The sequence below is a fragment of the Anarhichas minor genome, unplaced genomic scaffold (genome assembly GCF_050575085.1).
Source record: "Anarhichas minor isolate MPS153535 unplaced genomic scaffold, ASM5057508v1 ptg000042l, whole genome shotgun sequence".
Classification (NCBI taxonomy): domain Eukaryota; kingdom Metazoa; phylum Chordata; class Actinopteri; order Perciformes; family Anarhichadidae; genus Anarhichas; species Anarhichas minor.
In genome coordinates, this window is record NW_027466488.1 from 5,234,289 (window position 1) to 5,303,837 (window position 69,549).

General features: G+C 41.8%; 5 protein-coding genes and 1 long non-coding RNA gene across 12 annotated transcripts; 2 read left to right on the forward strand and 4 right to left on the reverse strand.

Annotated features, from left to right (window-relative positions):
* Nucleotides 1–406: 406 nt before the first annotated feature.
* On the reverse strand, nt 407–10,753 carry qser1 (glutamine and serine rich 1). Of its 2 annotated transcripts, XM_076109816.1 has the most exons (14): nt 10,323–10,753; nt 8,383–8,492; nt 7,859–7,996; nt 4,562–7,402; nt 4,082–4,264; nt 3,546–3,850; nt 3,334–3,450; nt 3,088–3,221; nt 2,822–3,009; nt 2,571–2,708; nt 2,377–2,474; nt 2,085–2,231; nt 1,819–1,914; nt 407–1,672 (listed from the first exon to the last, which is right to left on the reverse strand). In XM_076109816.1, the coding sequence occupies exons 1-14, from the start codon at nt 10,430–10,432 to the stop codon at nt 1,532–1,534; spliced, it is 4,746 nt and encodes a 1,581-aa protein (XP_075965931.1). In that variant the 5' UTR covers nt 10,433–10,753; the 3' UTR covers nt 407–1,531. The 2 variants fall into 2 exon arrangements, with proteins under 2 accessions (XP_075965931.1, XP_075965929.1); XM_076109814.1 differs by having other exon boundaries at nt 4,082–7,402; nt 10,323–10,752.
* Nucleotides 9,972–11,197, forward strand: LOC142969798 (uncharacterized). The gene is made up of 2 exons (XR_012959140.1): nt 9,972–10,123; nt 10,260–11,197. It is a non-coding gene; the product is annotated as an uncharacterized LOC142969798 (long non-coding RNA).
* Nucleotides 11,198–11,455: 258 nt separating this feature from the next.
* prrg4 (proline rich Gla (G-carboxyglutamic acid) 4 (transmembrane)) lies at nt 11,456–15,752 on the reverse strand. Of its 4 annotated transcripts, none has more exons than XM_076109821.1 (7): nt 14,964–15,752; nt 14,710–14,817; nt 14,446–14,609; nt 14,313–14,349; nt 13,670–13,808; nt 12,774–12,956; nt 11,456–12,634 (listed from the first exon to the last, which is right to left on the reverse strand). In XM_076109821.1, the coding sequence occupies exons 2-7, from the start codon at nt 14,801–14,803 to the stop codon at nt 12,607–12,609; spliced, it is 645 nt and encodes a 214-aa protein (XP_075965936.1). In that variant the 5' UTR covers nt 14,804–14,817; nt 14,964–15,752; the 3' UTR covers nt 11,456–12,606. The 4 variants fall into 4 exon arrangements, with proteins under 4 accessions (XP_075965936.1, XP_075965935.1, XP_075965933.1 ...); XM_076109820.1 differs by having other exon boundaries at nt 14,950–15,751; XM_076109818.1 differs by having other exon boundaries at nt 14,710–15,751.
* A 2,603-nt stretch (nt 15,753–18,355) lies between these two features.
* eif3m (eukaryotic translation initiation factor 3, subunit M) lies at nt 18,356–24,439 on the reverse strand. Its single transcript, XM_076109817.1, has 11 exons — nt 24,305–24,439; nt 23,499–23,631; nt 23,031–23,169; nt 22,602–22,725; nt 22,322–22,416; nt 22,014–22,097; nt 21,818–21,917; nt 20,260–20,341; nt 19,333–19,476; nt 18,893–18,953; nt 18,356–18,597 (listed from the first exon to the last, which is right to left on the reverse strand). The coding sequence occupies exons 1-11, from the start codon at nt 24,344–24,346 to the stop codon at nt 18,474–18,476; spliced, it is 1,128 nt and encodes a 375-aa protein (XP_075965932.1). The 5' UTR covers nt 24,347–24,439; the 3' UTR covers nt 18,356–18,473.
* Nucleotides 24,440–33,722: 9,283 nt separating this feature from the next.
* On the forward strand, nt 33,723–41,589 carry wt1b (WT1 transcription factor b). 3 transcript variants are annotated; one of them, XM_076110029.1, is made up of 9 exons: nt 33,723–34,365; nt 36,357–36,479; nt 37,269–37,368; nt 38,726–38,806; nt 39,301–39,406; nt 39,510–39,660; nt 39,881–39,970; nt 40,523–40,615; nt 40,783–41,589. In XM_076110029.1, the coding sequence occupies exons 1-9, from the start codon at nt 33,948–33,950 to the stop codon at nt 40,902–40,904; spliced, it is 1,284 nt and encodes a 427-aa protein (XP_075966144.1). In that variant the 5' UTR covers nt 33,723–33,947; the 3' UTR covers nt 40,905–41,589. The 3 variants fall into 3 exon arrangements, with proteins under 3 accessions (XP_075966144.1, XP_075966145.1, XP_075966146.1); XM_076110030.1 differs by having other exon boundaries at nt 40,523–40,606; XM_076110031.1 differs by lacking the exon at nt 38,726–38,806.
* Nucleotides 41,590–48,280: 6,691 nt separating this feature from the next.
* rcn1 (reticulocalbin 1, EF-hand calcium binding domain) lies at nt 48,281–54,214 on the reverse strand. The gene is made up of 6 exons (XM_076110191.1): nt 53,730–54,214; nt 52,622–52,815; nt 52,335–52,513; nt 50,234–50,294; nt 49,575–49,774; nt 48,281–49,325 (listed from the first exon to the last, which is right to left on the reverse strand). The coding sequence occupies exons 1-6, from the start codon at nt 53,948–53,950 to the stop codon at nt 49,218–49,220; spliced, it is 963 nt and encodes a 320-aa protein (XP_075966306.1). The 5' UTR covers nt 53,951–54,214; the 3' UTR covers nt 48,281–49,217.
* Between the last annotated feature and the right edge of the window lie 15,335 nt (nt 54,215–69,549).

Consider the following 69,549-nt stretch of genomic DNA (forward strand, 5'->3'; position numbering starts at 1 on the left):
ATGAGAGCATGGTGGGCGAGCATCACAATCATGTCCTCCCCGCTAAAGAATATGAGCCAATACAAATGCTGCACTCACTCCAACAAGCAGGTGATGTTTTACACTAAGGGACCTCTCTGAGCTGAGGACACGTTCTCTTTGAGGTGGGGGACTGCAGACTGAGACCAGTAGTGAAAGGATGAAAGATGATAATCTCACTCTCACCTACTCTTACCTCCACCAGACATCAGATCCTGTGTCATGGAGATAATTTAATGTACCAAGAGCTTCAAATGTTATGAGATCATGGAAAAAAAAACAAAAAAAAAACAGAGGGAAGACTTTTCAAAATCTGGTGCGTCACACGCGAGCCCCAGATCATTTGGAAGATGTTAACCCTCTCAGACAAAACACATGGAAGCAAACATCTAATACATGCCGCACTTTATTTACAAACTGCATCTGTAAACAACAAGATTGTTTTTCACAGCGTAAAATTGATAAATGACATATAAAGAGTCCACTTTTGGAAAACTGTGAAAAAACAATGAAAAAGTGTCTTAGAACAATATTTACCTATGTGAAAAATATATATCTATTTGCCATAAAATGTGGGCTGAAAAAGACAACTTGTATTTATTTCATTTTACCTTTTGGTAAGTCAGTCATATTATTTCATTAACAAAATTCATAAAAAGCAGCACTGGAACTGCACTGACTTGCATCTGATAAGCAAACGGGTGTTTGAAGCACAAAAGTTAAACCACAATATAGACACAGTATATAGTTACTGAATTCATCGCTGCAGTTCCCACCTCCCTGTTCTTTTATACAAAATGTACATTATATATAAGTTGGCACTCCATTAAAAAATGGATGTTTTACAAATGATATATAACTACGGTTATACATAATATATAGATTGTTTTCGTTTTTTTACAATAAATCAATTTGTCAGTATGTGAGCCTACACATCACAGGGTTGACAAAGGCTTGTTAGAACTGTCGACAATCAACTTTCTGCAGGTTTATTAGCTGTGCTCTACGTCCTATGCAGATAGATTTCTATCTAGTGCTTACACACTGTTATAATCTGTCATTTAACTAAAAAGAAAGAAGAAAAAAAAGATTGAAAAACAATTTTTTTTTTATGAAAAGGCCCATAAAAAGGGGGCTTGTAACTACAAAAACTTACGAAGACTAAGAGAAGCATTATGTGCAAGACTCCCATAAAATGCTCTCAAAACCAAAGTCCTTGTCCTCTGTTGATCGACTTGCTGCTTTCTGCTGAGACGCAGACTCTTAACTTTACCGTCTCGCTGTTCAACTGCTGCCACCTTTAGGCCACAGGCGCCAAAACGTCTCTCAGGCAAGTCAGCTGACAGGTCCCTGATTCAGATCTCTCTGTGGCTGAAAGGAGAGACTCACTCCATCCTTCTCTGTTGCCATGTTGAGCTGGAGGCCTCCTCCTGTTTTTAAGTGTTGGACTTTGTTGTTTAACGGTGCGTTTGATTTATATATTTTATGTTAAACCGAGCCTGTCGGGACTGGATCACCGGCAGGCCTGCTGCACTTGACTGATTAGCTCTCCGAAGCGATCGAAGAGCCCCTCTACCCAAGCTCCGTTCTGCAGACACTTCTGTACCGCCTCCTCCTGCCCCACGTCCACTGTCTGCACCCGCATAGATGCAATCTGGAGGGCAGACGCACAAACGGAAAAAAACATTTCTAAAAGAGCACAGCAAAGTTTCCCCTGAATAATTAGCCCACAAAATACGACTCGTCAGGGGGTAAAATGTTAATTCAACAGCAGGCATACTCGCGTAAACAACGTCTCACCTCGTCCTTACACATAAGGTAAGTGTGGTACTTGTAATGCTGCAAAGAGTGGTACAGAGAGAACCACTGAGTTTTCTGCTGGTCCACTGTATACTCCTAGAAAGGGACAAAGCAGACGTGTTTCAAAGACATTTTATACAAGTCGTATCAGGGATCTAATGACGGGGAAGGGAACAGTGGCTGCAGTGAGAAAGACTAAATGGTGCTCTCTACTGGACAGATATTGCGAGGACAGTCAATTTGACCAAAATATGTTCTTGTCTTACCTGAGGCACTTTGTTAGGCATCTTGTAGGGCTTCATGGTTTTCTTGTTGTAGGCCTTCCCACTGAGACGCACCTTAAAGGCCGGGGTTTCCCCATCCTTCTTCAGTTCAGTCACAACGGAGATCTCTGGGAAGCTGTCTAGAGCCGTCTGAAGACACACAACGGGGGAGGTACTTGGGTTACCTTTGCTCTTTCTCTTTGTCATCAAAACAGATTCAGGTTTTGTTTGTAAGGTTGTCTTTTAAGCCTCTTAAGCCAAAAATAATGCCCCAACAAACATAAATCACACCCACCTTTAGGACCTGCCCTATGTGTAGTTTGTGAAGCAGGCGTTTCCTGTTGTCGGTGATCATCCCGTCCACTCTTTTCATCTGTGGCAGCAGAAACTCATCTGAAACAGTACAAGTTACACCTCAAGTCTACTACTTTTTTGTTTATTCAGTTCTTGACCCAGCTTGAAAAAAAGGTCAAAGGTCGATTCACTCACCGTTTGCCCTCTCAAGTGCTGTCATTACATCTTCGTCTAAGGCAATGCTGATGAGCAGTTCCACAAAGCTCCTGAATGTCTCCTTCATGGTCCGCGTGTTGAGTAACCGTGAAGCAAACGGTACTGGAGGGTTTAAGTCTAAGAGTGTGTGTGTGGGACAGATCAAAGACCATGAAGAGGCAGTGAGAGAGCGGGAAGATATTTAGACTACAATCACATCAACATCAAAAAAAGTCAAAAGGCCTCCTCACCATCATCTTCACCCCCCTCTTCTGCAGATGATCCCGAGGAAGTAGGGGAAAACTCCTCCTTCCATTTCCTCCTCTTCTTAGGTGGGGGCTCGGCCCTGGGCTTCAGTTGTTTGGGTCGAGGCTTCTGGCTTTGGGAGACTGAGGAGGGGTCGACTGTCAAGCCCAGCAAAGTCTTCACCTGAACACCCCTGGGTGGCAGAACAAAGAAAGTTACACCACTGAAGAGCCAAGTTTAAAAAGATAAACGGAATTACATCATCAAGTACCTTAGCGAGTTCATAGGCTTGCAGCGGGGCTTCCGACTACAAACGCGTACATACTCCCTTTTGTTTACGGTGTCCAAGAACTTCACGTATACCCTCTGGTACATGGTCTTGGCATCACCAAAGTATCCAAGATACTACACAAAGGAAAACAACATGTTACCTGTTGCAGACTAAAGAGAAATCATTTGAATGATTGAATGCTCATGCAGTCATACATCGAGTATTGGCGTGTCTGCTTTTACTTACACTGTTGGTGGCTGAGAAGACTCTCCTTCCATCTCTCAACTCGGGCACAAATTTCTGCAGCAGAGCCTTCTGGACCTTCCAGATGGCTGGCGGCTCACTGCCGGCTCTCATTGTCACCTGGACACATGTAGTAAAAGTTACCGTACGAGAAAATGAAACAACAAAATGCTCAACTATGACTGTACACAAGATCTGATATGATAGAAGTGTACCTTCAAGTTGTCAATATCTTCATTCCTGACGACAAACTCGTCTCTCTCCCTGTACATCCCCTCCCCTCCGCTGTCTGACAGCTCCTCGTCAGTCAGTCCCTCAATGGCCACACTCGTCAACTGCACAGCCAGCTGGCCTGCTGGGGTCTCTTTAGACTCCTCTTTGGCCACAAACACAGTCCCGGATGAGAGGGCGTTTGTCGTCTGTGTAGGCGTGGTGACCCGGGACAAACAGGTATCGCTGACAGTGTGGGGCATGATGAGAACGTGGTCCGTCTTCATCATCAAACCGGGGATCTGGTTATCTGGAGAAGGAGAACAGAATTTTTTTTTTAGAAAGAAACATGAAAATCACGTCAACATAAACTTTGAAACAGTTTCCTGTGCAAAATACACCTCGTATACATTGCAAGCTACCAGTTTCAGTAATGCTGCAAAATGTTGGTAGTTGAACAATAATACAGAAGATTGTAGGTTGATGCTATGATGATAATAATATTGGAGGCTCTTGACGAGCTTAAGCAGGGTAATATTACCTGTCCTGGGTTTCCGATCTGAAGACTCATCCAGAGCTGAAAGTGCTGAGCTGATGCTGTTCCTCAGGGCCTGGTTCTTCCCAGTGTTCTCCTCTTCATCGGAGCTGAAAGATGGCAGAGTCTCCAAGTTTTTTTGCAAATCTTCATCCAGACGCTTCTGTTGGGTTCTCACTCCGTGGCTCTCTAGGGGAATCAAAGGCCCGGTCAGAGTGTGCAGTTTGGGAGGCAAAGAAGGCAAAGTACACGGCGGCGGCTTGGAGGTGGTGCAGGGCTTTCTCGGGCGACTAATAGTCCGAGTAGGACTCGGGGAGTATTGATGTTTGGGGCCAGATTTGATGAAGTCGAGGAAGGAGCCAATGAAGCCAGTTTTGACCTCAGGCTGTTTCTCTTCAACTTCTCTGATCTTTTGTCTGATTCTCTCCTGCTGTGGACAACCATCGTATACACCGTGTGAGGCCGACGGCGAGCCGGCGTCACTACCTCTGGAGTTTTGCCGCTTTGCCTGCCCGCTGCGCTTGGCCGGTCTGGCCTGTCCACTATCCTCCTCGGGACCCCGGGTCAAGGATTTAGGGCGAGCCTTCTTTTTGGGAAAGTCTTCACCGCCTTGGCATTCCATGAGGCCGTCCTCCGTTTTAATGCACTTTGCATTGCCTTTGACTCTACTCTGGAGACCTGGGGCGTCGTACACCTGAGCGGCTAAGTGATAATCATTCTCAGAGCTTCCTCCATCTCCGTTTGCGTCGAGCTCAGAGCTGCTGTGGTGAATGGGCTGACCAAGGCAGTGTGTGGCCATCTGAACTTCATTTAGTGTCATGGTCACGTTGTGGGAGTTAGTGTTGGCCATGATTGCCTGCTGTGCTGAGGAGAAACTAGGCGACATGTGCCTTATATCCACAGTCTGGAAGTGGCCTTTGGAATCAACCGGGCTAGCCATCGCTGCCATTTCAGCCTCAGCAGAGGACGTGGCTTTGGCGAAGTCTTGCGGTGTGACGCCGCAGGCTGCCACCGTGGCAGCCAGGATGTCATCGACGTTTGACAAGATATTTCGGTCATCTGCAAGCAGCATCGAGTCGGGGAAGCAAATGGAGTTGAGAGCGAAGTGGTTCTTGCCATCGTTTGGTTGGTGGTTTGCCGACTGGCTGTAGTGGTGTTTAGAGGAATCGGGGCATCCTGAGCTCTGTTCAGACACTACTGTGCCCTGCTGCCTCTGGGTTTCAGTCACACCGGGGCCCAGCAGTTCTCGGCCCATGTGAAGATACTGGACATGAACGGGGCCCAGATCTTGGGTCGGTTGGATACCTTGCACGGACACCACCTTTGAAGTGTTTTGACTGTGGTGGACAAGGGGCTGCTGAAGTAGAATCATCTGGCTGGGTTCGAGAAGCGCGCTGGGGACAGTGATGAATTGGGTGTGGGCTGCCGGGGCCTGGCTCTGAGACTGAGTGTGATTTTGGGGGTTTTGTTGATGTGGCTCGGGAGATTTGAGTTGGAGAGGGTGCTGCTTTAGCTGCTCTGAGCTAAGTGGCACATGTGAAGATATAATACTGGAGTTTGTAGTTTTTGTGTTGGCGGTTTCCTGACCATTGGCACTGCTTAGATGAATGTGCTGTTGGCTCAGAGAACCCATCCTTTCATCCTTTATCTGTGCTGTGCTCGTGTGAACTAGTCCCATGAGCTGGTCATCGGAACGCGAATAACTTCGGATAACGCTTTGTGTTTTGTGATGATCGTCCATTTTTGAAACGACATAGATGACATTGTTGTGAGCAGACATATTACTAGCTGCAGCAGAAGCTTCCATTGATGCCTGCTGGAGAGCATCCATGTCCTGGAGAGGAAGCTCTATAAGTTTCTGTTTCCCATATGTTGGCTTCATGTCCTGTATTGAGGATCTGATGTTATTTTGTAAGGCTTGAGCAGTTGAAGAGTAGGTAGGCAACGGTGTAGACAAAACATATTTATGGGTCTGTGTCTGCTGCTGAGACAGTGCGTCATGTGTTTTACCTCCCACCGACGCCTGCATGAGGCTGTAGTCCTGTGAAGAATTTAATGTGGGCAGACTCCGCACACATGTCGGTGGGTAAGAGGAGTTGAGGTTAAGCGATTGTCCTGTGGCATAGCTCTGAGTCACCGAAACTTGCCCCTGTGACTGAGATGTAAAAATCACATTTGGGGCACCCTGAGAGTGGGAGGTGGGGTAGCTCTCAGAGAGGTTCCCCTGACACAAGCCCTGTACCTGGCCTCCATACTGGATCTCCTGCTCATGGCTCATCCTGGGACTGGAGGAGTAAACAAGAGTCTGACTAACAGATGCCACGTTGTCAGACTGGCTAGAGAGGGAAGGCAGAGTCTTGTAAAGGGGAGAGTGTTTGTCCGAGGTGGAATGGGAGGGCTGTGACTGGGCTTGCTGGGTGATATAGGTTTGAGACAGACTACTGGACATTAGGCTGGATAGCTGGACTGACTGCTGATTAGCAATCACCGAGTTCTGCTTCTGTCCTGGGGAGGAGTAGCGGTCAGGAGACCCTCCAGTCAGCTTGTGAGAGTGCTCGTGACTCTCCTCATCTCCAATAGGGTGTTGTTGGGCTAGCTTGGAAGAGCAGTCTTTAGCCTTCGGCACAGAAGTGGACGAATACGCTTGAGTTACCGAGTCTGTTTTGGGTTGTGGCGCCCGATTGACCCCTTGGGTGGAATCGGCTCCTGTGGAAGGGCTGCAGGACACGGGGGTCTGACGGGACGGGTCCTGCTGGTAGGACACGTCCGCTTCACTGCCAGAGCCAAAGTACCCTTGTAAAGGGTGCTCTGAATTAGACAATTGCTCGGAGGCCGCGTGGCTGCTGGAAGGCCTCTGGTGGTGTTTGATCACACTACATTCACGCTGAAGAGCTCTTTCAATAGAGCCGGAGAAAACCGCGGCCCCGTAGGGTTGTTGGGCACCGTGAGGGGCGGGCAGGGCAGAGGGGAGCAGGCTGAACTGGGGTTGTAGGAGGTGGGGGGCTGACTCCTGAGCGGATCGGTAGGTCGAGGACTGGACAGGCAGAGAAGAACCCAAAGCCGGGCTGGAGAGATGATTGAAGGCCAGTGCCGTGGGAAGCACAGTCTGGCCTGATTTGAGATGGATGAGCGGGTCGTGGTGGGAGAACAGGCCATTGGTGGAAGTGCTGAAGGCAGGATCCTGGAGAGCCAAGGTTGGGTTGGTGGCATAACTCCGGGAAGGGTAGGCACCAGCGTGCTGATAGGACGACAGAGCAGCAGGGGAGGGGAAAGTGGCAGTAGAAGGCAGGGCACCAGTCAAATACAGCTCTGTGGTGGAGTTGGTACCTGCATTGCACACATAGCACACATAGACAAAATAAGGACCGGACCGGCAACATGAAGGGATAAATTAAACCTAACATTAGATAAAACTTGTGGAAATAGGTCATTTTCGTTGTTATTTTAATCTCTAAAAAAATGATTTATATTATTAGGGGTAACGTAAAATGATCTGGTCTAGTACACAATAGTATTCTGGGCTTATGATTGTAGATTATTAGACTCCTGGATAAGCTGTATCATTAAATATGTTTCTCACAAATACACAAACATCATATATAAACGTAGCTTTCTCGACAAAATACCTCATGTATTCACTACTCTGTGGCACATTTAAAATCAGTACCGGTTCCAGATGATGTTAAAAAAGATAAGAAGCCTACATGCATAGTAAAAACGTCTATACCACAATAGGCGGTAAGTAGCGTGAAAATGACACATAATTAGTGGACGTGTTCTCACCGGCAGGCCATGAAGGGGGTCTAAAAGGAGGAAGCAGTGAGGCACTAACAGGACCAGCCTGAAGGCTTCTAGATTCCATGGCTGACAGGAAGCTCATGATTGAGGTCTCAGAAGAATTACTGCTCGAGTCAAGTGTTCCTGAAAGTAAAGAAAGGAAAAGAAACGGGCAACAAAGTCATCACAATCCTATGTGCCAAGTAAATAAGAGCCATAAAAGGGTTACTTCACCAAAATTGCAAAAAGAATAAACCCATCTCTCACTTGCCTCTTGCGATATCTACAAAATTTGCCAGATATATCGACCAAGCCAATATACGTGTATAAAACGATTTATAATGAAATGGAAGTAGTTTCTAGTAATAACTATAAACTGTCTGCAGCGATGCTTGTGTATTATCCATGCAGCTCACTGTTGAGTTTTTTAAATGAAGTTTTTCAGTGTTTTGAGTACCACAAATGAAACATCCTTTACAGTCACCATTCTGATTGGTGGCACATGCATCAAACAATAATTCATAACTCACCTGCTGTCGCAGGAAGGTGCGATGTAGTGTAGGTGGGGAGCTGGTGGGTGTTAGCGTAGCTTTGCCGCTGGAGGAGCTCTGCATCCAGGTGTGCTGCACCATAGCTGGGACTGTATCGACACACAAACACGTACATGAAAGCGCTCATCTTCACAAGCAGCAATGAAGCACCCAACTCAGTTTGTTTTCAAGAACTCCTTCTGTAAAGTCTTGGCTGTCTACTGGGTGACAAACACCCTCTAGAAAACGCAACGATAGCTCTACGAAACATGCTTTATAAAATGTGACGAATACACGCTGCTATCCGTCTTTCACAGAAAGTAGTCAGTCATAAAAGGTAAGTTATTCATACAAAACATAGCACATGTTCAGTGGTTTGTGGATTGTAGAATCCACTGGTCACTGTTGTTTACGTCCAAACGTAAACATTGATTGCTCTTCTTGGTGTGAGGAACTGAGACAAATCGGGGGGAAAAAGAAGTGTAATATCTGACACATGACTTTATATTTTCTCTGCAGAAAATTCAAAGGAAACGGATATAAAATCAAGAGGAAATCATTTGCAGCCAGCCTAATCAGAAGTGTTTCCTTTTTGCCGGAAGGTAATCATCTGTGGAAGGACACAGAGCTAAGAAAGGGAGTCATCAGCCTCTTTTTCTCATCACTGGCATCTTCTGTTATGCAACACGTCTTTGCTATTTAACTATAAAGTAAGATATAGCTCAGCTAATGCAATCTAATAAAACAGACCCGCCACATATTCCACATTTCTGAAGATTATAACGTTCAGTTTTGGTTGAGACGGTCAGAGGGGTGTAAATTAAAACAGTGCGTTTCTTACTGAGGTCACAGTTAGTGATTGTGTTGTACTGGACTGCATTATACTGAAATGTGTTTTGAATACCCCCCCCCCCCCTCATGTTTGTAAAGGGCGAAGCATTTGAAACACTTCTCACTATAATGCAGTCCAGGACAAAACCACTGCAAACTGAAACTTCAATAAACATCAACCCACTATCTTTGTAAAGGTGAAATGTATGGGTGAGCTGTCGATTGAATTTAATTTGATTTTGCAAGTGTACCTTATAAAATAAAACACAATTGCTTCCAATCATAACAATGTATTCCTTATTCAACAAATCGATTAGGTTATCATTTCAGTAGTCTAATGTAGCGCCTCATCTAACTCCATCTGCTCTGGCCCTTCTCTATATGCTTTGGGGAGGGTTAGATGTATTATAAGTTATTATTACAATTTTGTCATTAAGTGTGATTCATTGTTATAATTACAACATGGAGAAGATCATAATACAACAGTCTCGAGTTGGACTAAGTTAGAGCTCTAAAACTTTGGTCACACTCACTCTGTCTATTTTACTAAATATAAAGAAAGTTAAAATAATGTAAAATATATCAACGGACCTCTAACTAGTAACTAAAGCAGTGACACATAGAGACGTGGACACGTCGCCTCTTCGCTCTTAGGTAACACCAATAACATTAGCTATGTGCCACTAATTTGAGGTGGCATAACTGACATGACTAGCATCGGTAGCTAGTTACCTATCTTGTTTTGGCTTTGACGGGCACCTGTGGGTCAAGAAAACAGACCGTTAAATGCTCGTTTAAGCCGTCTAGCAGGTCAGGTTATTACAAATATAAAACTACTCCCTTCTCTAGTCAGTGCAAACTCTGTTTATGGCCATGCTGGGGAGACGGTGTGCTAGCGAAAACTAGCAAGGTGCGTGACTGTAACACACGGCAAATGAGCCGCTGACAAGTCAAAGCTTCGACAACTCCGAGCAAATTCCGACATTTCTCCAATTCCTCCACTGTTTCCCGATAACAACATGAACCTTTGCACTTTTCTCCAACAGCAAAGCTAGGCCTTCCATCACCGACATTTCCTTCGGAAGGTGCCCTCTCCTTCATCTCTTTACCTTGGCTTGACACTAGCCGTGTTGCGGTCATAGGCCCAAGAAGCTACGGTCTGTGCTGGTGGAGCCAGCGCGTCCGCAAAGCTGGAGGTCGGGTAGTTCCTGTCCATCATCCGGTGAAAGATTCACGTCCCCGACGGAGCTTCGTGGAGCAGCGGACACGCATCGTAGCAGCTCCGGGATCCAACCCACCGAGCGACCAGGGGCACGCAGTCCCGTCAGAGCGCTGCACGGTCCGCAACGCCGCCGTGAAGTCGTGAGGTATCCTGGATAAGAGTGTACCTTTAGCCTTCTGAGTGATTTCGATATGTTTTGTTGGTCTCCCGTCATGGGGAGCCGTGCAAGCCTTGCATGGTTTCAACGTACCAATGTTAGTTAATTTCCCAGGATGCACCGCAGACTTTGGCTGGAAGTTTTGTAGTTTCCCCTTTTTCTCTTACCTCCATCCCAAAGGTCAGCTCTTAGTCTTTCTTTGAGATCATTTGAGATACCAAAAGCTTTTTCTACAGCGTCATAGAAACCCCAAATCCACATATGAAGCGATTAGTTTGACGTTGTAGTGAAATATCCCCAGATAACTTGAATTAAATGATAATAAATTCAGGCAAATAACATAAAACTGGAGCCTGTTTGGAAGCTATAAAATAATTGTTCAGTTTGTTGCAACTCCCCTCTGTGAGACTTTGTTTGGATAACCTTTGTGCTTTTATCAGCAGCCTTGTTACTTTATTGCTTAGGTATATTTTTTGCTGCTGTAACAAACAAATTTCCCCTTGCAGGATGAATAAAGTATCTACCTATCTTATTGATAACAATTAGTATTACCGTTATTTTGGAACATGGACCATTTTGCATCCTTAAATAAACAATATCTTTGAGTTCTGAGCTGCATGATCCTAATTATTTTATTTGCTGAATTTGACAGTAAAAAGCCCAACTTCTTGGTATTGTCAAAGGACATCAAACAGTACATTGATGATATATGTTCTTCTATAAATCCCAAAACTGTGAACATTTTTCAAATCAAACCTGATCATATGCACACAAAATAAATAAATAAAAATGGATACACCATAGAGCCAGCTTGCATACGTGTAGACAACCTCACACACAGTTGAAAGATGAGACAAAAATAATTAAAATATCAATTTTATTTTAAAAGATATCTATAAAAGATTTTCATTTCAAGTAGTTATGGTACAGATCAGCTTCAACAAGGCTACCCCTACATTAATTCTCATGTCATGATAAGACTTTGCTAATGTTAGTTTAGAGGAACATAATAACTTCTTAACCCCGTTTCTGCATCATCTGATGGGAATGAAACACCAGCCTGACAAACTGTACATCCCATCTGTTGAAATATGTTTTAGCTGTCCTTTTCCTCACATTTATTGTTCCGTATAAATGTAAAACAGTTTATTTATAGTACATTTAATAATCAACCACAATTTATTTATAGAAATGAAACATTATTTCACATAGAACAGCGTTCTCATTAGTTGGTGAATCAGACATACATTTCCTGACACAAAAGGAATTTATATAAAACAGCAACAAAAGCCACACATAAAAAAAAAAAAAAGAATAAAAGATGATGTTAAGCTTAAATTACAAAGTGAATTTTTACAAAGCAAGCTGGTAGCCCAGTGAAACAAAAACACTTGTATTTTCTGTATGGCAATATTATATAGAATACAATCATGCCATTGAAATCAGTTTGGGTGTTACCATTTTTCCTTCTGGAGACCAGAAGCTGTATGATTATACAGATCAGTCAGTTTCTCTTCATTTGCAATTAATACTTTCTCTCAGTCAGTCTATGCATGCTGTGTCTGAAGCAACTGCTCCTAAGCGCCTTAATACTCCAGCAATTTAAATCCTTCATGTCCAATTCATTATTGATTCTTCATTTACATTTAGACAAAAAGCAGCAAACTGGTTGAATTGTATTATAAAGCTTATTCAGCACAGGTGTATGGTAATATTATAAAGCATAATTAGACCTGGGAAAATAGTTAGTCCAGACAACCGTCTACTATGTTTTGGCACAAGCGTGTTAAGAAGTTGGATTACACTGCTTAGTAAAAGGTACCCCAACAAGCCAGAAAGATTAGAAATGTATGAGTGGAACAAGATAATCGGAGCAATAAACATAAAGGCATAATAAGTTTTTTAAAATCTTGTGATGATGAAAAAAAAGGTATATAATGCTAAGCAGTGTAGAACAGTGTAAATGTTAGTTGTCAATTGTTGACAGACATGCAGATGTGTTGTCCTGGAGATACTACCGCCGAATACTCCCAGGTCGTGAGCTAAAACCAAAAATAAGAGAAGATGTTATAAAAGATATATTTGAATGAGCTCTCTGTGACTGCATTATGGATTGCGTACAATAAAAAAAAAAAAGTGAGTTATGACATAACTGCAAATAAAAATGCATTATGCAAATACCTAGGATAGGGAGGAGGTGGGGCATCATACGGTCCACTTTTTGCAATTGCCTGCTCATAAGAAGGCAACCCCACTGGGTCTATTTCCTCCATAGGGGGTGGGAGCACAGGTTGTAAGGACGCCTCCTCTAGCCGTCGCATTATTAGTGAAGCATTACTCCTCCTCGGTCGCACCTGGACGGAGCTTTGAGAGGAGTGTAGACATTCATATCATTCATATGTGACCATACTTAATGCCATTTAGTATCAAGGTAACGGAGGGACTTTATTCTTGTTATACAACTGTGCACAACAACATTTATTTCTAGGTGTGACAAGAAGCATAATGTTTGAACAGGTATAGATCGATGTATTAATTGATTACTTGATTCATAGAAAATTATTGTATTTCTTACTATTTTGATCATTTATTAATCATTTCAGTCAATTTCCAAGCAAAAATACCAAACACTCTCAAATATGAGTATTTTATGCTGTTTGTGTGATACAATTTGTGTGTATAACACTTTCCACTATTTCCATTTTATAGACAAAAACATAAATCATGAAAATAATCAGCAGATTAATAGATAGTGAAAACATATGTCGAAGCCCTGAACAGGTGAGAACAATAGATACTGGACAAGAGTAGCAGCAAATTATATAAATTGTCTGCATATGAAAATATTTCATTCATAAACCTTCTGAAATATTAGGTGTTTTATTATATATGGTGCTATAAAAGTGTACAGGTTGACAGATTGCTCAAGTACCCTGGGGTTATAGTACAACAGAGCTGTACTAGTGTCTATAGCCTTGGAGGTACTGAAAGTGGGTATTAGTGCTATACTGAGGGGAAAGTGTGCAGGAACAATGTAGCTGCCATTAATTAATAGTGATAAAGACCCTTTCACTTACTTTGCACGACTGAAGCTCTTGCATTTGCCGTGACAGAAATACCAGAGCAGAAGGCCACCGACAACAATGGCCACACCAACAGCAACCAGTCCCACCAAAAGAGATGTCACATCAACCCGTGTGTGGCGTTTGTCCTTGTCTGTAGATCACAGACCACAGTGAGTAACTGGACAGTGGGAGTTGTACTACGTGATAAAAGGTATATCACAGGGTGGTTCCTCTTTTTCATTCAATATTGATTTTTTTGGGGTTTGAGAGCAGCAGTCTAGAATAGTTTGGACTTTTACAGCAGCAGACACACAGTGATTAGATCTACTCAGAATTCATTCATCCCTAATGCAAAACAAATTAGAGTTGAAGGGGTAACTTACTGACTGCAGACCAAGCAATAACTTTCAAAGCTATACTAATTTATCCTCCACCCTCCACATATGATATATATATATACATTTTTGTTTTTCTTATGTAGCAAAATGAGACTACAAACTGCATTTCATTGAACAACCATGTAGCCTTGTAAGTGGGGAAACAGGTTTCGAAAGCACTAGTGACATAAGTGTACTTGCTACAGGCAAGGCACAAGTGTTCCTTAACAACATACACAACTAGTCATTGCATAACACATAGTGGTATGTAGGCTTACATCTCTTACCTGCAGAGTATTTCTCCCAAAAAGCTATCTGCAAAACAAAGTATCATTAGTATGGTGAACTCTGATGTGAGGCCTGTGTGTCTTTGTGCAGATGCAATATCCTCACTGAACAGCATCACTCAACTGTAGCTGGGGTGTTTTCAAAGACCTCCCTTGCTTCTTCGTAATTGCAGTCTTCTTCATAACACTCCCTCTCCAGATTTCCAGGAACGAACATCTCAAAGTCAAACCGGTTGAACAACAGATGGCGACCCAGGAACGAATTTGCGTCCCCTTCATCCACGAACACTACAGGACGCGTGTCCAAACAGGTGAAATGATTAACAGAACTGACAGATCGGAGTGTGTCAAGTGGATTCATTTGTCATTCTTCTACAATATCTCTCACCTTCTTGGTCTTCGTGTTTCGACAGCAACCTCCTCACACAGGCCAGATCTCCACAAGACAGGAGTTGAAGGAGTATGAACAGATGAAACAACATGGTCGTGCGTGCACCTGCGCGCGGACAGCGGGTGGGGAATGAGTTGGCGGTACAGAGGGCACAGCACCATAAACAACGCATCCAGCCGTTACAAAACTACCATTATGTACAATTTTCTTTCACCAACCGGCACCAGATGGGCTTACCTATTCTACTTTACCTATGATGAGAAGTGTCACATCATGATGGAAAGAGTTCCAACACCAACAAAATGAAACCGAGCTAAAGGAGCGGTAGGTGCGCGTGTCACAGCCTCGACGCAGATAAGATTAGTCAGGAAACGTTCAGCGACAGTGACAAACAACAGCTGAGCAGCAACTTCCTTTGACAAACTTTAACACGCTTCATGTAGTTTGAAGATCAAATTTAAAAAAAGGTGTGCCCGAAAACTCCAGACAGTCCCGGTAGATTAAAAAAGGGTGTTGTTTACTCCGAACAGATGTGGCCTGAGCACCTCCTAAACTACCTGCGCAGACCCAACCAATCGATCACGTTTACCTGGCTAATAGAGATAAGTTATGTAAATAAAGATGGACGCTAGATGGCAGCTGACACCACGAAAGTGGAAGTAGCTGGCAAACCATGCAATAGATAATACCTATAATATTAGGTCCTTACCCTTATTCAATGTAGGTGACACCCCCCCATTTTAGACATTGACATGATGGTTTCATGACTTATGTTTTGTCATGTAACCACTGGATCTTCCATACTAAGATATATTAGGATTTAAAGGGCAATCTTACTTTAATGACAGAGGGTTATTCAGTCTCAATATCAAAGTTGAATCTTCACTTTTAATGGGTCGGCGCAAATTACTGTTGTAACACGATGCTATCTTTTGGGATCTTTGCATCAGGACTCTTTTTTAAAAGCACTAAAGTCTCCTCTCAGTAGCTCGAGAGCTGGTGACTACACAACTATTCTCAGGCCTTGTAAGGGAAAATGTGGTGTAATAGGCATCTGTGTTAAAATACACTTAGTCTGTCATTTTCCACCACAAAGAATGGTGACTATAGCAACTTTAGAGACACCGCAAATAGCAAAACATGAAGCAACACATGAAGATAAAGTTTCCCATTCTGCCTGGACAAACCATCCTCCATAATAGTGTTCATGTTTCAAAGTCCATGTAAATACAAATATCCGTCTATGGGCTTCTTGGTCAGTGTTTATTAAAAGCAGAGAGAGGATGCAAATGAACATTATCTGGCTGACTACTGGATGGTGGTAATTGAAGAGCAGTGAGAGCCCCCCTCTTGTACTTGGCTACGTCTCTGGACACCATCACAGTCTTAGATTTACCCAGAGGAATGTTGATATGAAGAAAAGGGGCGAGGAAAAGGAGATGTTCCAGACTATCTAGTCTGTGATGATGTCAGAAGTCACTTTACACCACATATGTATATCAATATATCAATATATCAATGTTTTAATTACTAATAGTGTCTTACTGCCGGGGAATCCATGAGGTTCTAAATCAGCTCACACAGCAACGTTTGTGCTAAAACACAGTAAATTGGACCAGTGGACAAGTATTTAAAACCATCACTTAGTACTCGTTAGAAGGAAGGAAAAAGCCCTTTACTGTACGGTTATAGCTGGTTGAGTAGCTTTAACTACTTTATATAAAGTTAGGTAATTTAATCTAGTTTTAGTCCAACCAAGGGGCCAGACTGTGAGAGTCACAAAATAAATTTGAGGGGTCATGACATGATTATTTTTGGAAGAAAGAACAAAAATAAGTTCTGCAGTTCTCTAATCTTTGTTATTTTCTGTGTGTGAAATTTTCAATGTTTAAATCCTTGGTGAACAGTTATTTAAATGAAACCATCTAAAAAAGCAGAGAGGAAATATTTGGTGGAACTGCTATAGACATCTAAAACGTGACAAGGGGCCCCAATTAGATCAATTCATTTGTAATCTTAAAAGTAACTTATCTATAGCGGTTAAATATAAATAAGTACAGTACTGGAGTAAATGTAGTATAGTTACTTCCCTGCTGAGAACGTGAGCTGCATGTGCAAAAAAAAAAGTCCAGTTAAGCAGCTCAGCTTCCAAATGTAATATCAACTCATTTGCTTTTTATCACTGAACTATGCAGAACTACTTCTATCCGACTATGATAAGAAGGGGTCATGGGGCTTGCACCAGATAAACCAACCACAGCACAGTCTTTACATCTGGGACATCTCACATGACGGACCATCCGCAAAACAGTTACTTAAAGCCAGTGAAACAAATTAGAGACAAGAAGAGAGAGCGAGAGAGATCCCTTTTACAGGATGAGAAAAGTAGCTGCGAAGCAATAACTTGCAGAGAAAAAGAACATATGCTGAGCAATGGAAACCTAGATATGGGGCTTCACAAACATTGTGTTAAGCCTTGGTCACATTCGTTTCTATCTGCTCTACCTTGCAGGTGGCTGTGATGAGGTTACGCTTCTGAGAATGTGTTCTGTGATTTACACCCGTTGATAAGCGTCAGAGATGCTTGCTCCCTGTGGACAACCGAACACAAGTGAGCGGTGAGCCTCTGCAGACTTCTGATAGGAAAAAGGACACATTGCAGCAATAAATGTGTACCTCTAATGCCCATTTCATCGCAGTGAAAATATTTTAGTGGCAGGGCTGAAATGATCAGATTACGACTTTAATCAGGACAGAATGAGGAGTGGCACACCACTAAAAAACAAAGTAAACAAGCTGAGCTGTGGTTTTATTACTCAAAGAAAATTCACCGTCTATTTGGGGTGGGGATTTAAAGAGTGCAATGTCAGTAGTCTGCACTGTGTCAGTTTTTGCTGATTTCATCACAGCCCCAGAGGGAGAGAACTCCAGCAGACCCCTTTTACACCTAATGACTGGGCCATATATCAGTAGAGTCCACATCCTAATGCTCTGGACCGGTGCCCGAGAATAGATCACTGTGCGGGATAAATGGTACTTAACTTTACATCAACGGGCAAAGGAAAGGTAAACTAAAAACTGTAGAAGTCCTCGTCTTTCCACTTTCCATAGACCTCAAAAGACAGTGAGTCATGCCGACTCCAGCTACAGTATCTTTTAACCCGGTGGACAGTTTCACATTTGTAGTGGCAGTGAATCAGCCTACGCCACAAGCTTTAAGTGTTGATGCGACAGTAATACAGCTCTGACCCCAGCAGACCTGGTCATCTTAAAAGTTCACATTACTGTTGTCGCCGCTCGTGTTCCCAGACAAGTGACCCTCTTGTTGCAGGTTATTTCTCACCCAAAGTTACAGCTCATCTAATACCAACATGGCGTCCTTTAAGTACAACCAGATGTTGAGAACCGCTAGAGGACAAGCCCCCATTAAAGTCACTGTATGGCTTTCTGAAAAGATCATAAGGCAGCTAGTGGGGTCGTTGTCTGAATATATGAATTATCCATTAAGGGCACAAGTGAAGCTTTTTACTGTTGCACAAAGTTTGAAATTTATCAATTTCCAGTTCCTTGTGCGTTTATGGCATTATTTAACTTGAAAAGAACTTTAGCTATCTTTAAATATTTAACAAGAAAGGAGCACAGGTGATGTCCACTGTTCTTTTATTGGATTCATATAAAAACTGATCAATTCAGTCTGGGGGATTTGGAAAGCAGAAAAGAATAGAGGGCCAGGCAGTCTAGACAGGTGGGTTAGGGTGGAATTAGGCAGAAGGTGACAGGGCTTGCAGACTGGTCTTGACGGCTGCTAGGTTGGCCTTCCAGGAGCTGAGGCTGTCGTGCAGCTGCTGCCACTGCTGCTTGCCAAAGGTGCGGTGTGTGCTGTGGCTGATTGAGTGGAAAACAGAAAAAAGCAAGAATGTTAAATTGACAAAGAAAAACAAAAAAATACAGGCCAAGGTCACGTCTCACAACTATGAGGAAATAAAGCACAGAGCTATATTAACTATGACAAAAGACAATCCATTGCCTGCATTAACCCTAACTAACACTGCAGTTTTCTGACCATCCAGGTAAAGTACATCAGGTCTTGTTTGGTACCAAGCCAACATTTGCTATAACTGCCCCTCTAATGCAGATATTTGTTAAGCCATGTATGATGTTGTCTGATTGAAGTACTTACCTCACAACAACCTTTCGCTGTGTCTGGTCAATTTTGCAGTACACCATCTTAGTCCGAACAGCTAGAATGAAAAAGCAGACAGGAAAGGAATAAAGAGGCAGCAAAAGCTCTGACAGAAAGCAATAAAAAAAACTTTAATAGGGAATGCACTTGAAAGATGAAATTGGAGAGGAAGCTAATCCTAGTCACAAAACACTGAAAGTGCTATTCTTGGTTCTATGCCATTGTTCCATTGTAAAACATTATCACCACTGCATTCTTTCTTTAAAGAGCTGGACATCTTTTTTTTTTTTTGGTAGAAGAGTACAAGCGTGTGTCCGTTTGTCGCCGCTGTTCAGTCACTACCCCCTTACCCTCCCCCATTACTCACCTGTGAGAAACTAACAGCACACTTTACAGTAGCAGACAGCGAGGATTGATTTGAGGTGAAGTGCTCGTACCGTCAATGACAAACGCCTCGACGTCATCAGCTCCAACCTGCAGCTCCTGCTGCATGGTGTCGAAGGAGATCTCCTTGAATTCCACAGCCATGCCCATGAATGTCAGCAGACGCATCTTGGACATGTTTTGCTCGTGAGACAGGCCTGGAGAGCAACACGCAGGGATCATTAAGCACAAAACAGTCACAGTCGATTACTCTGGACTCGGGGAGTTTCCCTGTGATAATCGTTTCTACATTTAGGAGCACGCAGTCAGTGCATCTACTCATTAACACAAACACCACATTGTCTGTTTTGACAGTACATCCTACACATGCTTGTAATTACACCCAAGCCTTTAGTAGTGAGAAAGAGACACACTGCTGACACACGCATTCCTGGACTGTGTCAACAGAGCGCAGCACACTGGCTCAATATCTAGAAGAGTGCATTATAGGAAAAGGTGCTTCAGATGGTCGTTAAATGTAACTTCACATTTGTCATATTCAAATTCTAAGAGCACTGTCCTTCTTAAAGATTGACTTTTTTTTTGCCATCGTAGCAACAGCAGTATAAATCATAATAAGGATGTCCTTACAGCGGGAAACTGTTGAAACACTACTTCCTAAAGAGAGAAATTCTCCAAACTACTTAAAAGATGGTAATCCCTTGATACACTCTTAGAGTGGCAGCATTAGATTACGAAAGAGGTTTCTTTAGTTATAATACGCTTACGGTAGAATATGTCAATACTGATTTACAAATATGGTAAAGAGCAGAGACATTTCATCACTCAAAAACCACTAGTTTGTAGGGTAGTCAGACCATTGCATCACATGTACATTATCCCCAGTTTTTAAAATAATTTTACTGTATTTTTAAACATTATTCAGTGCGTAAGCTTGTGTAGAACTGATGCAACTAATATCTCAATGTATGGTTACTTACCAAGAGAGTCAATGAAGTCTTTGTTACTCTGGTAAAACTTTACGTATGCTGCTAGTTTTCCGCTCACAAAGATGGTTAATAGCTGAAAATGGGGTCAGAAGAGGGAGAAATGCCTTTAAAAGACTCTGGAAACAGTCACATCATCTTTGTATTCATACAGGCTGAATCTGTAATGACCATGTCCAGATTAAGGTTATGATACAAATCACTGGCTCAAATGCAGAAACGTTGTAGTTGATGAACATCGGGCTAAACTATTAATACCCGTGGAAATGCCAGTCTGTTAATTTATGAAAAAAAATAACAGAAATCCGAGTTCACGTCCTATTAGGAATATTTTTCATTGTCTCAACCTGTTGAGCTGGTAATGTACGAACATTCCTGCTGCTCACCATTCTACTTTTATAACTGGGCAGCATTTAAATGTTGGGTTGTGATGCCTTATATGTCACTGAGATGTAAAACACAGTCGAGAGGCTTTCACGTTGTGTGTTTACATAGAAACGAGTATCCCGTTTGAATAAATGGCTGGGGTGGGTTTTGTCTTTTAATATCCCGTTAGCTCTTTGCAGGCTCCTCTTCTCACCAATACCACTTATGCTCAGTAGATACCAATGATGATCTTTGTGGTTTTAACCCCCCGCTGTAGAGCCCTTCTGTCCGGGAATTTTGCCTTCTTAAGTTTACTTAAGAAATAGTCGTTTATGAGCTTTCTTAACCAGGATGGAGATGTGTGAGGACCATGTCAGGTTGTCCATGCTGATTCCCAGGAACTGCTAACTTGCTCCACCTCAGCTCCACTGTTATAGACAGGGGCGTGTGTCTTCGCCACCTTTTTTCTAAAATCAACAATCAGCTCCTTGGTTTTGACGTCGAGCAGTAGGTTGTTTCTCTGAGCACCACTCTGCAACGTTGTTGATTTCCTCTCTATATGAAGTCTCATTGTTGTTTGTAATCCGTCCGATGACGGTAGTGTCGTCTGCAGACTTCACAACACAGTTCTCTTCATGTTTGGGGGTAGCAGTCGTGGGTGTACAACGTGAACAGGAGGGGGCTGAGCACACAGCTCTAGGGTTGTCCGATGTTCAACACTAAGTGGAGGATGTGTGGCTGTCGATTTGAACCACCTGTGGTCTGTTTGTGAGGAAGTCTAACAACCAGCCCAGAGTGATACGTTTATCAATCAGTTTCATGGGGGAGATTAGGTTGAAGGCTGATCTGAAATCAACAAACATTCTGATGTAGTTGTTGTTATTTTCCAGATGAGTGAGAGCTGAGTGGAGAGCAGTGAAGACGGGATCCTCTGTGGATCTGTTGGCTCTGTATGCAAACTGGTGAGGGTCCAGGTTGGCTGGGATGTTAAACATCATATGACGTATTATCAAACCCAAGATGAGCCTCATAACGGAGATACTTATGTCCATGTACACAAACCCAGTTTGCGTTATAATTCTAATCACACGACCTAAATGGGCATTATGCACATACGAGATTGACAGGGTTGTCGCAATGAGGGAACTTATTCTTTTTTGAACATTGCAGATCCTTCAGTACTCACGTCATGGATGAGTTCTCCCTCCAGGAAGCGAACCGGTTTCAGGGTGAGCAGGTGGTCAATCAGGAAGGTGTTGGGGTCTTTGAGAGCACGGACGATGCATCTAAAGATAAGGGACCCCAATAGATGTATGCATGTTTGAGATGTACGTTATATCAAGGGTTAATGACAAATGTTAAAACGAGGTCTTCAGGTTTACCTGTGGGCATCAACACGTGCTTGTGAAGCATTGTCTTCTGTGTAACTTCCCAGCAGCTCAATCATCACTTTTGCTGCAGCATCGCTGTGACACGAGTAGATAAGAACATTGTTAAAGACTCTCTTGTACCAAGGATAGCACACTATCTCACACAGAGTCTTAGGCCTAGAGATATGTATATGCTTTAGACGAATGTGTATTATTTTCTCCATGCAGGAGTTCATAAATCTTAAATTCTATGCGTTCACATTATTGCGCCTGTGCATACAAAAACATGAATTAACCCATCTGACCCTATGTGTAGTTACCCTTTTTTGCAGTCAACCAATGCTTCATACACCAGCCTCAAGAGTATGTGCTTCTTCTCTATGGTCAGGTTCCAGTCGATAATCCACTTGCGCACCTGATCAGCAGCACAAACAGGTATCATAAATCAACTGCAGAGGAAAAATGCAGCCTGTGCAGATTTGAAAAATGTGAGTGACAACTTTTTTTTCGCCATCTCTGCAGCTCAATACACAATATGAAGCAATGCTGAGGCAGTGTCTATGGTCAGTTATCCCAGTTGATCATGCTGAAAAGATATACCTGATCAAGGTCAGTGGGGATGAAGGCAATGGCATTACAAGTTGCCGCCACCTTGATGAGGCCACAGAACACAGTGTACCTCACTGTAGTGTTCTCATCCATGCCATGGAACAGGTTACTCAGCCTGTAACATCAAAATAAGAAAAAGATAGTCAAGTATTTTATACAGAGTACTGATTTTTAACTGTTCCATGTTTTCTCGACACATGCCATTTGTTTTTAAAAGAAGCTTTCCTGCCTGTTGATGTTGGAAATAGCATCCTTATGTCAAGCTTGCAAGACCAGCGGTTTCATATTAACCAACATCAAAACAATGCCCGACTTAGCCTCCATGCATAGGACATGTTTACTCAGTCACAGCTTCGGAAACAACAATGATAAGAGTCAGCACTATAAATAGATTTAAGACAAACAAAACAAAGGACCTACAGCTGCATCCTGAGGGAGGGTCTCTCTCCTTCACGAAACTTCAAAAGTTTCTCACATAGACTTTCAATGAGAGCCTCCTGCTTCTCCGTCTCCAGGATCAACAGCAGAGACACAATGCTGTTCATCACACTCTCTACATCTGCAGTGAGACACAGAGAGAGGGCCATGAGTCATAAGATACTGTCATGCAGGAGTAGTTTCAGAGTCAGGCGAACTAAACATGAATAGATACTGCAATGCATTTAGGGTGGCCAGGCCAAGGGTCCTAGTATTGTACATCAATCACTGGACTGGGACTCTTAAAACACATGAGCCATAATACATGTACATGAATTAAACCTGTGCTTGTCCTGGTAACACAAGTCCAAATATCTACTTATGAAAAGCGCATATTGCTTGTTATTGTCTATCTATCTATTAAGAGTTGACAATGGGTAAGAAGTAGGGGTGTTCTTCATCACGGCCTACCTTTATCATCGTCCTTGAGGCATACATCACATGCCTCGATGATCTGAGCCAGATCTACATGTAGTCCACTTTCAGAGTTCTCCTCTGATATTTCAGCTCCTTTGGCCTTCATGTAGGCTCTCAGCTCGGAAGCCTGTTACGTAGTAAAACAAGTAGTATTAGTGTTTGCATAAAACGTTAAAGCACAGGAAGTACCAAACTGTGTGTCGATAATGTACAAATGTAGATTTAGTAGGTGTTTTTTACCTAACTGCTATAGCTAGCTACGGTTACATATTGTCATGTTATTGTTTTGAGTCACAAAAATATTAGCTGCAGTTAGCTATAGGGAAAGGTAAAAACATCTTAATAATGGCTCTATGTTAAGCTATCAGCTACGGTCGTACAAACAGGACGCTTTAGGTGACTTGTCAGTTTTAATACGTTTTTGTTGATTTTGATGTGACGTTATGGCTAAGCAGCTAGCATTCCTAGCTACACTAACGTAACAACATTGACGAGATTTGATGACAGCGGCAGCAGAAAATACATTGAGCTGAAAACGTAAAAATAAATATACTCAATAAATGTACATAATAACCGTCTAAACGGCAAGTTTAATGATATAATTACAATTAACGTGCATCCACATATGTCACACACTCAGCATGTAACGGTAGCTAGCTAACAATCAGCATGTAACTTTCGGCAAAAGTTAGCATTTTAGCTAGCTAGCATGCTAAACTATCTGGTTGGATAGTTCCCATTTATAGACTCATCCGCGTGCGGGAAGATGCAATGTGTGTTTTTAAAGACGTGGGTCGTACCTGGTCTTCCTCTGTGATATCGATAAATGCTGGGACGCTCATTTTTGGTGATTTTGTGAGCCTTGATGATGAAATCCACGCTCCCACCACTGCTGAGACCTGAGCGGAAAAGAAAAGGCAACAGTGTCGGTGAAAGTCTTGTTCTTCCGGTTCATGCTGTTAAAGCGACAGTAACCTAAATAACTGCCGCTGAGAGCTATGGTTGAAGGTTATCTCATGGCTGATTGTGGTAGCATTTATCCCTCTCTCAACTTTGTTTCTTTTGAAATTGGTTTATAATTCTTAAAATATGTAGGCTACCATTATACACACAAATTATTGGACTTTAATGAGTATCTGTCCTGATGGGTCGAAAACCCCTGTCAGTGCTGCACAGCTTCAGCTTGTGCAACCTCTTTGTTCAGAGGTCAGATAACTTCCTCAATTTTAGGCTGCTCACCCAGACGTCCACCATCATATCCTAATATTTCATTCTTTCTTATCCAGGTATCAATCTCCACTCTGGGAGATTTACCCTGGATCCCTTGGATGAGACTTACAGAGGTGAACCTGATCCCCAGGCGAGGTTATCTGATTGAGCTGCTGTCCATCTGTGCAGACCACCATGGCAGGCCTGGACCAGAGCTTTTCAACCCGGAAACAGTCAGTGTCAAAGGGCAACACTCTTCCACCATACACACGCTGACCTATGGGTGCGCTTTATGGGCCTCTGTACCAAGTGCTACAATGGCAGGTCACTTGGTGATTGAGGTGAAGGGGGTGAAGAGGGTAAGTGGAGCAGGAGTTCACCCTAAAACTATGTAGTCAGGTTACTAATATCTTAGGTGTTGAGCAGGCCGTGTCCCAGGGTGAAGACACCGTGGAGTGTCACACTTCATCAGTCACAAAAATATGTGTAGCCTATTTTAGGGGATACATAGACTCAGAGACACATCATACTATGTCATATTTCCTTGAAAGTCTGCTTGTCACATATTTCTGTTAGTGGTTGAAGTAAGAGGCCTGAACTATTGCGTTCTGCCGGACAAATACCTTAAAATCGTGTGCTGAAGGGAAACGGTTGATGTGTGTTTCACCATAGTGCTGGTATGGTGCGTCATTGTGTTGGGAAGTGCCTGGTACCAAATCCCACCCTAACTCTCTCCCTGCCCTTGTATGCTGTCATAGCAAATAATTTATTGCCGCTTCTCTACAAGTGTGCTTGTGTAACTGTGAGGCTTTCATTATCTGATTAACAGCTGTTGTCAAGTGCCTGGTGTATTTCAAGTCCAGAATAAGAGTTTTGGAGGCTTTGAAGCCCCAGGTGCATGTGAGACATTGTTTTTGTCTTCTTTAAAAGGTCTTTAAAATGCCAAAGTTGTAATGAAGCTTGATAGCCTTCACAATATACATTGCAGAATGTCTTGAAAATTGTATGGATACTGGACTTCAGTAGACCTTTTAACTCCAAAGAGACTGTACCTGGTACTTGTATTAAGTCTGTATGTAGTCTGTTTTATATAATTCTAACTCTAACCTGGCAATGAAGTCTTCCCAAGATGTAATCGTAATCTAGCAGACATTGCTTATGTTTTCAGTAGCGTCCACTGATGTCGGATCGGGTGTTTTATGTACAGAATTCAGTGGAAGAGTATTGATCGTTCTGCTTTTGCCAGGCAGTGTGTTTCTAGAAGTCACAAGTTCCCTTTAGGTTGTGAAATCATTACCGATATTGGCCGATATTAATATCATCTTACCTTTGCAGGAAAACTTAATGTTCTATGTTAAATCTCAATTTTCTTACAAGTCTCTTCTTTTCTTAGCCTTGTCGTGACAGAGTCTTATCTGACTCCGCAGACTACTGAGCATTTGTTTGAATGTGTCAATGCTGGAACTCAAAATTGAGGAAGGGACAAGCTAAAAACAAATAAACAAACATTTCCTATAGTACTGTTGGTGCACTGGGTTTTAACTCTATGTTTTTAGGCATAATTCCACTTCTATATTTCCTGGAACATATAATAAGATCTAGGAAATATATACGTATAATAAGACAAAAGGCTACTTCAGGTCATCCAAAATGAACATCTATTCATGTTTATGTGTAGGTCTGAAATATTTATGTTGCCAATATGTCTATGTTGACCTCATCCATGTCTTTTTGATTGGAAATAGCACATGCTCTTCCTAACCTGCTGGCAAATTGCCTGCTCAGCCTGCTCAGAGATAAATGACTGTGTGTTAAGAGTTAGTTGAGCCCAGGTGTCTGCTTTCTCCCTGTCAGCCAGCCAAGTGGTGAGTATCCATGTAAGCTCGTCTCATGGTCATCATCCAACATGGCGGCCTACCTTCCACTAATTGCCTGGTTCCCACAGTTCTGCCTGCCCTCACAATCTCTGAAAAATCCCCTTGCTCAGGCTCATCTATCAGCCAGTGACCTTGTCAAGGTGCATCGCATGAGTAACTTCCCTGCTTCCCTAGGTGGAGCGAATTGCTTGTTAATTACTTATAAGCTGACCCACCCTCCCCACACAAGTACACACAAATACCAGAAACAAATAAACAAACAAAAGCAAGGTATTAAACAGAGGCAACTCCAGAGTCCACAATGGTCCAATACATGCTAAATCCCACGGGGCCCTCTGATGGACTTTTACGTCTGCAGAGAGATAAACCCATTACATACTCCTTGGTTTTTAATTCAGCTTAGATATTTTAATATGCATGGCTATCATCCAACAGTTTAAATAGTTAAAGATGGCACAGGGCAGTTATCTTCTGTTAATTACTTGTACTACATTATCTAAGATTTAAACCAGTGACATAATATACACGTTTTAATACTTGCGATGTCATGCTAAGAACCGTGCTGACTTGTTAAAAAGGTGCAAATGCTGTCATCCTTGACCTTATCATCCACTCTCTGCTCTACACTTATCATAGCCCCGATTTCCATCTTTCACTATTTTTCCTCTTTATTTTTCACTTACAAAAGAATAACCTTGCAGCTGAAACGATAAATTGCTGAGTCAAGCCACATAAATGAATTATTACCAATATTAATAATAATAATAATAATAATCATACATTTTTCATCGTGAAAATACACAAAATCATTGCAACATTTAGCTAAATTTAAATAAAAAATCTTCAATTGTGAGGATTTGCTGCTTTTCCTTGTCATATGTGATAATGACTTAAATATAATCTGCTATGTGGACAAAAATGTCTGCCATATAAACCAACTGATTCATAAATTAACAAATCAAGAATATAATTGGCATATCAATCATTAGGAAAACGTTTCCTTACTTTTAAACATTTAGTTAGAATCAGGCTGCATACTTTAAAACAAACTTGCCCCAGTGAGCTTCTCTTCATTCAATTAGAATGCTATCGTTGTTTTATCTGCCTTCTTGACGTTACTGACTTTGCGAAAACTCTCGCATCACCAGAAAAAGAAGGTTGGTTCGTGAACTGCCGCTGTTATCTTTCCATATCACTTAATGACCAGCTTCATATCACACCAAAGACCGCAGCAATCAATCAAAGCGAGTTTGCATTTGTGGTGTTGAGCTATCCGAGGTCGGTAATCCCCTCTTATGTGGAATGCGTGTGCTCCGTCTCAACCTAATGGTAGCAGCAAAAGAGAAACGCTACATTCTTCCAGGAATGCTGAGTTTCTGTCAGTAGAGATCGAGTCACTGCGATGGAACTGGGTCTCTGTTAATGATGGAGTGGTCTCTTGTCATCAGAGTGTGTTTATGTTACACACACTCACAGTCTAGGAGGAGCAATGTGACTTTAAAAAGCACAGTCAAACAAAGGATCCACTTCGTTTCAATTGGGGATACATTGCGCAATATTTGGCTTGAAGCCATACATGCCAGATCCCAAATACTAATTAGAGGCATGTTAAACTGTGTGACCCTTTGCTTTTGAGATACCATTTAGGCTGTTTCATTAGTGCTGATAAATACGACGCTGAAGACAAATAACAGGCAACCATTAAAACTGTCTCAGTAATGAATTTAATTGCTTGGATACAAAAGGTTGATGCAATTTTTTGTCTCACAAAAGACGTTTGAAAGGAATTATTTTATTATTATTATCATTTTAATCTTGAAATGGTAACTAGCCTTTAAAAATACAACTAATTATCAGCAAACCATGTCAATACAAAAGCTGAACTTAATGTCATCCTGGGATTGAGAGAGTTGCAGTGCAGCGGTATTTCCCTGTAGTCACATTCTGTGCTGATTGTGGTCATTGTTACATTTTCCCATCATTATGAACATACCTCAGAGTCATCCCGTAAACCTTTGCTCATCTACTCTCAGAATGAGGCTCTAGGGTATGACAACAGACAGTAACCGCTAGAGATATCTGAAATGTTTTCTGATGATGCTTACGCCCAGGCCACAGCTGCTAGGGTGTGACAGCACGGAAGAGGTTGTGGTTTACTGTAAAGAACTGATATCGCCTGGCCTTGATCCTGACGCACAGGCACCTGCTGGCATGAGACATAGGCTGTTCAGCTAAATTAAACAACAGACTTTTAACACCACTGACATGGGTAACATGTTTCATAAATAAATTGTTTAGAATTATATTGATTTGTAAACGTTTGAGATTTATAATGTTTTAATTTATGCATCTTTATGCAGGTTTTCAAATTATTATGTTCATCTTTGATTTGGTCAACGCCACCTTTATTTGAAAACAAATGTAGAAATAGACAAATATCAAAGTAACAGAATAGTTAAAAAAATATTTTAAAAGTTCAATATATAGTATATGTATAATATATAATTTCTATATTTTTCTTATGGTCAGTAAACCTCATTAAAAAGAACCTGTCATTAAATAAATTCTACCAAGAAGTATCATCTGTAGCCAAAGTCGTATGTAGTTTAATTCTCTCGGCCACAGAGCTCCATTGTTGTCCAGAAACTAATCAACACATCAGTGAGCCACATCTTCATTACAATAAACATGGACACTGTACTCTATTTTGAGTCACACATACACAAACACTGTCCTTCTTCCGTAAATACTCACGAGTGAACCAAAGGTGTCTTACTCCGCAGCTGAAAATAGTCCCAGACAAAAACACTGTTTATGTCTATTTGAGAAACCTTTGCTGAAAACTCCGGTGCCCAGCTGTTTTAGCAAATTACTTTATGTATTTTTAAAATATTTTTATAAATTGGATGGGATTTGTTGACAACATCAAAGAATCAGAATATTGCCATCCTTTTTCTTTAACGACAGTCAGCATGCAGTGGCTATTTAGTTGAACCTGCATATTTATATTCCTTTTTATTCCGATTGCATTTGATCCAGGAGCCTCCAGCTTTGAACGTATATGCATACAGGAGAGGGGGGGGGGGATCTTTTGTTTTGAAAGGTGATCATCATCAACAACAAAAAGAGAGCTGGCGTGTGTGAAAGATCACTGGACCAGTGTTGTGTCTGACACATGAACCATGGAAATGCCCGCTCTCCCACAGATCTCTCTTCTCTGTTTCTTATCTCCTGTCTGATATGCAACACTTTGAAGAGCGCTTGGAGAAGATGTGGGAGAGAATTAAAAACTGACGACTGTTGTTTTTTTATGTGGGTGATAGGGAAGAGGAACAATGTACATGCTGTTTAAAGCAGTGTTTGCCATCGTCTTGAAGATAAATTCACTGTAGGTATAATGTGAATGTTTCCAAATGTGTCCGTAAATGTGTAAAGCAATGAGTGATGATGGCCAGTGCGTTCAGATTTTGTTATCTTAAAGAGCAGAAGCCTGGCTGTCACAAATGTCCAAATAGTGCTCTGAGAAAGTAACGAAGCAACACAGAGAAATAATTGTTGTGCCTGACTTTTGTTTTAAATAGTAACTATTTCCTAGAAGCCACAGGCAGATAGGAGGGAACTGATTAAACATTACAACACACTGCTGTTATGTTTTTGCATGTATCAGTTTGTTTCCATGCCCACACATAGACGTGAAGGACTGGGCCTTTCTTTTATGCAACTCTCAGCACATCAAAATAACATCTGTTGCTCTTCGGCAGTCCTCTCCTGCATCGTATCACATTCATTTGAATATATATTGTTAATATTTACTTAATAAATCATGTGTTTTTAAGTCAATAGTGCTCCTGATTTAAAAAAGAAGCAGCTTAATAAACGGTCTATCACCAGATGCAGTAGCATGAATACAGATGTTTATTAAAAACGGAAAAACAATTTAGTTTTCACGTGGCTCTGCCAGGTCACATGTCTGCATAGTTTATCATGTCTTTTTGGCTGAAATAAATCCTTTTCAGATTCCCTCTTACTCCTCATGCTGTAGAAAGTTTGAGCCGGGTTTTATTTCTTGTTCAGGGTCAGAGGCAGTATTGACCATTTCCCTTCTTGTGCACAGTGATGTTGTTTTAAACCCTGAGTAAACCACAGATTGATCTCAAGAATGGGTGTATTTGGGGACCGCCATCCGTCATAGGAGCCGAAAGGGTTGTTTTCTCCCGGCCCCGTCACCTTTGATGAATCCCTGCAAAAGACTCCGCTGGGGAAGGCACGGCCAGCATTTGCCTTGGCTCAGAGGCGCTGCATTTTCTCTCCCTCTCTACTGATACTTTTAACTGTGCCACAACCTTTTGTACATGCAGCACATTACTTTAGTTTGTGTTTGTTTGTAGTGGGTGGAACACAGAAAAGTTTTTCCAAATTGTTTTGGGAGATATTAATTTTCTGTGCTACTATTTTGAAGTCAGCTACGTGGACATCCCCTGAGTGACTGGGTGTTCCTCAGGGGTGTGTTTCTGCCTTTGCACTCATTTATTTCCCAGAATAGGGTAAGTCAGAGAGCAATTCATCTTCTCCATGACCACAAACCACCCAGATTAATCTGTCTTTAGCTTTTAGGAGCATGTGTAGGGTTATGACCTGTTGTAATCAGATACGCTCCGACTGTAAGATTGTCATATATTCTCTTGTTTTGCAAAAACTAGGGGAAAAAGACTGCATTTTATTGTAGTCTTACAAGGGTTAAGCTGCCAGTACGCCTCTTCTTTAAGGCCCATGTAACGCGTGGGGGGTCGTCATTGACCTACTATCAAGCTGTTTTCACTGCTGGTGCAGACCATTGGTTTTGCACAAACATCCTTAATGTTCAATATCCAATAATCAATACACTTGACGCTGCAGTTTCTTTAGGGCTGCAGCAAGATCTCCATCGATCGAACTTAAAAGAGGACAGTCACTGAAACTTGAATTAAGAGGGTGTTGAAGTGACATTGTGTAATCATTACTGGCACGTCAGCAGTTTGCCATCTGATTTCATCACTCTTACAGTGACTTCAGACTTCTCTTTCTCCTTTTGTATACTTTTTCCTTTTCTTTTCCTATTTCTAGTGTCCCCCCCCCCCCCCACCCGTCACTTCTTTTTAAGTTGAATTAGGGGTCACTGACGTTGACTGGAATCCTAGACTAATATTCCAGATGGTGATGACAGGAACTGGCTAACACTATTCACCTCACAGCATCGTCCCTGGTCTTCTGTCTTTACAGTGTATTTTTTAATGTCATCTCAAACAGGAATGCTTGATATTGAATGAAATCACTTCGTGAAACTTATTCTCCTGTGGCTAATTTATCATTATCCATCATGTTGTGGTCTAAATGGTAAAGGTGTCCAACGGGTCATTAGTTCAGGGGTAAAGAAAGTCATTTTATTTGACGGACAGCTGGAGGCTTACTTTTGTCATAAGGGCTTTCTTGCTCATTTTCATTCAGTAATGTCCAGCAAATACAGATTGATGAATATGATTTGATAAACATGAACACGGCCAACTGTTCAGTAATTCAAGATCTCCAATATGATGTTTTCGCCATTTCATAATCTATAGTAATCCAATATGTAATCACTTTTTTAAAATCTTACTGTATTGACTTTGACAGTAATACTAACAGTGAAATGAGTTTCCAGAGTGCTGTTGTCTCATCACAGGTCAACTATCAGTGACTGTTACGCTACACTGAATGTAGCGCAGTATATTTTTAAAGAGCAACTTTGTCACATTTTTAAGTTTTCAAGAAAAGGATGAACCCGACTGCTGATCTGACAAATATTATAATGTTAAAAGATCCACAGCAGCTGTCTTGAATTTATAGGCATACTCCAACTTACTGCATTCCTCTGTAGTTCCACATCGAGTTAAGCTTGAGTTAAGGTCAAAACCTCTATCTCTTAAGCACTCACTCTCTCACACACACACACACACACACGCACACACACACACACACACACACACACACACACACACACACACACACAGACTCCCCCTCTCCTCGACTAATAAATAATTATTCTTTTGTGTGATGTGGCTTTGTTCCAAGGCTTTTAGCGAAACAGTATTCCCAAAAGGGGAAAATTCAGAGCACATTTTTTTTAACCATTTTTACATTTTGAGTAGGCTAATAATGAATGAATCTGTATATTCATTAATTGTGATTCAATCCAGTCATTTAAATATGTCGTTGCATTCAATATATTGAATAAAAAACTGTTATGTATAAACATTATGGATGTATAAACATATACATATACAAAAGATCTCACCATACCACTCAGACGCTTGTCTCGTCTCTTTTGTTCATAGCGTTGCCTCATCCATTTGGTAACTTATTTTGAAAGTGGGGTATATTTCATAAAAACACTTGAGTCAGAGGAGTCAGAAATGATGATGAATGGCTGAGGTCAATAGTGTACAGATTAAAAAAACGTTTCAGTTTTGCTGTTCTTAAAATTTAATTTAAAAAAAAAAATATATATTTTATTTAGCTCTGAATATCTGTACTGTTACAGATATGCAGGATGTGTTGACTCACAAATTGAAAATAAAATATTACATTTTTACAAATCTCTGAGCCATACAAAACAATTAATCACAATTAGAATACGCACTTACATGGACATCTACAAGATGTGAACTTTTTCTAACTAGTCTTTTACTTACTAACTAATACTCATGTGGCTGTTTAATTGCTATAGTGTGTCAGCACAGTCACCTCTTTCCATCTTGCACACACTTATTCATACGCGCTAACACAAACATTGAATATAAGCAACGCTTGAACTTGGACAAAGAATGAAGAGCAACACCCACTCATGCAAATGTGACATTAGTCAGAATCTACGCAGAAGTGCAGTCTGTGCTGACCGGGGCAAGGCAAGGGAGTCATCTCCTTCTCAGCCTCCCTCGCTCCTCCCCCTGTCCAATGGGTTGTGCAGTATTTGAGCCTTCAGGAGAGTAAGGAAAGTCAGACATTATAGAGACAGAGGGACAAGGCACTGTTACCCTAACAGACTCCCACTCCAAACCCACTGCCGATACCCAGGGAGCGTGAGATTCGGCGTGCACATTTTGGTCATCGACGCTAATGCATTTATTTTTATTCTTCAGTTCGTGACTTGTGGTGGGAAAGATGGCTCTTATAGCATGTTGTGACCGCTGATGTTTGCTTCTTCAGTTAATTGTTTTTAGGTGTTTTGTTAAACTTTCAGGAGACTTTACAGTTCATTACTGTGTGACTTTTTAAGACACTGTGTGTCTTCCACCGGACTAACATCGCTCCTTCTTTGGACTGTCTCGACCTACCTTCACCAATGCTGACCGAACCGTGTGGAGCCATGTCGATGGGGTCAGATGTTCGAGATCTGACCCTCTTATCTCCAGCGCCTCCTGTGCCGTCCTTACCAGGCGCTGGTGGTGGCTGTGGGATGTCCGTTGGTGGTGGCCAGTGGACCCAGCTGCTGGACCTCCACCCTGGCACTCCCTACAGCTCCCTGCCCTCCCACCACTCCCTCATCAAGCAGGAACCAGGTTGGGGGACCACTGATCCAATAGAGGACCCTCACTGTGGACTCGGGGCCTTCACAGTGCACTTCTCGGGCCAGTTTACAGGCTCGGGCCCCTGTCGAGTTGGGGCCTTCGGAGAGCCAACTGCAGGTCAACCACTGATGTTTCCTAATGGAACCTACCTGCCCGGCTGTATGGACAGTCCTCCTGCACCCAGGAACCAGGGTAAGCCTGCTCATTACCACTCCCACCTCTGTCTTCTCTCATCAACTTAATGGTATGTCAGGACACTAACACATGACGAACAGATGTTTTCACACACTAATCAATAAAATCCAGATTGTTTTTGTGTTTTTCCTGCTGCATGTGATCATGATGTAACTTCGTGTTTAGGGGTTGTCAACAGTGTTGTGTACTTAGCAGGATGTTCCGTGCTGTACTGGGTCATTCTGTCCCATGTCAGGAACAAGCTTGACAGCTTTCTGGTGATGCTCTGGCAGACATAACAATTCCTTTGCACTGGGCTTTTCAGCAGAAATGAAAGTTTTCTGTCACTGGCAGAGTCACAACGACCGTTAGGGCATCAGTATAAATATATGCAGGTAGATCATTAGTAAGGTTTCACCAGGTCTTATTACTGCATTACCTCTTTGTCCATTTGTCAAATGCGATGCCAATAGTTATGAACTTTTGAATGGTATCTCTTATGCATCCATATGAAATTCAAGTACATTGTATTTTCAAGTATTTTATAATACTGAATGCACACACAGTCCTTTGTCATGCACGTTGTTTTCTACAATTAACAATAGATCTGTGACAGTTTTAAAAACACAAGCTTGTCTAACTGCAGCAATGACAAACAGATATCACTAGCACTGGTTCACAGCAACCATAATGGTAATCCAGTATCGCGTATTCATACCAACCAAGTTCATAAAAAATACACATGTATAAATAACCTGTTGAGCTGCCACAGTCAATGTTGCAGTCGTCATACAAGCTGTAGGGAACTTAACTTAGGGAGACTTAATGCATCCAGTGAATCGAAATTAGCCAAGGACAGGAGGCAAGGATGCTGAATGCGCTCATCAGCTGATTGTAAATAAATAACAACATTTTGCATTTAAACGTGTGGTTTTATGTTATATGGAAAAATGTAAATTGAAAACATTTGACCACAAGTGCAAACCTTTATTTCGAAGTATTTCTCTCGGAGAATTCCTAAAACAAAAACTAAGAATTAAGTGGAACATTTTGAAGTGATGAACTGTGAATCTTCGGGCCTGATTTTCTACTCCAAACAATACTTCTGGGATCTTTTAATTCCAACAGACCTGCGCAAAACAGATTAAAACTGTTATTTATCTGGAATCTTAATCTGAAGTCAAACTTCATATCTGTTTCCTGGATATGATCTATCTACCTCTGCTGTAAACAACGCTTGATTGTTGTCTATTGGGGCTCACTACTCAGATGTCAGGTTTAAGGCTGCATGTGTCTGCTGATGTGAATTTCAGAGTCAGTAGTGAGTCTTTCGTTGTTTGCTGAGTGGAATGTCATTTTTGATGAAGTGATAGAATACTCAGCGTAGTGCTCTGCAGGCTGCAGGGATTTAAGTAAGAATTTGTGAGTCATTTTTCTTCAGAAACCTTTCAACAGGCCTGACTCAGGCTATAGCGACCTACGCTGTGTATGTAAAATAAACATGCACACACGTTGCATATGCTTCTATCATCACTTTCACATAGCTTTCTCAAATGCAACATTCTTCTTTAACTTTCCATCTACCCCCCCCCCCCAAAAAAAAGACATAACAATTTATTGCTGTCTTATAAATGCTAATGAATGAAGAAATGAATGAATTTATTAAGCATACATTCAATTCATCACTTCTCAACCTTGTTTTTCTACTGAGCATATTCTGCAGTAGCTCATCTCAGTCTGTCTGTGGTGTTTTTGCCAAATTTCTTTTTCCACCTGCCATAAATACTGAAACCACAAGGCCAAAGATAGATGGTGGGGATATGTTACAAGGAAATAGGATTTACTAGTTTGATGAATGTCTCTCTGTGGTAACCCTGCAGGGTCTAAGAGCTATTACCAGGTAACTGACCAGATACTGCAAACTTTGTTTGCGAGATCTAATGACTCAACCAGGCAAATAAGATCATTTAAATGTACCATTGCTTCTCTCTTTGTTTTCTTTTTTTTAGGCTATGGAGCAGTGGGTTTAGACAGCAACCCCAGTTATGGTCACACTCCATCTCACCACACCCCTCAGCTCTCCAGCCTGTCCTTCAAACACGAGGACACTCTGTCACCGCCAAACAACATAGGTAACTGTCTACATCCTGATGCCTTTTCACTAAATTGACTCGCAGACTGGAAGACTGTCATGTCACGGCAAGGTTATATAAGTAACCCATCATTTTTCATATCACAACAGAATCACTGTTCTCCATTTTTCCTTCATCTCTCGCCGTCTCTGTCATAAGACGCAGGCATACATAAACACAGCCTCCCTCTCGCTCTTTAAGCATATACATATGGTTAATGACTTTAGAAATGATAACTTGAGGAAACAGCTTTATGTGACTCTGCAGGAATGTCAAAAACTGTCTGGGGACCAATATACTATATGAGCCTGAAAAGGACCACTGTTTGTGATTGACCCGTTCTCTCTTTGAAGGGAAGAGCTGAGCGTCTGTGCATGCATGTATGCATATGTCTTAATATTCATTTAAAAAATGTTTTTTTTGTGTTTTGTGTCTGCTCTAAAGAAACTTGAAATATACATCAAATACAACATAAACATTTTTGGGAGAGTTTTCAGCTTAATACTGGATAGTAAGCTGTAAAAGGGCAATGAAAACCTGAACTTTGAAAACTAGAAATTTACATAAACTATTTGTTAATTGCCAAAATTAATTATCAACTATTTCAATAATTGATTAATCATTTCAACTAAAAGTGGGAATATTTGTCTGTTTTCTTTGTCTTCTGTGGTGATGGTTGGACAAAACAAGCCATTTAAATATGCCAGCTCCTGGGAAAATACATTTTATAGACCAAAACAATCTATTAATTATAGAGAAAATAAGCAACTTTTGTGATTGTATTTTTAGTTGACCAGCAGTACCCTGCTCCTCCTCCCATGTTTGGTTGCCACAATCCATCAGAATCCTGTCCGAGCAGCCAAGCTCTGCTGCTGAGAAACTACAACAGGTACAATTATTTGATTCTTCATGCGCCTATTGTTGCTTTATTTGACTCCCGCTACCTCGAATCCGCTCTTGTTACAATTCCACTCTTCCCAAACGTTTTTTAGACTCCTCACTCATCAATTAATGTCAGATTCCTTCCACCGACACCACATGCAGCTCCCTCACTTGTGGTCATTTTTAGAAGTGTGAACTCTCTCTGATCCTACGCTAAGCCCTGCGTCTGCCTCTGCATTGTCTGGATCCTGAATCCTAATTTGTTCTGAGGTTAAGTGCTGCCCACTGGTGCTCAGCAGGCCAAAACAAACACTGAGCGATCTACTGCTGATGTGTCTGAGTCCACCCTGAGGAAAAATGAGGGGGAAAGTAAAAGAGACAAGTTCAGTGAAAGTGAAAGTTAAGTGGGGGATGTGGTGTAGTTAAGGCTGGGAATCTGCTCGTTGTAACCTCTGAATGGGCTTCCAACTTGTTTTCATTTTGATGCAAAACATCTCAAAGGGTAAATTAGGATGAAATTCTTTGAATGCCACTCCGCGATGTTGTTGGAGAAAAGGAACATGTGCAACCCAAATACTGGAACAGAAGTTGATAAGAGGAAGGAAGACGTTGCTGCTGTTATAGCTTTATGGCATGAGCTGGAAACCCTCAAACAAACACAGAGACATGCACACGCACACGCTCTCACATACACAGCGTGAATATGTGTCCGATATCAGTGAGTCTTTCCACAGTTTAACATAGCTCAGAGCTGATTAGCGAGCCATCACGATCCTTCCTTCAAGGACTTCTCAAGGAATGCCGTCCAGAATTCCCCCGAAACTGGTTCCCACCTTTAATGATACTGAGGACAGAGTGATGTCATGCACTGGTCCATGGTGTACTAGGCACGGAGGCACTCACCCCCGCAGAGTGCTGCATCTCCAAGTGTGTGTGTTTCTGTTAAATGTGTGTGTGTGTGTGTGTGTGTGTGTGTGTGTGTGTGTGTGTGTGTGTGTGTGTGTGTGTGTGTGTATGTGTGCGGTAGTGTGATCTGCCAAGGTAAAGAATGGCTCTGAGCCCATGTTTTTTAATGAAGCCAGTGAGGAGTGTGGTGGGTGGACAGGATGTGTTAATAAGCGAGCAATTTGGAGTTTCCCCTGAATGAAACGTCTTCATTATCCTTACAAAGGAAGAGAAATGACAGGAACATAAATAAGATACATTTTCCCTTTCATCGTTCATAACCTCAGAGCTGACCTTGTTCTATAACCCTTTGATTGAACATTTTTAGTTGCCTTGAAATGTCACAAACCAAATAAAGAGTGAAAATCTAGTTTTCACAAATGTAAAATGCTAATGGCTGTGCTGTATGTTTCACTCAGTGATAACCTGTACCAAATGGCATCTCAGCTCGATTGTGTAACATGGAACCAAATGAACAACCTGGCATCTTCCATAAAGAGGTGAGCCTTTGTTTTAAATTTAAATAACATGCTGTATTCTTCAGTGTTGACCAATGTTTGTGGTGGTGCAGAGGAGGAGGAGGAAGAGGAGGATTTGACCAGATGGCTGTTGGCCTACTGCCAAGGGAAATCAGGATGTGGAGAAGACTGTATTCATGTTTGTGTATGTGTTTGTGTGCAGTCTTGTGCTTCTATTGTATGTTTTAAAGACAATTTTTGCAAAGTAAGGGCCCTTCACTTTTCGAGTTAAGTCGTGATAAGGATGTAGTTGTGATTATAAAGTGTGTGTGACTTTTCTCATGTAGATTAAACTCTTTGTGGTTTTAGCCTTGACTATATTGGACTGAATGAACACAATTTAGTATGTATCTGTTTACCAACCGTATCTAACTGCCTGTCTGACAAATCTATCAAATTATTTGTTTTGCTAAAACTCTGCACTCACACTTTTCAGTGTTTTAATTAATCAATCTAATTTTGCTCCTGCCCGACAGTGGCCATCCACCCAGCTATGAAAGTGACTCCCCAGCCCCTCCTCCACCCATGCTCGTCAGTGCCCAGTACCACATACACACACACGGTGTCTTCAGAGGACTTCAGGTCAGTCAGAGCCAACACACATGCAATACATACACAGACATACAATAAATAAATACAAGTGAATTTCTCGACTACAAAGCCCTCTGACTTCTCCTTCCTAAAGGATGTTCGACGCGTAGCTGGTATTGCTCCACCAGCTGTGAGGTCATCATCAGAGGCCAATGAAAAGCGTCCATTTGTATGTGCTTATCCTGGCTGCAGCAAGAGATACTTCAAACTATCACATCTGCAGATGCACGGCCGCAAACATACAGGTGAGAGGATTTGACTTTTTCCTGCCCGCGCCTCAAGCTTCTGCTTTTTATAGATTACAATGAGAAATACGTACAGGCTGTGGAAGTCGAGTTTAAAAAAGATTAAATAGGCATGGCGTATTCGGTGGGTGAAACAAGTGTTTGTGCTCAGGTTTGAATGTGTGTAGCTGTGTTGAAAGTAGATTGATAAAGCTGTTGATGTGGGTGGTTTATTTTGCAGGAGAGAAGCCCTACCAGTGTGATTTCCCAGACTGCGGCCGCAGATTCTCTCGTTCAGACCAGTTAAAGAGGCACCAGCGCAGGCACACAGGTACACCGGTGTCAAGCTACTGTATGAGTTTCCTCCAGGGCCGTAGCTACCACTGAGGTCATGACCTCAGTCTTTAAAAAAACACGTTTCACATTATAAAATACTTTAAAATTCCAGGTGGGTCTTTTATTGGCAGATTCAAGTGTTTTTAGATTCAGTATATTTAATTTGACTACTTTTAGGCCGATAAATAAATAAATGTAGGATTTTGTATGTTCCCATCAGGGTTGTATACCTGGCAGTTTGAAGATGGCCTACCAGAAAATGTAACAGCTAACTAAAATAATACAATATGACACTACAGGTGTACCATAAGGTTCAATTTGTTATTATGTGTGATTTCTAAATGACTTGAATTTAAAAATAGTTTTTTTAACTAAACAAAAACAATATGTTTAGACTGTAAAATCTCCCTGAACAATTTTTATTTGAAATGATTTAAACCTCCGCAGTGATCGATCATCTCATTGTGTATTTAAACCTTTGACCCTCACCTCACCCTCTTCTCATGTCTGTCTCAACAAACAAACAACCGTTTGCACCTCTGTGTAGGAGTGAAGCCCTTTCAGTGCGAGACCTGTCAGAGAAAGTTTTCACGGTCAGATCATCTTAAGACGCACACTCGGACTCATACAGGTAAAACAAGTGCGTATACCTTTATTTCCTACCATTCTTTTCCCAATGAGATGTTTTTGTTGGCACACCTTACTTTAATTAATCCATGTACAACAAAACACAAGTTTGCATTCCATGAGTTGAATCAACTCAAGCAACTAAAGCAATGATTTCTCTTGTTTTTCCTCGTTTGTCAGGTGAGAAGCCCTTTACCTGCCGCTGGTCCAACTGTCAGAAGAAGTTTGCCCGCTCTGACGAGCTGGTGCGCCACCACAGCATGCACCAGAGGAACCTGACCAAGCTGCAGCCTGCCATCTGAGCAGCGAGTGGAGGACGGAGAGGAAGGTGACATTATGTCGTGCCAGCTAGTGGAGGAGGACGCTGGAGCCTGGTCAGCGGTTATGGTGCCTTGCCAGACTCGCTGGAGTGGTGAGCCCAGCTGATGCCTCCCTTTGCCAGCCACTCAGACAGAGACTCTGATGAACCCCAGATCTTCCTGATGCAACTCAACTAGAACTAGTTCTGGTTATTTGACTTAAAAACTGAGAGGGTACAATGCCACAGTAATCCTGAGCCAAGAAGAAGATTGTTTTTATGTGAGATCAGGAAAATGTTGATACACTCTTTTGGATATTTTAGTACACTTGCACTGGCTTCTTTTTTTATTGTTAAATTCTGTCACCTTAAAAATGTGCTGGACAATGTAAACTGGATTTAGGAAATAGACAATGTGTCTTTTTTTTGTCTATTAAATTGAGATTTTTTGATTTGGGAAATGTGAAAATCTTAATATTCTTACAGTATATATACTCTCTAAATTGCTTTGTACATATGTGGTGTATTTGCTTACATTTATAGACGTTCCTTTTGTTTTTTCTATGTTTTTTTCTAAGTTCATAAAATGTTGATTCACGTTGTTGTCTTTTAAGAGCGTGTGCTTGTGTGTGTGTGTTAGTGAGTGAGAAAGAGAAGAGGTGTTGGTGTTGTCAGGTTAAGAGGCCACCTATGAGTGGTGGTGGTGGGGGATGAGGGGGGAGGGGGGGAGGGGGGTGACAGACAGTAAAACAGCACCCAGCTGCAACTCTGACAGGGTGCAGGTCTCACCCTCCTAAATCTCTGACACACATCTTCATAACTAGGAACATCTGGAGCCCAGTAAATCTCATTAGAAAAGACACATACCTCAGTGTCAGCTGGCTGTACTTCACTGACTGCCCCTTCTACATAAGCTGGGCCCCTACAAGCGAGTGGACGCGTGGACACACGCACACACACACACACACACACACACACACACACACACACACACACACACACACACACACAAAAGCACACACATTAAAGTCCCAATTGTAAATAATGTCCTCCAGTGTGGAATGGTATTTTACATCACTGAGCCACATGATGGCAGTATCAGCCTTTTCAGTCCAGCTGATGGGAGTTGAGCTGTGAGTGCTGGAGTGTGACTGATCCCATAATACTGCTTTCACTCTTACACTTCATTCTTCATATAGTACATATTCACACCAGTCTTGCCCTGAGTGGCCACAATAAATATGTTAAAATCAACGAACGTGAGAAACAGGAAGGCGTGTTCAGAGCATGGCCCTGCCCCATCAAATATACATGATGTGTATGGAGTTGTGAGTCAAGTCTATAGGAGATGAGATGATTCAGCTACAGCAGGTAGGTTAATAAAATATGACTCAATGTATGAAGAATAGAGCAGCTGCATGGCTCTGTGGGCTAATGATGTCACATACCTGGAAAAGCAATGTAAGCACGCACATGGTATATTTAGCTGTTGGCTACATGTTCACACATAGAAACCGCAACATACATTCACTGAAGGCATTCTCTCAAACTCATAAACACACATACAGCACGTACACACTTTTGCTTCTGCATTGCTGCTTTTATTTCCATAACAGATCCTGACACTTTCTAAACTAACAGAAAGATTAAAATGCCGTTCTGCTATTTCAGGGTCACAGACTCATATGAAGTGGTGATTCAGGTTGTTTTCCAATCCACTAAATGGCTAAGAGAAGTAGTAGCTCTGTGATCTGTTTTTTTCAGCTTCTTAATCCAATGCACTTTGATTAAGAACGGCTTCTCTTTGTTCTCTCGCTGCAGGGGCCCCAGGAGGAAGAGGAAGATCAGAGGGACAGCGGAGTTCAACATTTTACTCACTCCAGTTCACTCTTAACTGGAGTCTGCCAAGGCTGTGTGCTGCGTGAGGAACCCATGCTTTAAACATCCTCATACATTACTGCCATCATTATCGCACACATTCAAAGAAACATCACTCCTACATGGATCTCCCTGATCTACATTCCTTCAATAGATTGTTTCTGATCAGAGATAGTGGGAGAAAGTATCTGATAGCACCACAAATGTCTGCACTCAGTCCCATTCTGCCAAACGTTACCACCAATCTGAATGCATGAACACACACACACACATATACACGCATACACACTTGCATGCACACACACCACCAGATGCCCCCTCAGCTGTACTTCTGGCTGTTTGCCTTTAAGGGGTGTCAGCGTGGGTAATCTCAGGTGACGCACACCTGGTAACGCACAGCCCAAGACATCTGTAGGACAGCAGGCCTGCTAGCTTCACAGCCTCCATATTCACGTGCAACCCCACAAAAAGCTTTCTTTTTGAATGCAAGTGTGATTTAACCTCACTGTCACAATGAAAGCCAAGAAACAAGCACAGTTCATTCAAGTTCCAACCTTGACTTTCTCTATACTATTGAGTCTTTTAATTTACTTGGTCTGATAAGGTGTGATATTGTTGTCAATAAGTCATTCAGTGAAGTCCCAGGCGCATCCAGCAATATTATAAAGCTCCGCCTGTGTTTCTTTGGGTCAAAAAGACATTATTTAACCTCCGGGAGCAGGAAAGGTCAATGCACATGTAGCACACGGAGGCCTCTATGAGCCCCAAGGGATTGTTAACAAGGTCAAGGCTCCAGAGAGGAAACTAAACGGGGCTACAAGGAGGCCTGCATGCAAAAACAGTGCTACACCAACAGGAGGCGCTGTCAAGAACAGTTCAAATGTTTAGTGAAGCATGTTGTTAGTTGTATTCCCAGACAGCATCCCCCCTCCCCTCGGGCTAGCTCTCTTGTGCAGAGCTGCTGCTCCTCACTGTCTGAGGGGCCTAGGGGTTCTTGGGGGTATTCCCTGTGGTAAAGCAGGGAGCCTGAGGGGCTCCGGTGTGTAGGAGCTTTGGGAATGCAGAAGCCTTGGGGGCCTGGAGCTCAGATGGGGCCTAGAGGGTAAACTTTCTCACACAGGGAGCAGAGATGTAGCAGATACATAAAGACAGCGAGGGGAAAACACCTTGAGTCAGATATGCAGGCAACAGCCGGGAAGATCCCACGAGGGTACACACAAACACAAACACACACACACATGTATGTGCTATATACTCTAACCCAAAACCAATATGTGGGCCAGCAAATAGAGTGTTTTTAAATATTCCCCTCTCTCCTCAACCATTCCGTCTTTCATCTTCTCCTCTTTTCTCCCTCCTGCTGTCTCCTCTATTCCGCTGGAAGAAATTAACGCCTAACAGGATTAGATGTGTCTCTATCATGTGAGACACAAGATCACAAACCAACCCAAGCCCCCCTGGGGAACAGCGGGATGGGAGGGATGAAACAAGGCCACATCTCCCCTCTCCTCCCCTCCATCCCAAAGGTATCCAGATGCTGGGACATGGGGAGAGACGACCAGAGAAAGGAAACAGGCAAATGTTGACAAATGGAGCGAGAGAGGCGTTTTTTGCAAAGATATCAGTCTCACTTGGATAGCATTGTCTCCACCCTCACTGTCATGAACTCCAAAACTACTACACTGTGGGCCACTTTGCCCGTCTTTTAATTAGAACTTGAAAAGTTTCTCTCTGCATATATCATTATAAGATATACCTGCCAGAATGAGTGGGCAACTAAAGCGGCGAAAGCAGCTGCGTAAAAGCTGTTTGAAACTGATTTTGAGTCATCCTGACCTCAGTCCAAAGGGCTCCCATTACTCCAGGAGCAGTTACAATTAGTTACCAACTCACTAGGTTTATCGTTCCTAAATTGAAATGTATCGCTCTTTAAAGCCTTCTCTCTAATTGTGTAGTCATTAATGGCCGATTCCATATCTACTCTACGTTGATGGGCACATAAAAACTCATGATGATAGACGAGCACAAGTGCGGTTGTTAAAACGAGAATAAGTTGCCTCTTGTTCTGTTTCATCACCACTAGGAGGAGTAGAGTCCCGTGATGGGCCAGAGGAGGGATAAAGACTTTCTCCGACATGTCATTAAAGATTGATGGATTCCTTCAAGCTTCATTGTCCAGAAGTAGAAACATGTGAGGCGCTGAATTAGCCTACATTCAACATGACACGCACATAATCACACAACTTGCACAAACACAGAGGGAATGGTCTGCGTAGCATCAGGGCTGTCGCCAGCATTTTAAAAAGGCTGAGGTCAAAGGTTCACCAAATGTAGCCCCTCCACCACACACCAGGAAGAGGGTGAATGTTTTCTCATCATTTGGATTTTTCAAATTGTTATATAATTATATATATTTTCCATACATTTTAATTTCCTACATGATGGTCTGAAGACTGATTATTCCACACTGTCAGTAATACAATTCTGAATACTTCATTTATTGCCCTTAAGTGTTCACATTTAATCTTATTGAGCCTCAAAATACTTTGTTCGTTGTGTGACTTAAGTGAGATTTATTCCATTTAATGTTTTTTTGTTCCTCTTATGATTATTTAAGAGCTACACTTGTTAGTGATTGGCTTTTCTAGATGAATGATTATGCTTAAAAATGTAGGTGTGTTTTAGGAGGAACCTATTTTGTGGCAGACTTTACTTGAAAAGCCTGGAACAGGAGATACATTGATTGCAATGTGATGTAAAATATTTTTGACCATTGAAACATAATTGTTTGGTGTCTTTGAAGAACATCGGCCTTTCATATACCTTTTTGTCTGTAGGAAGAAAAGTCCTCCCTTTAGATTGGTAAAGCTGCTTAGTTCACAGAACAATGCCATTGGACCTCATTAAACTATATACATATTAGCAAGTAACTAATTATGACGGTGATAGCAATAATAGCAATAAAAATGACATTATTCTACATGTTATATATCATATATAAGTTCTTCTGTGTGTGGTCAAAGCATGCACTTGGCTCATTCACTGCAGTTTCAGCAATAAAAACTATGATCTGACCTCCATTGAGAAGACAATGGGAAAGCATGTTAAGGCAAAGAAACATAAAGTTCAGCCATTCAGATTGGTAAATAATAAATGTTTTGTCTAAACCGCTCGATAATGAACTGAGATTGTACCGTTGTTTTGCCATTATGCTTGTTATTATATAATGGGTCGGACGCCTGTTATGAAAGCGTCAGCACGGGATGGTTCAGATGTCCCAAAGATCATTACAAACAACACAGTGGGCCAGAACTCCCCAGGGCACAAGGAGCAAACACAAGAGATGAAAGACAAAAACGAGGGAACTCGGATTTATGCAGCTTAAAAATAGGGCATCATGATGACAAGAGTCAAGAGGAGCAGGGGGGTTGAGTTGCACTGTATAGTTTATTATGCAGGCAGTTTAACTGTAGTAGTCATTTTGGGTTTGCTGCTGTTAATTGCTGATATGGAAATGGCAGTGTACTGTGAAAAAAAGCTCTTAAAAGGAGATGCAAGAAGACTAAGTGAAAATTATACTGGGGGGGGGGGGCTTCTTAGACATTAATATTCTACACTTTATGACCCTCCTCACCCACTGTTTCCACCCTGTTCTCACCCAGAGGGCTCATTATTATCAGTGGAGAGGGGTTGATCTACGCAGACACTCATATGAGAGCTGTCTGAAGGCATTACTGTACACACACTCCCCCAGTGTGAATGATTAGGAACCTATCATAAACAGGAGGGGCAGGCTGTTAAACATGACCGCGAGGCAGGCTGCACAGATAACCCATGTGCCCCCATCTTGCTCAGGCAAACACACACTTGGTTCTTTTACATCTGCGTGCACCACTAATACTCATCCACCTTCTCTCACACACTGGCGCAGACTTACAGATGCACCCTGACACATGACAAACCTCATATGCTATTTGGAGGAAGTACATTGAGCTACTTAGTGTTTTAGGCCTCCCAATTATACAAATGCATGATGCAAGACTGGCCCCACACTCTTTAGAAAGGCAACAGAGCAAAGATTTGATTATCCAACAGACATTATAAAGACCAAAAGTAACAAAAAACTTCAACACCACAGGCAACACCTCCACTTTGAATGTTCCTCAGACCCGGAGCGTTTTGTCAGATGAACAAAGAAGGAATTAATCTGAAAACAAATCTGTATTCTTGGATGAAGCTGCACAAGTGGAGCCACGCCAGAATATGGTAACCCATTTCTGCAAATTTATATGAAATAAACATTGTTACCGTCATGTCGTCCTCTTAAAAAGTTATCTAAACCTGGAGAACGTCAAAGAAATGTATATTAAAGTCAGAGCTGAATAGCTTTCCAGACATTTCTGTCTTCTTGCAGTCATGGTCTGACAGTGTTTGAGGAAGGCTCTACATCACAACAGAATAACACATCCCACACGTACATCGCTCTGTCCCTTGTTCCTAATGAGCTTTGTCGCATTGGTCCCGCTTGACTTGTCTTGCTAACTGGCACACATATATCCATATGTTCCACACGAGCAAGCAGAGGGGACAGGCTCGGTGGCATTGCTGCTTTCTCAGTTACATCTCAGAGTTTTACTGCAACAGCCAGCAGCAACAGCAAGTCGGCTTAACTCCGTCTCTGCTGCGAGTGTGCAGACTGCAATTGGTCGTGAGAAGTGTTAACAGCATCCGCTTGTTCTTAGTGTTCAATGAGTCAATAGTCAAAAGCAGACTTGGAACATTTGAATGGCCTAATACCGATATAGCGCCTTGAGATTCAGTATGCCCATGTGAAACTTCAAGCAGGTGCTAAGAGAACCAAAAGAGAAAAAGACAAAATAACAAAACGGATATAAGTATATAAGGCTACGCTATTACTTTACCTGCATTGTAGGGTGGTAGTCGATATATCCACTAATGTATAATAATTCAGTTGATTAAAGTAATTGTTTTGCTTTCTTACCCAGTTAGGTGAGGAGATCAACACCAGTCATCCGTATTGATCTTCTTTTCTAACTCTAGGCAACAAAGTGCTTTTAGCAAAATACCGAATTATCCCTTTAAGCTGCGAGCTATCATATTCATGCAGAGTGTATTTCTACCCTTGAACAGCAATACTCAAAATGGAAATAATAACAAATTCAACGAATTATGCTTTGCAGCTTAACACAAAATACTTTTATTTATTTTGACACAATTCATGAGCATGTGCAGTGTGGAAAAGGAGACATATTGATGCGTTTGTGCCCATGTGTGTTGAGGACGATGAAGGCAATGAGGTTTGGGACAACAAAGCACAAAAGATGAAAAGGAGAAAAAAGGTTGAGTAACATTAATTTGACTAAAATTACCAAATTTCTGGATCTTTTCATGAGTTGCATAGTTCTATGCACCTGCCATACAAAGTACCCATTAAGAAATATAGAACATTTAATTTAAAAACAAAAACAAAAGAGGACTTCCTGATGTTAAAAAAACACTGTTTATACTGTATGTACAATGCCAAATGCATGTAAATACATTTGGTACATCTAATACAAAAAGATGACCTCTTGAGTGATGTAACAGGTGGAGTTTTGGTATTCAAACCAACACAGTACTGAAAAAACAACCTTAAATAAAATACAGTTGTAAAAGGAAGAAGCTCAAATGTGAAAATGAAATTTAACATGGAGCATACTGTTGGCCTAAGTATACCAATAAATACATTTCAAACTAAGTATGAAAAAAATAAAATATTTCACAGGCTACACGTAATCCAAACACGTGCAAAAACCATGCCATTAATTGTCAGTTAATAAACATTTCTTAGCACTTAACTTATCCAAAAACAACAAATGTTTAAAATCACGTGGCCAGGAAACTGTAAACAAAGAAACATAACTCGTGAATAAAAACAATCACTGTATTCCTCTCAACCTTGAAGTACAGAAGAGATTTGATAAATAAATAAAATCAGAATAAATGTTTTGCGCTGTAGTTTCACATTAACTGTTCTTGTATATTACAATTCACCTAAAGCTCTGCATTGAGCTTCGACGGGTTTTATTAAAGACTATCTACACGGATCTGTGAGGCAGTGAAGCCGGTGATGCGGCTGGAAGGCACCGCCGATAAAGATTAAGTCCTCCGTGTCTGGCTTTGCTCCTGAATGTCAGAAACGGAACCGAGACGGACCCATAGTGTTAGTGGTACGACCAACCCTTACCCCTCCTCTTGTTTGTCATCTACAGTGTTGACTTACGATCTAACACTCTGACATCTGTCCCACTACTACGAGGAAAGGATGGAGTGGTGGTCGCGGAGATGGGAGGTGATGCATGAGTCTGATTTGGTCTTTGAAGACAAAGATGATCACCAACCCTCCTCACACACACACGTCAGAAACGGCACTGAGTGCTCAGAGCTCATCGTGGTTCTTGGTGAGGTCCTCTCCGTAGTTTGTGGCCTGGCTTCCCACAAACATGTTCCAGTTTTCAAGGATCTCCTCTTTGGTCAGCATCTGGTCCTGAGGAGGGAGGACAGGGGAATTACAACATAAGTAAGCCTTATACTATAACAATATCCGTATCAAAATATACGAAACAGAACATTTTCTTTTTCTCATTTTGAAGGCCACAGCAATGATGATAAAATGTAAGTTTGCACCCGTAAAGTTTTTATACGTGTGGAATTGTAGTGTAAACTGAAAGACCTCGTACACAAAAGATGACAGGAGATGGATCTTAACCGTGTTGATGCAGATGACACTACGCACCTTGTCCTGGTCAGACTCGTACACCAGATGTCTGGCCTCAGCCTGGGCATGGTCGTAGTCTTGTGGCATAATCCAGTGGCGGATTTCGTCCTGGTCCATCTTGCCATCTTTGTTCAAGTCTCGGAAGTCCGAAAACTGTTCCCTCTCGGTCTTGATCCAGTCCGGCTCCGGACCCCCGTCCTCATGGGCAAACATGTCGGCTGAAACAGCAAAGGACAATGGAAGTGAAACATTTTGTTTCAAGTCAATGTTGGCAGTTAAATAATCTATATACACGCCTCAAATATACTTCTGTGATCCCGACTTAAATGGCAACAATAGTGGTCAGACATATTTCACATGCAACAAACATATCTCTGATTCCTTCCTCCAGTCAACTCACAACATCCAGAAACTAAACTCTAAAAAGCACATATACGCACCTTCAAAGTAGGTGCAAATCAAAAAAGTAATGGATTGTGCCATCAATAAATGCTTATAAACAGCTATGCTGACGATACAGACCTGTATTGTCCTGTGTCTGTGACAACTGGCCTGTTGTGGCCCTTTTAAGGTTTTTACGGTGTGGTTTTATTGCATTAGGTAGCATGTTGCAATCAAATGTTAATTAAGCTTAATTAATGTAACCTCATTCATTTCAATGTAGTGCTTAAACTTACCAATATACTCATCTTCATCCACGTGTCCGTCTCCGTTCTTGTCAATGTCCTCCAGGGTTTCCTGCATATAGAATACGTTAATGATACCATAAAAGGGAGGCACACGGGTCAACATTAGTGGAACTCTCACTTTGACTAATAAAAGAAAAACATGTCGCCCCAGGCAAGAAGAGGGGAGGTATGAGGGTCAGCTTACAGCTGGGCTGGCAGACTGACACGACAACGAACGAAGGACAGGGTTCCCTGCTGATGAGTGCCACATTAAAAGATGATTTACACTTTAGCAAACACCGGCTTTTAAAGCCCTCGTAGATGGGATTCTTTCTCACATCCTGGATTTGACAGAGTGTGAATTTGACTGAACGGTTACTTAAAGGCTTGCCGTGTGAGCTGATCATTAGTTCACACACACACGCACACGCACACGCACACGCACACGCAGCTACACATTTTGAAATCACTGTATGCATCACCTGCAGGTGAGATGCCTTCGCTGACACATACTGAATGATTAATAGCCATGTGGCTTCTGTAGTCTAATAGCTGACTGATAATAAACAAGAACCTCCATTCACCCAGTTTCTACACCCGCTTAACCTGTGAAAGGTTGCGTGTAAACAAGAAAGGATATATTCATAGAAAATAATGAAACCTATAGACTAGTATAGACCTCTGTAACCTCTGACAGTGCAAGAGATCTTTCACATGGCATACAATAATTGACCTGGACAAACATAAATGTAAGCCAGCATGATGAATAAAATGTAATGTTGTATTCAACATATTTATGGTTGCTGGGACAAATGTGACAATGTGTTTGTGATATAGATTTTAAATAACATCCAGCTCTACTATGCATTTGACCTTTATGTGATGACAGCAGCAAGAAAGACATCGTATATGCAAGTCTTTGGGGAAAGCAGAGGAAGCTCAACACTGTACATGAAAAGCTAACTTTAGAGTAGGAGTTAAATACCAAAATGTTTGATCTAAATGGTGCACTAATACACACACAGTTTACTACCACTAGCTCCTGAGTATTAAGAAATTTTAGATGGAAGAATCTATGGTTCTTCATAACACCGCATCAAAAGCAGCAGGTCGGTAAGCAACCTACAACTACGTAGGAGGCTCTGTGGCGACATGACGGCGAACAATACTCATGTTTTTAGGAGGTGCACTGAACTAAAGCATTGCTGGGACAATGTAAACACAGCAATACAAAGACTTTATGGAATGCGCCACTCCAAACTACCATGATGTTCCTCTGGGACACTGTGGAGGCCACACAAGAAAAAAAAAAAGAAACCTATCAGTGTAATGCAGTGGAGGTCTCTGGCCTCTGAAAGCAGATAGCAGCAGGTAGATGTGAAGCCGAACATTTGAACAGAGTCCTCTGTTATGTGAATGAGTGTGTAGGTGCACAGTTGGCACTCAGTGAGATGACCTTGTGTTCCTGCAATACAAGCTCCATTAGTGACCTTTCCTGGTATCCTACAGTCATGTCCTTTCTAAAGCGTCTCTTTATTTCCTTTCCTCGTACGACTACATTAACCTCTTAATATTGTAGCTTTAGCCAGATTCACCACAATCAGTGAACATACTGGATGAACAGTTGGTAACATTCGATGATGTCACAAAAATGAGAGATGAATTATTAACTCTGTCAAATGGGTGGTACAACTTTTATGAACAGAGCGGCATAGTGCATCCACTGCTAACATTTGCCACGCAACTGTTCCATGAAGCCAAATTTATATTTAAAGATCGAGTCTTAAATGGGACAGTCGGTCCGTCCCACTGGACCTGTTCCAAAAAAAAAATACATAAAGTCAATCATTTCCTGGCCCAGTTACATATTCATGAAGGTGTTATCCAAATGTAGCACATTTATCAAAGTGGCCCATCAGATAAAAAGACATGGATTAGAAAATCGAATCTGTTCCTGTAATTAAAGAACATATCTTAGTGGACGAAATCACATAACTCAAATTCAAAAGAATTGTATTTTTTCCAACATGCAAACCTGAATGTCTAACACTGTGCTTAATGCCCCTTTCTAATTACACTTATAATAACCATGTGGTTACAGAGAGCTTACCAGAACCACAGTATCCCTCATGTGTTCAAACTCCTCAGGGTGGAGGAAGGATGTGAACTCTTCTCGGTCTGCTGCCAGGTCCCCATCCAGATCAGCTGTTTTAAACCTCCTCTCATCACGAGGGAGCATCTTCTTGAAGCTAAACTGGTCTGTTGCTTCCTCAAACTCCTCCGGGTTGGCTAAAGAGGGGGAATTAAAGTCAGCTTAATGGCACACATATAAATAGCTACTTTAATACTGTACGTTAAAAGCAAATTGAAGTGGCGTGAACAAAAAAACACACATACCAAGGTAGTATCCGTACGTGGCTTGCTTGTACTCATCCCACGATATCTTGTTGTCTTTGTTGAGATCATAGTCCGTCCACACCTTTGCCACATTCTCATAAACGTAACGCTTCTGGACACGTTTTATCCAAGCCTTGAGTTCAGCTGTGGTGATGTAGCCATCCGCGTCATTGTCTATCCTGTCCACTATTTTACTGGAAGGCAAGAGAATAAAAGAGAGGGAGCATTTGTTAGAGTTATCAGATATACTTTCAATGCTCAAACATGATGGCAAAGATCCAAAACCCAAAATAAAAGATAGTGAACAACAAGTCTTTGTGCTGGCTGACCTCAAAACACTGATCTATTATTCTTACAAGCAGTCAGGAGACAAAACAAATACATATTTGGTTGCACCACTTTTACGATAAAGGGACGTGGCATCAATGAGACTACTCCTGTAGGGAGAAGCAGGCAAACCCCCATTAGTGAAGAACGCAGTGTAGCTGGGGTATTCTTAGACCTGGTGTGCCACGTTGTGATGTTACAGGGGTCCTCCCACTCTCAACACCACAGGAAGCTGTGTTTTTAGAGGGTAAGCCCATTTAGCCAACGTGTGTTACATGGTGCCAACTTGTCAACCAGGCAGTGGCAAAAAAAACAACCAAAAAAAAACACTTCACTTTGAAGCACACAAACAGAACCACGTAGCGCATGAAGTGTAGGCCTATACACTGCAGGAAGTGACAGCAGCTCTACATGAAGACGATGCACTGCAACACGACTGTACTCGAACTTCACCACTTACAAATGGTTCTTTAACGACGATGTATAATTAAGATTTCGGCTGAGCAATTAACTCTATAGCAGTGTGTGCGGCTAGTGCTGGTGGCGCAATAATGCACCGTTTTATATCGCCGTGTAGATTTGCTGGCATGCACATCTTTCTCAGGCACTTGTGCTCATATTACATTTTAATGTCCTTATCCTGAACGGTTACACGCAACAGACCCCGTTAGGAGAAAAGTGCGTGATTTACAAAAACAAAAGCTCAAAAGGAGCCCGTGATAATAACACCAAGACTGGTATCAAGGTCAGTTCATGTGTCAGAGTACTGACATGTCCTTACCCAAGCCTGTCCTTGCTCTCATCGGGAGTGAGCTGGTCAAATGTCCTGGCCTCCTCTTTGCCAAGAAAGGCCTCATGGTCGTATTGGAAGCTTTTGTTTTCTTCGAGGGCTGGCCTGCCCAATTCTGTTTCGTGAAGAACTCTGTCTTTCCTTAACGTTGGCTTACCGTGCACCACAACAGTGCACAGAAGCGCAGCGCACATGAAGCTGAAGACGTCCATCAGTCAGGGATGAAGCTGGAGGTTCCCAGTTGTTTCTAAACAGGCCCGTGACACCACAATGCACAATGAGCAAGCGGCTGTGTAGCCACTTCCACTGCTCGTGCCGACCCAAATCAACCGTGTTTCCTCTCTTCAGCAGCGGTGTGCAACAATGTTGCAGCTGCGCAATAACCAAACCTGCAGACAGGTCCACTGAGAACACCTACGGACCTCACTCAAACGAATTTAGGCAATCCTGTCCCCCTTTTCCTAAAAAAGGGATGCAACCAAACGGTGATTTTCTTCCGCCTTACGTACACCCAATCACAGTGTCCGTTTCAAGCTAAGCCCAGCCTCGCCGCTGACAGCAGCCCTGCCATTGGTCCACGGGATGTCGGTAACGCGAGAGGGATTCAGGCGCCACGTTGCACGCTAACGCGCAAACTCAGTTCACTGTGGCGTCAGTTTGAAACCAGTAGGGAGGGAAAATAGGACATTGTTACAGGTTTGCATCCTGCAGAGCTGCTTCTTTCTTTATCATGGTTGTGTTCCCACTCTTACCAGTATGCACCCTCCATGACGGTGTGGCTGTGTGTAAATGTATCGAGCGTACAGGTATGTGTGCACTTATAAACAGGATTCAAGCCCCCATTGCTTTCATTATGCAACCCCACCCACAAATATGCAACCCTGTATAGTCTTGTCCCTGCTGTAGTTTGTAATGTATCAAACAAAGCTGGAAGTTGTTGAAACTAGAACAAACAACCAACAGGGCACCTGGAAAATATTTTAGGTGTCCCCAAGAAAGTCCTGTGTGTTCAGTCACAGTGTTTGTGTGTGTTGAAGCATAGGTGTCTTTTCTTTTCACTAAATAAAGTGAATACTGAGTACATAAGTGGTAATGATATACTATGATACTAACGTTACTTAAAAGCACATTACATCATCTAAAGAGTGAGCGAAAATGTAGCTTAATGTTTGGTTGCTGTTAGGGGAAAAAAAAAGCTGTTTCATCACTCCAATATCTGAGCGTATGATACATAATATATATATATATATAATAGCTGCTGATTTAGTTGGTTCCACAGAAGTAGCTAACCCGTAGTGTTTAAATTTAGGGACTGTAGGGAAGTGATTAGCAAAGGTGGAAGAGTTATGCATTTTGTTTTTGCTTAAACGGTGCTATAGGCCATTGTCACAGTAGCCATTTTGATGTCATTGTAGGGTAAACACAGGTGTAATTAATGACATTAATTATGGCCCTGTTCCATTAAGGTGGGCCAGGGCCCTGCTATTGTGCATCCTGGCTCACTGGAATGGCGGTGACACTAAATAGAATGGGACCATAATTGTATTAATTACACCTGTGTTTACCCTGCTATGACATTTCAGAATGCCTGCTGTGAAAACAGCCTTTATACAGGATTCAGAGCAATAATATAGCAGCAAACAACTATTACTAATGTAAAGATACAAAGGAGTAATGTCTGTGCAAAGAATGAAGTCGCTCTCTGTCTGTGTGTAGTATTATCTGAGCTTCTCCTTGATTTGTTGGCATAGCCAGGCGTGCCTTTAATGCATGTTAGCATGTCCCACTGGCTAGCTCATGACCTCTCTTCACTGCTCTCATATGGGGGTTACAGCTGGTAACGCTATCTCAACAGGCTGCATTGAAGCGGAAGCATAGCACCTACCCTCTGGTTGCCCCTCAGGTAAACAATGTTGGCTCTGTTGGCACTTTTCCCATAGATGCCGCTGTTAGCAACGTTGGCCAATTATATCTGGCCGTGACCGTGTTGAGCAGTTTAGAGGCAACAGAAAGGCCGCCAATCCTGTATATAAGCATCCTCCCGTAAAGTGTCAATAAAGTCCAAGACTCAGTTCCACTGTGGTCTATCACCAGCTCATGGGCCACAACAAAGAAGCGAGATGCACCAAGTTGAAGAAAATACTTTTATTTAAACAAAACAACCCAAATTCAGCCAAACTAAAGATGTACTTAAATGATTAGTGTGAACGTCAGTGAAACCAGCGGTGTGTGGTTAAGTGATGGATGTTTGTGTACATGTGTGTTGGAATGTTCGTAAAAACAATACCTATCCAAGGCAGCATACCCAAACCAATTCAGGTCCCTAGAGGGGAGAAGCAGAGAGCTGCAGCAGCCAGGGGGCAGACTGCTATCAGGGCTTTATAGAATGAAGAGCGGGCACAGGTGTTCCCAGATGCCCTTAACAATCCTCTGCCACCAAAACACATGACAAGTCTGATACAAATGCAAAGATGCAGGATGTGACTGATAGACATCACATTCTCAACAAACAACAATGCTAATATTAACAGCAAAAAAATAGCACTACATACAACTCATAGCCAGCATAATAAGCTTACAAACTGGTATCGGATCATAGTATACGTAGATTCTTTGAGTTGAGGTATTGGGAGAGAGAAAGTTGTATCAGTGCATCCTGTTGTTAAATCTAGACAAGCACGGGTCAGCGACAATACATGTAGCTCTAGTCCAGTAGTACGTGTGTTACTGTGAGGGTGTGGAGGTGTCCCTGTTTTGTTAACTTAATGCTTGCGACATGTTTTAAGAAAGACATAGAAAGAATTTGCACGGGGAGGGGGGTGCGATCATATCTACATGACGACGACTAGAAGAATCGCATTACTTAGATGCATCTTAACTAGCTGTAATATGGAAGAGCAGACTCTGTACCCTGGAAACAAGTTGCTGACACTGCCGTGCCTAATCCTTCTTCGTGGGCAGGAGAAATGTGTACTTTGCCATTCATCAGTAGCATAATAAGCCAACACATGGCACTTTGCTGTTTTGCATAAATAGTACACATCCAGTTTATGATTATAAAGGGGCCCTGGGGCTAACTAGCCTCTTTATTCTATTAATGAATAGTTCATGTATTTAAATTAGTCCTGCCTGGTCAATTTGAATCAGTGTGTTGTGCAGACATGAAGAAATACAAATGTTTTTCCCAGTGAGATGCATCTCTGAAACCTACTAAAAAGATGTATAAATAAACATAAACTTTATATAGTCTGGTTTATATTAATACTAAATACGCATTGATATTAGACAAGCATCTCTCAAGCTTGAGCTACAAGAAGACATAATATTTTCTGTGAGCAATATTATAGATGTTTAAACCTCAGCATGCGTAACTCACTTGAATTAGAATGTATACCATTTTATCCCAGATAATAGATACTTTTGAGGCACAGCCTATGTGTTGAAGGTTATTGGGAAGTAAGGATTAATCTCAAACAATAGTAGCATGGCTGAACAACTGCAGACATTAACATGTTGGAGAGAGAAAGTAGTTGGGAAGAGTGGCTTTCAACATGAATATTTCACAGAGGAATAGAAAGGGGAGGGGGTTGCAGCTACAGGGGTGTTCAGTTAACCATGAGATTACACACACTGCAGAAGGCATTTGGTTAATGTAATTAAGAAAACCCTATGGTGGGAGACACAGAGCATTAGCGTCCGCGATATACAGTTCTGTTGTGGCCTTTTCCTGCCCCACGCTCACAGCCACAGCCTGTATTTATCTGATTTACTTCTTTTTTTTTTTTTTTTTGCAACAAAAGCTCTTGTTTGTTAATGCATGAAAAATTCATCTGAACTTGTGAATATTTAAGTGCTTATGAATAACTGAGATGTTACACTAATTTATTGAAGTGAATATGACTGTTACCAAAAAGCTTTTTTTTTGTTTTTACTTTACTTATTGGTGGTGGTACACAAAGTATTTACCTAAAAAGACATGCATCTAATCTGAGGGTAAATATTCCAGCAAAGTTTCATTCAATACCTAGTAGAACAATAACCAGTCTCTCTTTTTTTTTTTAACAAATGTACCTTCGTTTTGGGTGCAGTTAAAGCCAGAATGGTATGGATGTAGCCACGGCAAATTCTGCAGCTTTTTGCAGTCAAAGCTGAGTTTGTTGCTCAGGCATCTGACCAATTCAGGTACATTTTAGTGCTTTGCTCTGTGCTATCAGTCAGCTGCAACTTCCTGATTCGCTTCAAGCTGCTCCATTGCAGCTTTAAACCAGAGAGCAGAAGGAAAAACACTTCATAGAACAAGACATTTGAATACAAGTCCTTGGGCTATGGTAAATAATAACAGGCATTTTCTTTTTTTTTCTGACATTTTATAGAGCAAACAATGATTTGATTTATTGAGAAAATATGAATTGTTAATGAAAGTAATTGTTAATTGACATTAACAGTCTAAAAAGCAGATTAGACTAAAACAAATCACTGGCTGACCAACAAACAATGAAGCTTATAATATAACCGTGTGCTGATTGTAACAGAGCAGGCCTCCCCCCGTACATCATCTTTGTAGGAGAGAGAATTAGGTACATTTAATGTTGTTGTGACCTTTGAAACTACAATGACATTATTTCTCAATTTTTGTTTCACCAAGGTTTCTCCATTCTTTTTAACAAATTGTTTGGCTTTGCGGTGTGTTCTTGGGGCTTCCCTGTGCTGTCCTTAATCAATATGACTTTTGTGTCACCTTCTCCACAATCATTTCCTGTCTGGTTTTAGGTTGGTTCGTGGAGGAGTTAAAGTAGAATATAGATTTGACTCAACAATAACAGGGAATATAGAGTCTCTCATCACACAATTACTCTCCACAATTTCCCTCCCCCTTGTGAATTCGCATACTTACAATAACTCACCGCCCATACTATTCTGGATAGATTAATAAACTTCTCATTGCTGCCACATAGGAGAAAAGAAACCTTTGCTCTGTTTAATGACAACTGTAAAGTGGAGGCAATCATGGGATGCCTCCTATGACATTTCCCAGTTCCTGTCCGCTCCACTTATCTTAGACAAATGACTGTGCCAGGCCACTATCGAGATGAAGCGTTTTCCCCGAGTCATTACGTCTGTCATCAGGGCCATTTGCATATTGAAAAATCTGAAACAATAAACGACGCCTGAGCCTTTAATAACTGTGAAGGAATCATATTTGGAAAATTGCATTGAAGCAATAACCTTTTCTCCCTGTAATTAGATGACAGAGAGGTCCTGGTTTTAATTAAGTCAGCAATTTATAGTCGCACAGCCATACCTCAGTGTGCTGATTAGTATAGGAGGGATCACAGAACAGCGTTGCCTCAATTTGAACAGATTTGATCTAGTAATTACTGTGTTATATGGCAAAGGCCGCGGCAAGTCTCAGACTCAAGACTCTGTTGATGCAGTGCTCCGTGAAGCATGGCCCTTCCCATAGTTACTCGAGCTGCAAATATGTGGCGAGCAAGTGTCTGTCTGAATAGTTCTTCAAAAGAGGTCATCAACAAAGGACATAATGTTTGAGGAGGCATATTAAGGTGGGATTGTGAATGTGAGGCCCTGTGTGTGTGTCTGTGTGTGTATGTGTGTTAGAGGGGATTTGTTTAGGCGCAGCATCATTTTATGCCGCATCTTAATTGATCCCATTGGTCACTGTTAAACGTTAACATTTGCACGAGGGGGCAGAACAGTTAAGGATGCTGTTTTAGAGCTGTGTTAATAAACATGGCAATTTACTGTCAATTTATGTCCTGACAGGTCGTAATGAAGACCATGAAAAGAAGATTAGCTGGAGCTGTTACAGCAGACCGTCGAGGGACCGTCATCATGACACTGTAGGGACCAGCGCTTGTTGTGTGAGCTGGCACCCCTCTGGCTTTCTGTAGCCGTCCACATGATTGACATTAATGGTCCAGTTTTCGGAAAGAATGGTAAATTCGTGTTCTCTCTTTTGAGAATATGACATTTATCACATTACACAGACATGCATCTATAGGCTATCAGAACAATAGCACATGGCAGCCCCCTTGACACATCATTAGTGACATCAAACAGATGCTTGTGATCTGTGCCGCTAATTTCATTAGCTTCTCCCGATAACCACAACAGAGTTACAGTGTGGTAAAGGTTTGTGTTGCATCCGAGGAAGAAGTGATTTTTCTTTTTTTTTTTACATTTGTGTATGCCTTTCTTCTCTACTATATATTTAGTTTTGACTATACTGTGACACATTATGGGCGGGAGTGATGTCTGTAAAATTGAACAGGAAGCACACACACCTGGTAGAGATCAGAAGAACGATGCATGTAGGCTCCTCGTGTAGACTTCTCCCAATCTAAGCAATGCAAATCCCAAGGGCCTAATGGGAGAATGGGGTTAATTAATCCCAGAGGACATCTCAGATTGAGGAGAGGGTCTCCTCAGCCCCCTAGATCTTTCCCAGATAAAGGTCATGCTTCACAATAAGACGATGCATGTGTTGCCCCCCTGAGTACTTCTCATCCTCTCCCTCAAAACATCTCATTTGATCGCCTTCCTTCAATCAGCATAACTATATTGCCTAAGAACAAACCCTGAAACACACTGGGACATGAAGTGCTAATACTAAATGCCGTCCCCAGGCTCTGAATCATCCATAGATCTGTGACAAAGGGGCCTCAGAGGCAATGGAGTCTGGTGCTAAATGTCCGCCGCTGGCTGAACATCATTTGTGTGCTGACGTTAGATGCTAAAGACTGTCTCTAGGTCTTGGCTGCGTGTCTGTGGCCTGTGATTTATGGGTCATCATTTGGGTGACATTTTCCGCTGGTCCAACATTCTAGTCGGTTGACGTCACATTACTTTCTTTACACCTTTGGACTGTGGCATGTTTCAGTGAAACTGTATGAACTGTGCACACAAGCCATAGATGCTGTTTCCAGCCTTTTTTTGCTGTCGCTGCAGGGTTGTTTTGTGACAGAGGACGTTTTCTAAGTGAAGCCACAAAGACCTTAATCCTATGTGATGTAAAGAGGTTTGTCTCTATAGTCTAATTACCCTATTGCTTCTCAGACTACTACATCAAGAGATCCAAGTCAGATCGATGCAGAATTGCCATGATAATTGAAACACTGAAACAGTAATCAAGAAACTACATATCAGTACTTTACTTTCTCTGTACTACATCTTCTCCCTGACTTTAGGTTATCGACAACACCTGCAAGCTCTTTCTCTGTGTCGTCTGACTTGATTCCCTACTCCTCCATCAAGCAGATAGGATGGTGGTGGAGCGGTTTTGGCTGCAGAAAGAGTGTCTCCCCTGGGCTGCAGCAGAGCTCCTGTCCCCTTCTCTCCCTGCAGCTGGAGCTACCAGAGCCAGATGCTACGTAGCTCCACCACCCTCTGTCCCCCCTTTCTCTCTTCCAGGAGGATGGTGCCCAGAGAGGAGGATGACAAACGCCTCTGCCTCCTCTTACTGACGGATTTGGACGACCTGACTCCAGCCCCGCACTGTTCCAACCGCCAGCACAAGATGTTGACTTAATGGAAGGGGGTTGGCTGTGGATTGGCCCATATGCGTTTGTATTGGGAAAATATGGCAGGGCGGTGTGTCTGTGTTTCTGTGTATTCAATAGGATTGTGTGCGTGTGTGGGTGCGTGTTTGTTTGTGTGTGTGTGTGTGTGTGTGTGTGTGTGTGTGTGTGTGTGTCTTCACCTAGCCCAGACTGCCTACATCCATCATGCCATGGCGTTCTGGCAGAGAGTGGAACTCAGACAGCTTCACTAACACACGGTCAGTTAAATTGCCTGTTAAATTGTCCTGGTCCGCAGCTATCTTAGGTGTAGATAAAAACACTGCACTTAAAGCCTGCACTTAAAGGCAGAAATTGTCAAGTAAATGCCAACCTCCCTCCATGCATAGAGAGAGAAAGAGAGGGAAAGAGTGAGAGAGGGAGAGACAGAGATCCTCTGAGGGAAACACATTTCCATTACAGGACAAAATACTGCAGCATAGACACAGTGTGTCTCTTGGAGATGCCACAACTGTTAGCTTATTTAAGAGTTGTTTCTCAATAATCTTCATATTTTCATAAAGTTTCATGCAGTTTATACTTGGATATTATTACCTTCAAATTTCCCCAAGAAGGCAATATACTGTTCATATGAGGTCCAGACTCACCTGATCAATAGGCTAAATTATGCATGACTGCAATACCTCTTCATCAAACTTCACTGTGCTCCCTTAATGATTAAAACAACGGTCTCAATCCAATACGTTTGACATTTCTCTCCATGCAACCAGATGGAAAATTAAGCCTCATTCTTTTAACATTACTGGGATATTATGGATAATTGCCTGCATCCTACTTGTGTAGCTGAAGCAGAACGCTTTCGAGAGCTGCTCTCCTGTAACCAGTAAAGTAGAGGTAAAGAAAACGGGGGGTTATAGTTAAAGCCTCTGGTCAGTGTTTGTCATGAAGAAGACTGCTACAAATACAAGGGGAAATCAGTAATTCTTTCACAGAAACATGAATTTGTATGTACATCTCACGGGAACTTGTTTCAGTTTAATACACTTTGTTATACTCCACACTTCACCACTGACTTAAAGTCAGCAGTCTGTGTAATGAAATGATACTTTGTTAAAAACCCTGCTTAATGCTCTGAAATGTTAAAATAGGTTTTGCTTTGGCTCTGGATTTGGCCCAAAACTCTAAATGGCAACCTTTGTGTATTCGAATGAAAATGTAAAGACTAATTCTTATTAATTATTTACACTAGTTATATATTATTGCTTTCTAAGATTACTTTATTATTTCATGGATCATGAGAATTGTGATTCATGTACACAGCCAATGGATGATAACCTGACAGTAACATTTAAATGGTTAGTCTGTTGATACACACACACACAGGTCCGTTTTTGTTATATTATGCTCAAAATATTCATTATAGATATTAACACTGATCAAGAGACAGTTTTTATTCTCAAACATATCTATAATTTTGATATAATTCGATAATGTGTCACATGTTATTCCATATTTAAGGCCACATACAGTGGTATTTATTGCAGAATAGAAGCTTGATAAGTAGATGGATGGACATATTCTGCCAACATAAACTGTTAATATGAGAGGTCATCTCTATTGACACACCATGGGCTATGCATACATTAACTGCATCAATGAACAATGTGTGACAATGACTGTAAAAACATCAATATCTGTCAGCAGCCGTTAAGATGTTAATGTTTGCATAATATTTGTATTCAACGGCTCCAATGTGTAACACACAGAAACCCTGATATATCCTTTAATATATAATCAAATCAACCATAGTACTTTACATTTGTTCTCACATCTTGTTCATCATGATTTATGATGTAAGAACTACATATTTATTAGTGAGATATAGTTTATTTTCATAAATCAGGAAACCCAATTCAGTGAATGACTTGAGAAGGTTGTGATAAATAGATCGACAAATAGAGTACTTTATTAATAGTGTTGGGACATTTCACTGTTACAGCAGTTTAGAGCATAAATATAGATTTTGAATAGCAATAAAATTACATCCTAATATTTTGTGACCCCACCATTCACGTGAGGCCAAACAAACATAAACATGAACAAAACATTTTTCATTTAATTATGTATTATAATTATTGACATACCTCAAAGCATAGTTGACTCAAACAGTGACGGTAATCATGCAGCAAATAAGTTCACGTGAATAAAAACAGTGCCAGGCCACCTTTGCTCAGCAGAGCGCAAATCAAACCAGCAGCATGTTTCGATATTTAACTCTACAGCATCGTCACTCAGAGTGTTTGTGGGTCTCTAGTTGGGCACTAGGGGGCAGAAAAGCTCCATAAGTGGCGCAGTGGAGAGCACAGTGCATCACTCGGGCCAAGTTGTCTCCTCCTTTATCACCTGAAGATGGTTTTATACGATTTCTGTTTGTATTTAGAGCGTGAGATATACTTGATTTGAACTGTTTTTTAATGTTGTTTTTGTTCATATAACTTGGCCCGCCCATGGAGTACGCAAAGATCGCTATCTTACATATGTGTGCGTTCTTAAATATGAGTACAATTAGCAACATAGCAGTCCTATATAACAGCGATAAACTATCATAACATATCATATTATTATCATAAAATCGGTTAGTTATATCAAAGTTGTCATTGTGATGTATTAGGACTATTTGTCTTGAGTGGCTGATGTTCTTATGCGTGCTTGAAGGAGAAAGGTAGTGATGATGGCGTCTTTCCATTGGAGCGTTTTTACTTTGGTTCCACCTGACAACATTCTCCCTCCCTCTGCCGTTTCTCCCAGGACTGAATCCTGACTCGTTTTCAGGTCTGCCATTTGTTAAGGGAGATGTGACGAGGTCGAGAAGTCAAAGTTCAACCTTCTTGTAGGCCCTCTCCAGTGGTGGCTGAGCAGGCAGGGGGGACTTCGCGGGGTTTTTTGGCAAAATGTCCGCCCATCTGCTGGCCCATCTGAAGAGGTGCAAATCTTTAACTTCCACAATGCAACTTATGGAGGAAGTCTCTTAGTGTGTGTGTGTGTGTGTGTGTGTGTGTGTGTGTGTGTGTGTGTGTGTGTGTGTGTGCGCGCGTGTGTGTGTGTGTGTGTGTGTGTGTGTGTGTGTGTGTGTGTGTGTGTGTGTCTGTGAGTATGTGAGAGAGAGAGAGAGAGAGAGCGAGAGCGGGCGCCCGTGTATAGGGAGTGGATGAGTGGGCACAAGCGAATGTGATGAATATTGATAATCACACATATTTTATTTTCTGCATGGTTGATTACAGGTACACGTTTACACGTAACATATGCAAATAAATCATAAGTCCCAATTTGTTTGCAGGTTTGTATTAGCCATTAGGCTAATTATTATTGTGGTACCTATAGGCCTGACTCTTGCCTTGGATCATTCATGTGCGCTCAATTTATTATATAAGCATAACTTTTGTTCAAGAGACAATTTCTCTCATTTGGAATCTAATTTAAGTCCTAAATCGTCTTGACAGTTGGGTTTAAGAATCATCTCCTCAGATACATATATTACTAGAAAAAAGTTAAGAATATTTGTATGCATATTATTTAACAATACTGCTTGCGCGTGTGTGTGAGTGTGTGTGTGTGTGTGTGTGTGTGTGTGTGTGTGTGTGTGTGTGTGTGTATGTATGTGTGTGAGAGAGTGAGAATGATGATCATGTCCAGCCTTCGTCCTGTTTGGACCCGAATGACGCACTATAGTGCACAGGCATCAGACTAATGCAGTGTGACCGGGGGGCTCTCTCTCGCAACAAAACCCCAGAGCTGTCCACAAATCCATACACGTCAAAGACATATGAAAACAAACACCCTGGCAAAAAATGTATTGTTTCCCTGTTTATATTTCGTGTAATGTTGCATTAGAATGATCAGCGACCGCCAGTCTTTAACCATCATTATTTATTGAATATTACATCTATGCATAAACTACTGTGCGCTTCTTGGTTTGTGAGCTTCCCTTTTCTGCACCAACGCAGAAGGAGGGTTGCATCTGTTAGGGTCCAATGTTAGTCTTAATTACTGGCCTTTATGTTCTCCATGGCCCTCAACCGTCTTTAATTAAAACCTTGATTAGGGGGGAGGAGGTCTCGGGCAAGACTATTACCAGATGGGTTTCCAGCAATAATAATAAAGACTTTATCCGCCGCCGCTGCTGCTGCCTGTGTGCCATAAAGCGCAGAGCTCACTGGCCATCCATATCAAAGCACAGCGAGCAGAAAGAGGCTGTTAATTACGCCGGTAATTACTTGTCTAATTACGGTTCGTTTGTGATTAGATTTAGAAACGTTTCGTAGTCTATACAGAGGCTTTCTGTTGCCAGTACGCAAGCTTAACACCGTATAGGCTGAAATGTAGTGTGTATCCACAGCGGGGTGCTGCTGAATAACCGGCCTATAAGAGATGGAGTGAATAAGATCAATAGTGAAGCATTGACCCGAAAGTTATCATTATTTTTCTCACAGAAGTCCTCAATAATCTATATGTTCAGGGTATACAACAAAGCGTCACAAACATAATTCGCTTTCCTTTCTCGCCCTTTTGCATGCATTATAATTTGTGCAGAGTTTGGCAGCCCTTGGTGAGCTTTCTTTAGAGCAGTAGAGGTCAGCTTATTTCACATTTTAACGACGAGCTTTTTCAGGACCTTTTGAGAGTCTCTGGATCCCCATCTATCTCATATTTTCAGTCTTAAAAGAATATTTGCGGGGGGGGGAAAAGCTAAATCAATAATGCATGCTGACATATTCCGCAGAATTGCATATTAGCCATTTAAGATTCGCCACATTATGAATATATGTTGCCAATGGTCTGAAAGTCAGTATGAGTGCGCACTGCCGCCTTTATATTCAAGACAGAGACACTTGCAAGTAACAATCAGTTCAATTATTCTCAAAATATTTACTCCAGGATAGGATTTGTCATCCAGACACAGAGAATGAGGGAGGGGACAAGAAGTGATTTCTTGCTGCACTGTGTGCTTCCATTTTCCAGACGGTTTGTCGTCGTTATTGCCTGATTTAGTGTGTGTTGTTTTACATAGCCCAGTCATCTGTGTGAGTTCACGTACAGCGTTGTGCCGCTGCATCCATTTATACATATCACACAGATCTGCGTTGAGTTTGTCACATTTGCTGTTTTATGTTCCGTCTCCTCTCTCTCGCTCGGAGCTATAGGCTTGTTTGTAGAAGGTCCCACTGGCCTGTGCGCAATACAGGCATCACATTTATTCGGTCATTTTAACATTTGTTGCAGTTTTACGCACACAAATAGCCTCTATATATCCTTCAGTCTATATAAATTGTGTAGCTGGGTCCTTCAGTATGTGACCATGTGTGCAGCGGTGCAGACAGTATAATTACCTCCCCTCGGATCCTCTCTCGCTGCTCCTCCTGCAGCAGGTGCTCCGGCCGCTCCGACCCTGCACAGAAAAGTGCCAAAGGCCAGGTGATGGCATTAGTAAAATTATGTCTATTTTTACGCGCACATCCCGCCCCCTCCATCAGGAGAGAAAGGAGCGAATAAGATCTTTACAAATGCCTCCCCATCACCCGCCACTCACCATGCTCGTTGAATCCAGGGTAGGTGAGCCTCTATGCAAAGTAATGAGTTATTACCATCATCTAGTGGAGGAGAGATCCTAAATACTCACATTCTATTAAAAGGCCTACGTATGGCTACAATTATACTTTTGATAGTGAGTAAAATATTTCAGTTTAGACGACGCTGTGGGGAAACAATCTTTTACTGCATTGGCTGTTTGCAGTTTGATGTTCGGGTCAAGCATTGCGCACTTGATCACTGAGGAAACGTTATTTTTGTCAAATATTTAATCTGTGGCATTTTTCCTTCGTTTCCACAGCTCATTTGAACGCGACTTTTGCACATAGATATATATCCTCGAAAGAATATGCAAATTCCAGTCATTGTGAGTCAGCCTATAGAAAACATCAATAAGAGATCTGAGAGTAGCAGTTCATCAGTCTTCATAAAATGGAATACACAGCTGTTTATTATAGAAGATGATCAAACAAATCAGCAAATGATCAATTAAATACAAACTGCTATCTAATATAACCGAGAGTATATGGTTTAGTTAGAGTCAGCCCTGCCCTGGGAATTATGTATCATGACCATAATACTGGCTATATCGCACACCATGAATTACACAGGAGAATGCACAACCTCAACGCTATTCCCAAATATCATCAGTCAGATCACAGCTCTTTGACATGTGATGGGGAAACCATTTCGGTGCAGACTGTTGTAGAGGTGACGGGGGACAACAGTTACATTGCATCAAAACATTTACACGTCGAAAATAAAGTCGTCAAAGGTCCGTTCGTTCCAGTGTTAGGTGGATTTGAACCCCAGACCGTGGTACACAATACTGAGTGAATATGAAACCCAGCTAAAGAGGCAAACTTGTTGGAGCAAAACTATTAGCATCAACAAACATCTATTCATTTAGATCTTTTATTTTTTATTTTATTTTTTATATGTGGGACATTTAACAGGTGTGGTGATTTTACAGTAAAACATTTCCAACTGTTGCAAAGATGTGATCTGAGAAAAACCTTTTCTTAAAATGACTAAAATGATGTTGGGAAATTCATTTTGCTTTAATCATTTGTTAGTCAACTTCAGTCTAGTGATCGTTGAAAGTAACAGCACAAAGTCCAAGGTCGAGATGGTCTGTTAACTGCAAATCAGGTGTTATATAGATACCATCCTCTTTGGTAGTGCTGAATCCAGGCCAACACCCTTTAGCTGATGCGTAATTTACCTCGCCGTGCGTAATTAACTGCGTCTCCGCCAGAACCCGGTATGTGTAACACTTTATTTTGAACGGTGCAATACGTTTCCATTAAACGTTATTAAAGCGCAGGGAGTGACGAGCTCTCATTTGTCTTGTCAGGACATCTGACAACCTCGTTAGCTCCCATTTTCCCCTGTCAGCTCACAGCGCGACACGGACACTGACTTCAGCCACTCCTGGCAAGCGAGTGATAAATGCGCCTACTCAGCCCTGCGCAAAACAGCAGCATTATTGTTGCCAACACGAAGCATCAGAATCAATCACAGGCAAGTCTGCATGGCAGGTGTCAGTCAGTCTTGCGTTTTTCTTTTAGATCTAGTCCACTGTCAATCTTTAATCTAATTTAAAGGGTCATAGATTTGGGGCATAATATCCCCTCGTTTGGACATTCCCTCTCTAACTCGGAGGACTGTCCACCGCAGACACAGCCCGCATTTAGCACTGCACACATGGCTCACTAGCAGATTAGAGGTGTCGCAAATGGAATTATTATGAATATTTGTGAGCAAATGGAGGATCTTGTTATTTAAAAAAAAAAAGGGGGGGGGGGGGGGGGGGGGGGGGGGGGGGACACTTAATGGCATGGGATCTTTCCGCTCGCTGCACTCTCAGATGCAATTGTAGATCGAAGTCAGACTTGTCACGTTGAGCCAAAGTGAATTCCTAACATCCAGGACGTGCCTGTCTACTCCGGACAAATTGCATCCAATCACCCCGGGGGAATTCGGCTAATGTCTCGATCCAGGGCCGGGGAGCATGGAGAGAAAACAAATCAAACTGCACACAGAGCGTGTAGGGCTTATTAAAACATTTCACACAGGGGGGAGAGAGAGAGGCAGACGAGGGGTGTGTGTGGGGGTAATTAGGCTATATTATCATTGGACACTGTATCGTAAATTGAAAATATCAGATGACCTATCTAAACATCTCTGCACACTACATGACTGCTGTTTGAGTGGCAGAGTTAGCAGGAAGAGGCCTAATAACCTTTCCCACTGCAGATGGGATCAGGCTCGAGTTTGACTAACTTTCTTTACGATCTTAATAGGCCTACCAAGTTCAGTCTGAAGCAAAAAAAACTCAAAATGCAATTACAAGCTAATTCATTTATGCATATAACAAAGTTTCAATCAAATGTAGGGCCTATTTCACAGCCATGCAGTTCAATCTTGAAGTTCAGATAGAGCTTACCTTCTCGACTCCATTGCAATTAATCCTAATTTGATGGATGAAATGCCCCCTTTGAACGCAGCATCAACTCTGCGTGCACCCTCTGCTTTCTGGTAACGTGCTCGGTCCCCTGGACATTTTTCTCTGTCTGCTACAGTGGCAGTAAACAATAAGCTCATGAGGCGTAGGCTATGGCAGCATAATGTTCTGCATGGTTAGAGAGGGGAGGTCGATCATTACACAATTTGTTTCAAATTTG

What these genes read in the sequence shown, in the direction of transcription:
- qser1 (XM_076109814.1), bottom strand. Translation starts at nt 10,432, where the DNA reads ATGATGGACAGGAACTACCCGACCTCCAGCTTTGCGGACGCGCTGGCT. An exon ending in GCACCTTCCTGCGACAGCAG is followed by an intron (nt 7,997 to 8,382) that starts GTGAGTTATGAA and finishes CTTTACTTTCAG; the next exon opens with GAACACTTGACTCGAGCAGT. An exon ending in AGATCGGAAACCCAGGACAG is followed by an intron (nt 3,851 to 4,081) that starts GTAATATTACCC and finishes CTCCTTCTCCAG; the next exon opens with ATAACCAGATCCCCGGTTTG.
- prrg4 (XM_076109818.1), bottom strand. Translation starts at nt 14,884, where the DNA reads ATGCGTTGTTTATGGTGCTGTGCCCTCTGTACCGCCAACTCATTCCCC. An exon ending in TTGAAAACACCCCAGCTACA is followed by an intron (nt 14,350 to 14,445) that starts GTTGAGTGATGC and finishes TTTGTTTTGCAG; the next exon opens with ATAGCTTTTTGGGAGAAATA. An exon ending in AAGAGCTTCAGTCGTGCAAA is followed by an intron (nt 12,957 to 13,669) that starts GTAAGTGAAAGG and finishes CTCCTCTCAAAG; the next exon opens with CTCCGTCCAGGTGCGACCGA.
- eif3m (XM_076109817.1), bottom strand. Translation starts at nt 24,346, where the DNA reads ATGAGCGTCCCAGCATTTATCGATATCACAGAGGAAGACCAG. An exon ending in CCCTCCCTCAGGATGCAGCT is followed by an intron (nt 22,726 to 23,030) that starts GTAGGTCCTTTG and finishes TTGATGTTACAG; the next exon opens with GCTGAGTAACCTGTTCCATG. An exon ending in CAGCGAAAGGTTGTTGTGAG is followed by an intron (nt 18,598 to 18,892) that starts GTAAGTACTTCA and finishes CCACTCAATCAG; the next exon opens with CCACAGCACACACCGCACCT.
- wt1b (XM_076110029.1), top strand. Translation starts at nt 33,948, where the DNA reads ATGCTGACCGAACCGTGTGGAGCCATGTCGATGGGGTCAGATGTTCGA. An exon ending in GCACGGCCGCAAACATACAG is followed by an intron (nt 39,661 to 39,880) that starts GTGAGAGGATTT and finishes TTTATTTTGCAG; the next exon opens with GAGAGAAGCCCTACCAGTGT. An exon ending in GACTCATACAGGTAAAACAA is followed by an intron (nt 40,616 to 40,782) that starts GTGCGTATACCT and finishes CTCGTTTGTCAG; the next exon opens with GTGAGAAGCCCTTTACCTGC.
- rcn1 (XM_076110191.1), bottom strand. Translation starts at nt 53,950, where the DNA reads ATGGACGTCTTCAGCTTCATGTGCGCTGCGCTTCTGTGCACTGTTGTG. An exon ending in GAGAGCAAGGACAGGCTTGG is followed by an intron (nt 52,816 to 53,729) that starts GTAAGGACATGT and finishes CTTGCCTTCCAG; the next exon opens with TAAAATAGTGGACAGGATAG. An exon ending in CACGTACGGATACTACCTTG is followed by an intron (nt 52,514 to 52,621) that starts GTATGTGTGTTT and finishes CCCCCTCTTTAG; the next exon opens with CCAACCCGGAGGAGTTTGAG.